The sequence below is a fragment of the Hakea prostrata genome, chromosome 7, assembly GCF_041222555.1.
Source record: "Hakea prostrata isolate BN-2017 chromosome 7, UWA_Hpros_2, whole genome shotgun sequence".
Taxonomy (NCBI): domain Eukaryota; kingdom Viridiplantae; phylum Streptophyta; class Magnoliopsida; order Proteales; family Proteaceae; genus Hakea; species Hakea prostrata.
The window spans coordinates 44388617-44460705 of NC_142606.1; the positions used below are offsets into that span (position 1 = coordinate 44388617).

The 72089-nt window shown below is 39.6% G+C and overlaps 1 protein-coding gene across 2 annotated transcripts; it reads left to right on the forward strand.

The window, feature by feature from the left end:
- Window positions 1–6890: 6890 nt before the first annotated feature.
- Window positions 6891–38975, forward strand: LOC149011246 (putative methylesterase 11, chloroplastic). Of its 2 annotated transcripts, none has more exons than XM_089164234.1 (5): window positions 6891–7509; window positions 8857–9093; window positions 19034–19177; window positions 36223–36354; window positions 37242–38975. In XM_089164234.1, exons 1-5 carry the CDS (start codon window positions 7159–7161, stop codon window positions 37512–37514), a joined length of 1137 nt encoding a protein of 378 aa, XP_089020360.1. In that variant the 5' UTR covers window positions 6891–7158; the 3' UTR covers window positions 37515–38975. The 2 variants fall into 2 exon arrangements, with proteins under 2 accessions (XP_089020360.1, XP_089020361.1); XM_089164235.1 differs by having other exon boundaries at window positions 37337–37451.
- Window positions 38976–72089: the final 33114 nt, after the last annotated feature.

Sequence of the window (72089 nt, forward strand, 5' to 3'; positions counted from 1 at the left end):
TGAGCATTTAAGTTGGCCATATGTGGGAACAAGCACTTTCAATTCAATTGATCCCTTGGGGTTTAGACCATGGCCAATTGTTGTTGTATTCTGCAACCAGTAAAATCAATTTTGTTTCTTTATCAAATAAAATTGGGATAATTACTTTTGCCTCCTTGTACTTTGATTTTATTACTATTGTATCCCCTGTACTTTTCAAATTACTAATCCAACCTTTAACTTTGTCTACAATTACTATTGCCCCCTACCGTTAAGTTCTGTTAGTTTACTGATGATGTGACATCTTTATATTTTCTCAAAAATCCCAAAATACCCTTATACTTATCTCTTTACTTATTTATCCTTTTGTCAAGTTATAGTAGTACCCTTAATTAACTGTTATAATCCGTTTTATTCTAAAAAAAAACCACCAAATAAGGAAATAATGATTGAATAAAATTCAAATAGAAACCGAAGAAGAAGGAAAATCAAATTCAACTCAAATTGGAAACTGAATATCACCTAAAATATTTTCAATATAAATGAAGTTTAGTGAAGGTGGGAAACCAAATTGGATTTGGATTTTGCTCATTTCTTTAATTCAAAATAAATGAAGTTTAGCGAAGGTGGGAAACCAAATTGGATTTGGATTTTCCCATTTCTTTAATTCAAAATAAATGAAGCTTAGTGAAGGCGGGAAACCAAGGAATTGGATTTTGCCCATTTCTTTAATTTCAAAATAAATGAAGTTTAGTGAAGGTGGGAAACCAAATCGGATTTGGATTTTGCCTGTTTCATTAATTCAAAATAAATGAAGTTTAGGGTAAATTTGACATTTAATTTGGTTTTTATAAATGGGGTAGTATCGTCTTTTGATTATTTAATTTTAATGAAGGGCAAATTAGACATTACATATTCAAACTTAACGGCTACTTAACACCGTTATAAGGAAGGGGGCAACAGTAATTTCGTAAAGAATAGGATTTTATTAGTAATAAAATCAAATTACAGGGGGGCAACAGTAATTATCCCAATAGAATTTCAAGCTATTTCTTAGGTAATTTGAGGTCATTTGTCCCCTATGCATCAAACAAGTTGTAGTTCGTATAGCCTCAGATATCTATATATGCTTCATCAGTGACTTGCAAAGTGAATATACCTTACAGAAATACTTAAGATCTAAAATTAGCTAACTGGACTGGCTCTAGCTTCAGCGAAATCCAAGGTCTTCAACGTGTGATTGGTCTGATATCTTGATTATTGACCGAGGTGATGGATTATAGTAGCTTTTGCTGGGGGATTTAAAAAGAGGAAAAGAAAAAAACGATAGATCGTCGACGATGAAAGGGACCACTTGAAGACAATGAATCGTCGACGACTGTTGACCTTCAACGGCAGGGTTGTCATCGGAGTGCCCTAATTTCTCAGAATCGTGCTTCCAAAATCACAGCGTTGGTGTGGGGAAGAAAAAACGAGAGAGAGGGTTTGGGTATCGAGTGAATGAAGGACCTGTTATTGTAAATTAGTATAACTTTAAGGATTAAAGTGTGAGAAAGAAAGTCAATATTTACAATAATTTTTCATTGTTTAAATCTCAGCCGTTAATTTTCATTTTGATGACGTGGCTCAATCAAAGCCATCGGCAGCAGCAGCTGCCGCAAATAAAAATCCATCTCTTATGTTGGGTATTATGAATGCTTGTATACAATTGAAAAATGGATATGTAGGGGAGCGATTTAGTAATTAAAAAACCTTACGAGACAAGAAAGGTAGTTATCAATACATTTTTAACAAGGTATCAGATCGGCTCTCTAGTTGGAAAGCTTCTTTGCTTTCCCTTGCGGACGAATTGTCTTGGCAAAATCAGTTGTAATGACTATACCTTACTACTCGATGCAAATAGCTTTGATTCCAAAAGGGGTCCTTGGTGAAGTTGAAAAACTAACTTGAGCATCTATATGGGGCGAGTCCAATAAAAAAAAAAGGCACATCTTGTGAGCTGGAATGAGATTTGTAGACCGAAGGTGGAAGGCGGTTTAGGCTTTAGGAAGCTTCGGGTGATGAATGAAGCCTTTATCATGAAACTGGCTTGGGGGTTAAAAAGCAGAACTCATTGTGGTTAGCATTTCTTCAAGATAAATATGGATCAAAAAGGCGTAAACACCCCTTTAAGGCAGCCTCTCCTGATTCTCCATTGTGGCGAGCTATCTGCAGAGTTGAAAATAGAATGAAAGAGCGTTGCAAAATAAAAATTGGAGATGGAAGGAACACTTATTTCTGGAGGGACAACTGGTTAGACATAGAAGGTAATTTGGAAGACCATGTGATTTCTCCAGTTCCCAGTCAGTGGCAATGGGAAATCGTTAACCAATACTTGGAAAGTAATGGAATCGAATGGACAACAAAAATTGAGGGATACCTCCCTACAGAAATTTGCAGCAAACTGAAGGATTTCCCACTCCCCTCTAGTAACAATGGATCTGATGTGATGTCTTGGATCCCATCCACTGAAGGTATTTTTTCGATACGCTCGGTATATGAGACATTGATAAAGAACGAACCAGCTGTAGATATAGGAATATTCGATGAAAAATTTTGGAATACTTCTTGGAAACTTCATCTTCCAAACCGATTTTGCAGTTTCTTTTGGCTAGTTGTAAAGAATAGGTTGATGACAATGCTAGAAAGCGCCACTTGCATCTTCAAGATAATGATAAATGCAATCTTCGCATGACAGAGGTGGAAGATGTATTACATGTATTTAGGGATTGTTGCTTTGCAAGAAGCATTTGGAAACGTATGGTTAAACCACGATATCAAATATGGTATTTTAGGTGCGAAAAGCAGGAATGGATCTATGCCAATATCTGTGGGTTTGCTGCCAAATGGAGCAACGATTGGCCTGAACAATTTGTGTGTACCCTACAATTTCTTTGGGGATGGCGAAATCGAGATATCCATGAGGTAGATTTTTCCAGACCAGAGAATGGTGTGCTCATTATCGAGAAATTTTATCGAGCCAATAAGGAAGCTTGGACAACATGCCGAAGCCCTGTTCTTGATCCAAGTAAAGAGTTGGAAGTTTTAGAGTGGACATGCCCTAAAAGAGGATGGTTTAAGTGCAACACGGATGCTACTGTGAAAGTGAAGGAATGCTACGCTCAATTAGCTGGGGTGATCCGGGATCAAGAAGGCCTGTTCAGAGGAGGATTTGCTATCAAGATTCCTCTATGCCATGTGGTAGAGGCGGAAATGCGCGCAATCAAAGAAGGGGTAAAGGTTGTAAAATCCAACTTTTACCTAACCTTGACCCGACCCGGAATTTGTTGTGTTTGTAGGTCCGAAGATCCGAAGTGGTGGTAGAAGGGACTTGTGAACCCTACTAGTTGATGACGTGGTGTCGGAACTCCATTCTATGGACACTGATGATGTTGCTCCTTCCTTGAGCACATTATCGGCGTTAAGTTAGAATCTACGCACTGATGAAGAGTGAGACAATTGAGATATCAAATGAACTCCTGTGCACAATCCGAAGGTATTCCCCGAAACTAGACTTCTTGAGTGAACTATAGGAGAAAACTCCATGCAATTTGACCTTGTATAGCCCTCCAAGTCCACACCTTAAGTTGCTGAACTATTCTGAAAAATTCTGCTGAAACATGTTTGGGTTGATACTGTGGGTCGATACCATCGACCCAATGTATCGACCAATACATGCTGGCCCCAGATTTAAAGATTCTCTGGAATATTCTTCACTCTATTTATTTCATCCTCGTGTTTTGAACCCTATTCTAATCATTGAGGCACCTGAGAACGTGGAAGAGCCTCTTAAGAACACCTCCTTGGTAATGGTGAAGCACCTTCCCCATTAATCATTACCAACTACTCACTTCCACTCTCTTGCTCTACTCTCAAAGTATGACTCTCTCTCCTAGTCTTTTTCTCACTCATCTTTACTCTCATTTTTGCTGTTGGGACCATGGCCAAGGTGCTGCAACCTTGCAAACACCTTGCCATGAGTCTTATTTACCTCATACATTAATGTTTTCAACCATCTTGCTATGCTCCACTTACCTCTTAATCAATTAATATACATTTCCATGATTTGTTGCTTACCAACTTACTTTATTTACCAAAACTGAGATGAAGCCTATGATTAACCTAATCTATACCTTGCATATGATTTCAATATTGCTCCTAAGTTATTCCCTACCTAATCCACTATGTTTTCCCCCCAATTTGCATTAAGAAATAACCAATGCCATGATTAACAACTCTTGAACTTGATATGCCAATTTGGGGATTTCTAATTTGACCATTGGATGATGTTAATTCTTTGATAATTAGTGTCTCTATATTGTGTTTAAGCTGCTCCCCAAGTTTCGTATCGATCCTAGACCCGGAAGACCAACTTTAAGCCAAAACCCAACTTGCTGTCTGAAACCCTTTGGGTTGATACAGTGGGTCGATACCATCGACCCAAGGTATCGACCAATAGTGTTGTTGTCAGCAACTTTTGCCCAGTTTTGATTCGTTCGATCTCCGATTGTTCTGATTTCTTCTCTAATCCTTCATATATGTTTGTTTAGGGTTTTAAGACTAATTGGACCACTTGCTTGTGATCTTGGACCATCTTCTTATCCAACTCAAGGTAAGGATAGTTATCACTATAATTACATAGGATGTGTGATTTTTGACTTGATGTTCCTAACCTAGTGAACATAGTCTCTATTTCAAATTCTTACCATTTTAGACTTGCTACATATGTCTTATAACAGTAGCATTGTGTTTACATTAGTTTTATTACAATGCCTTATTATGTCTATCAATTTCGATATATGATGAATTATGTCAATGTATGAATTGAATGTTTACTATGATGTTGTATCTTGTGAATTGATATGATGGACTTGGACATGTGATTGCTTAAGTATAACTTGGGATTGAGGAGTACCCTACTAGTGCTTCTGTCCTTGGACATCGGAGGGAATAGTATGGGATGTTCTCCGAAGATGTCCATCGACGCTTTCCCTGGCTATTGGATGACATACATAGGACTTGTCTAGTGGTGTTTGGCTAGGATGTCCCTATCATATCAGACCCGAATCGGAAGGGCATTAAGACCGAATGACCCGTGGTAGTAGTGTGGATTTGTGGGCGCTCAAGACCGATAACCATTCCGTGAGAGGACATAAATTGCATTGCGGATACCCAAAATGGGCCATTTATTGGTAGGGTTGCAAATGGCTAGACTTGGGCTCACGGGCACTCAAGACCGGTGAAATGATCCGTGAGGGGACGTGAGAGCTTCCCGTCTACTATTTGTGGATGACCAATAGGGTCGATGAGTCCGATGGGTAATATCTGTGACTCTAGTGTAAAGGATACCGGAAAGGATCCCGAGAGGGGAGGAATGGACGTATCTGGAACTGACATGATATGACTAAGTAGATGACTTGCATTGGGCTAGGCTTTACCTTGACATGCGCTAATACTTAGACCAAATGGTGATGTGAGAGAGTGGTGACCGAAACCCCAACCATGGATTTGTCCGAGAGGGATGCAGGACCCAATTCCCCCCGGTGATGAGTGACTGAGACTAGCTAAAGAAGTATGGTGGTACGACTTAAAGCATGTCTACCCTAGATGACCAGCATACTTAGAGTTAGAATCATATTGCATCATATGTCTCATATCATCTGCATTATTTTATTTTTGTTATCATGTGGCTTATGTGTTGTGGAATAACTACCTTGCTGAGTTCATTTGAACTCATTCCTTTTCTGTTGCAATGTTTTGTTAGACTACTCTACAGGTGATTATTCAGATGATATGTTCCCCGAGGCGGACCCGGATACCCCATACTACTATCCGGAGGCTAGCTACAATGAAGATTTCGGTGACCGTACCGAAGAAGATCCTTCGGCGTATCAGGGTTAGCCCTTGGATAGTTTGGGAGTAGCCATGTTGGATCTCTATGGTCTTCACTTTTGAAGAGAACTTATATATTGTAGAGGAGACTTATGAGTAGATGCCCACCCCCTTTCTTTTGTGTCTGTAAACTTGGAGAATTTGTAATAACTTTTGATTTATCCTTATGACTTGGGATTGTAATTAACTAGATTTGACCACACTTTCCGCTTGATTGAAGGAGTGGATTCCGCCCACTGCCTTTTTATCTTATCTGATAAGATATTTATTTCAGCACTTTGATTATCTTTGGTATCTCATTTCTGAATTCTATTATTATCAATTGCTTAGCTTGATATTGATTGTTCATGATTGTGTTATCGTCAATGTGGGTGGTATGGTCTTTGGACTAATGATCTTTGGCTGTGAATCACATCCCGGGTATGCCAGATAGGGTACCGGCTGGGTGGATGTGACAAAGGTAGCGTTGGATATGGGAGCATGGCCACTCCAAATAGAATCAGACTTCGCTGAAGGCCATAAGGTTACTGGACCCAGAAGTTAACAAGCAAGGATCGATGGGAAGATTAGTTGTTGAAATTCGAAGCCTATATGCTTCTCAAGGCCATGTTAGATTTAGTCATGTGAGGCGTCAAAATAACAAGGCTGCTGATTGGTTGTCTAAGAAGCGGCCAATAGGAAGAGATGATCTGGTTTTTTTCAATGATCCCTCGGCAGAAATGACAGACATCCTTAGAGAGGATTGTCTCAAGAGTTGTGCTCTAGTTTGATTTGTTTTTTTTTTTTTTTTTTTTTTTTTTTTTTTTTGTGGGTATTTTGAGCCCGTTTTGTAACCAAAAAAAAAAAAATGGTTATTTCAAGTTTAAAATTTGAAATAATTTAACCGAAAGAGAGTTGTTAGCTGTTTCGGGGATCCATATTCCATACCTAATTATTTATTATTATTATAATTTTTTTTGGGTGATCGTCCATACCTAATTTTTTTGGGGTGATCCATACGCGTATTCCTTTCGGAAATTCGCCTCGTCGATTTTCTGGTTTTGTTAATGGAAAGTTCTCTCACCAAAAAGGTTGACGGAAAGTTGCGCTTTTCATTTGAACAACAGAAAAAGTGAAAAAGGAAATGGAAAGTCGTATGTCCATGTGAACTAAAGTCAGTTCTTGACGTCATCAACTCACACTCGACTCTGCCTCTGTATCTAGCAGGCTTTCTCGTCTGCGTTTCTCTCTCTTTGACATGCCGAAGAAATGGGCAATCTGTTCGCCTGTTGCTCCCGTAAGGAAGTAAAGAAGAGACCTTCCAAGCGTTACACGAATCCACCTGCGGCCGGCGCAGCAGCAGGCTTCAGCAATAGATGGAACAGAATCCGATCATCAAAGAAGGAAGAGCGTGAAAACTCTCTCACACAAGAACAAGTTCTCGCTGCGGCTTTACTCTTTCATCAGCATCAGCAGAACGGTTCGCTTTCATTTGACCGTTCAGCTTCTCTTCGATATCCTGTTCCGGGCTCAAAGAAGCAGTCTTTGCCCAGGAGTTCCAGCTCTAGGTCTCGTTCGTCCACTGACCCTCTTCTTCACCCACATCAGCTAGTTCATCAGGTTTGGACACTGCTGTAGTTCCGTTCGTTCTGTTACTCTCTAAGATTCTTAATTCTGAACTTTATGATTTTTATACTTATGGTTAGCTACACTGGTCATAGGAGTTTTAGTCTGCTCTGTCTTTTGATTAAGTAAGTTTTCAAAATTATGGCCTCTGTTTCGAATTTATTCTGGCTGATCTTCAATCTTCACTCTTTCCCACTCCCCACCCAAAATGATAATAATTATTTGTATACTCTGTTCTGTCGCAATCTCCAATTCATTTGGGCCTTTAGCTAATTGAACTCCCTGGACGAGCTCATTAGTACCCTTGATGAGTGGAGGTGGGTTATTGGGCTGTCATGTCAACTTGGACTTTAGGAGGAGTCTGGTATTGGTTCCAGGATATGATGGTCTGGTTGACTCATTCACTATCAATCTGTGTATCTCTTTTAGGGAAGCAACAGGGCTGCAAATTTTTGGCTAATTTAGTTTCTGAAAATTTGAATAATTCTAGTTTCTATGCAGGTTATATAGTCTTCATTTGAATCCAGGGTGAATCCTGCGGGGAAGATTCTGCTGGCCTATTAGTTTGTATAGTGTAATCCTTAATTTTTCCTTTTAGGGTGGGCAATTTGTTTTGGTTTGGTTTAAGCGAATACTTAATTTTCTCCTTTAGGCTGGGGCAAGGCAAGTTATGTCGGCCATTATGTCATGGTTTTGTGATCATTAATATATATTTAGGGCTTCCCTGGACACCCCACCCTCAATTCCCTCCATCCCCTTCTCCACCAAATATGTATATATAAAAAAGCCTCATGTGCTCGTCAAAAAAGGAGCAGCCATTGATTTCATCCAAGAATGCTTTAAGGCTTTACCTTCTGTTTCAGAGGCTTTGCTCCTTCTCCCACATCTTGGGGGCAGCATTCCATCCAAACATGGGAGGGACAGCTTAGGTGTTACATGGTTTGAGACCTATGTGTCAGCTCTGAGGCATTGTCTTAGGTATCAAAGAAAATGTTTATGACTTTCTAGTGGAATCTTTTGTGCTAATCATGTCTTTCTCTTGTTATGTTACATTATTTATAGAGAACTGGCTATATCATGTGTATTTTTATTAATTTCTTTTGGTGGTGAAGGGGGTGACACTTGGAGATCTATGGTGGGTCATGACTATTTTGCCTTCCAAATCTCTCATCCACATTTACTTGTTTGTATATTTATTCAACTAGATCCACCTGATTGCTCACTCTTGGGGTTCCTCTATTCAAGAAAATTATGGTTCTTTTTTGTTTCTCCTCTGAACATTCGGCTTTCATCCAATTCTTCATTATTTGCCTTGTTGAAATTATCATTTTCTCCTTGCAGAATCTGAACCTTGATGATCTGGAAACAAGACATTTTGTCCTTGTTCATGGTGGTGGATTTGGTGCTTGGTGCTGGTATAAAACCATTGCACTCTTAGAAGAAAGTGGATTCAAAGTTGATGCAGTAGATTTATCTGGTTCTGGAATTCATTCGTCTGATGCAAGCAGCATTACGAGTCTTTCGCAATATGTAAAGCCACTTACTAGTTTCCTTGAAAAACTGGGAAATGGAGAGAAGGTTAGTTGATTTTCACACCCCCATACACTATCTTCCAACTGAGGCAGAGTTTTTGAGGGCAATGTTGGTTCAGTCTTGGTCATTAATGAACCGTATGGTGAAAATTGTCATGACTGTAGTTCAAGAACTCAGTTTCGGAGCCCTTTGTAAACCAAAAAACCAATTTGGACTGAGATCTTGCTGAGTAGGTACACTGTCTTTTGATTGAGTTGAAGCTAGGTTTTGGTGGGAAGGATACAATTAGTGAAATTTATTTTTAAGATATTATTGAGATCTCCATGATACCATGATATTATTTCAGATATTTGGGAACTTGTATCCTATCCTATCTCGTCTAGGAATCCCAAAAATCAAGATCTCGATGAATTCTCAATCTATGCTGATGACTCATGATTAAGTATTTATTTAATTTATGTTGAAGTGTATGTATCAAATTATTGTGTCAAGTAATCAGTTAATGATGCTCTCAAAATTAAAGTTATTCTTGTGCATAGATACAAATATAGGATCTTTCTTTTGGGTGGAGCTTTGTGTCTTGCATATATGTTTCTCTTTTTTTTGTCCAGCGTTTTAAGTGAGTAACATTGTTTTACCTTTGTTACTCTCCCCCCCCCCCCCCAAAAAAAAAAAATAAAATAAAATAAAAAAAAAAACTGTGGATTTTTAAACCTGTCAACTCATTAGTCAACTGTTTCATTGATATCATTCATAGGCTGCTTATATTCGGGCTTCCTAAACTGACATGACTCACATTGTACCTCACAAATATCTTGAAATTGAATATCTAGTAATTTTAAACTTTCAAAAGAGGGATGACCTAGTCAACAATGAATTTGATGCTATAGAGAGATGCCCAAATAGACTACAGATGCGTCAGACAATACAGTCCCCCACAAGGAAAGAAATCTCGTTCGTTTCGCCCGGTTCGCCGGGCGGCGAACTGGGCGAAACGGCGAAATTTCGTCCTAAATTGGTATTAAATTTAAATTGTTAAAAAATGTATGAATGTATGAGATATGATACTATAGTTTATGAGTTTTAAATATTTAATAACTGACGAGTGACATTGACAGGTAAATTGATTGTTTCCCTAAAACGTCAAACATCAGATTTAAAAAATATATAAAATAATATATGGTAAAGTGATTAGTCAAATCATACTCATATATAATATATAATATACATATATAATCAATTTTATATATAATATATAACATAAATATATATTATAAATATGCAAAAGTTAATGATGACTTGACACAAACGTTTTAAAATATTAAAAGTAATGTTTAATGGTCAGATCATGTCTCTCACTCATCAAGTCATGTAAGAAATGCCAGGTTTTTTTTTTAATTTTTTAATAATTTTGTGGTCTCCACGTGTGTGGTTCACGGTTCAAAATGTCTTACTGTTCATCTTCTTCCTCCATGGACGGTGGTGTTCAACCTGCAACTTGGCTTGAGACGGTGCTTTTATCGCCGGAAATTGTTGGTTCGACGAAAAAAAACGAGATTTCACCGAGATTTCGGGCGATATATAGCATATTTCGTTTAGCCCCCTGGTTTTGTTTCGCCAGGGGGCGAAACTGGCGAATTTCGCCGATATTTCGGCGAAATTTGCCGAAATTACTTTCCATGGTCCCCCATACTCACTACCCTTACCAAGCGTCTTCTTAGTCGTAAGCATAGTTGTCACGGCGAAGAGGCGATGCGAGGCGGTTTTAGCTAGTTGGGGCGATGAGTCGATGAGGCGCTTTTGAGGCGGTCGAGGCGTTTTAGTGTACATCTCATACACTTAATTCATTATAAACATATCTTATATATAATAAAAAAACTAATATTAACCATTTAGCCTACCTCAAGTCATCCAACATACTACAAACAACACATAGTAGGTCCTAAATAAATTTCAAGTATCATACTATCATTAACAAGAATCAAGATACGATAAAATGTAACTAAATACTAAATAGTAAACACATAGATGCATGAACAAAACAAATAAACAGTAGACAACATACCTTCATTAAATGTCACCAACACTAGCACCACCTACAACTCCATGGCTCCACCTCCACCATCACCTACAACTCCACCTCTTCTACATTGTTGAGCTGTAGCCAAATATCCTCACAAGTAAAAGAAGAAAATGAAACAAAGCATATTATATCTAAATAGAAAGTTTTAAATATTTAAGCAAACAGTCCCATTTATATCTAAAATCTAAAATCCAAAGCCCAAATATATCAACACACCCATATCCAAAAATCCCAATAAAAATCCACAATTCATATCCAAAATTCCCAATAGAAAAGTATAAGTCAGCTAGTCATAATCATCATCAATTAAATTGGTAGCAAGTGGGAGATCTTCTCGAACTTGTTGTTGCTCCAAAGAGGTAGACCTCAAACCAAAATCATCTGCAATGTTCTCATCATCATGCAAGTCTTCCTCTTCTTCCATGTCTCCATCAGACTCAGAGTCATGTTCCTCTTCCTCAACCACCCTCTCCAAAGACCTGCGGCTGCGACGTGAGTAACATATATTAACTCCACAGTCTCCACCAGATGTTGATCCACTTGGTTGACCTCTCCTCGGTCTATTTTGGCCCTCAAGTGATGAAGATGCCCCTATAGCTCTATCAACAGTGCTCCAAGTAAGATCACCCTCAGGATGGACTAAATCATCAGGCTGATTAACCATCCACTCACTGCTCAGATCAAGCTCATCAAGGAGTAGTGGATCATAATTTCTAATCTTTAATCGCCTTTCATCGAACCTTTCTTGAAGACGGTGATTGTACTGAACAAAAGCTAGATCATTCAACCTTTCATGTTCCAGCCTATTCCTCTTCTTGGTGTGAATCTGAATTCATAAGCAATTGAAAAGAATCCCAAGTCATTCTTCTAAATTTAAATTTAAAAGTGTTTTAAATACTTGAATCACTTAATACTTACAAACTCAAATGTGCTCCAATTCCGTTCACAACTAGAGGAAGAACAACAAAGGCCTAGTATCCTCCGTGCAATCTTTGTAAGCTCAAAAGCAATTCCTCCATGTGTATCCCACCATGCAACTAGTATTAAAAAAAAAGATTAACATAATAGGTAGAGTTACAAACCAAATAAGTATAACTAAAAATAAAATATACAAGTAAAAACTTACGAGGACTCATAGTTGTACGCTGTCTGATAGCCATAGCTGTGGAGAAAGGACCTCTAGCTTCCTTGTAGTCATTTACATGGGACAATATCTTATCTTGTTGATGTGCATCAGGCACTAGTCTTCCAACAACTTCATTGAAAGAAGTTTGGAGGGAAGTGATCAACTCATAATCATCTACATCATCTAAGTTGTAGAACTTCCCAGGATTCAAGAAATAGGCTGCACCATATAGAGGTTTTTCCATCTGGCACTCCCATCGCCTATCAATGATTTGTATGACTTTCTTCCAGAGTCGTTCTTTGCCTCCAAAATTGTCCTTTATTTTTTTTCTTGGCCTCTTGTATGGCTACAAACACTTCAGGCAATGCGGGTCTTTCATCAGCATCCACAATCCTCAATACAATCATAAGAGGTTGTGATGCTCTAATACAATCCTCCACACCATGCCAAAATGCTGTAGAAAAAGTTGTTTCAGCTACTTTCTTCCCTGCTTTTGTACTTGGACAAATTGGAATTTGTCCACTCCTCAGAAATGAATAAGTGCCTTAAATCATCCTTGTGTTTCAACAAGCTTTGCAATGTCAAGAATGAAGTGGCAAACCTAGTCACTGCAGCCCTCCCAAGATCTCTGCCATTTGTCTTCTGTCTTAAGGCCTCCAGCAATCTTGTGTGCCTATAAATGAAAGTGGTAATTCTCTTCCCCTGAATTATCACTTTCTTATATTGTTTCAAATTCCCAATGTCCTCTAACATAAAATCAAGACAATGGGCTGCACAAGGAGTCCAATATAATTTAGTCCTCTTCTCCATTAATAATGCCCTTGCTGCTTTGTATTTGAGGCATTATCAGTCGCCACTTGAAGTACATGGTCTTCCCCAACTTCTTCAACTTTGCTATCCAATAACTGAAAGAGCATGTTTGCATCTTGCACCTGGCTAGATGCATCAACATAACCAAGGAAGAATGTTCCCTCTGGACAATTGACAAGAAAATTGATGAGATGCCTACCCTTTTTGTCAGTCCACCCATCAGACATGAGTGTGCATCCATACTTCCTCCAATACTTTTCATACTTTTTCCTTATCTCCATTGTTCTTTCTTTTGCACTCTTCAACAAAGGCACCCTGACTTCATGGTAACTTGGGGGCTTATACCCAGAACCATATTGTGCAATAGACTCAACCATCACCTCAAAGCTTTTAGCTTTAACTGCATTGAATGGAATGCCACACTGATACATCCAATCAGCAATGTGGTTATCCACTTGCTTCTTTTCTTCAGGAGATCTCATTCTATTCAAGATGGTTGTTTGAGTAGCACCCTTAGCCCTCCTTTCTTCAACAAGTTCTTTAGGAGTGCGTCTAACATGCATATCCATGGGACCCCTTACTGGTGCCTTATTAAGGGCACTTTTCAGTCTCTTTGATGCAGTCCCAGAGCTTGGTATCTTGGAGCACACCTCAACCTCAGACCCCACACTAGGTAATGTAGTTCCTCCACTAGAGGGCCTAGAGGCAGGAATAGGATGTTCTTCTCCAATTTGAATGTCATCATACTCCTCATTGTCCAAATCAGTAACAACAGCCCTCTTTTTATTTTTCATCAACACTGCATTCATCTCTTGGGCAATTGCTGCAGTGGTCTTGGTGCACTTCACAACATCCCCATATCCACCCACTAGATGTTGCTTCAATCTTTTAATTCCTCCTTTAAAGTTTTTGTTGCACAAACTGCATCTGACTGTATTCCTATCAGCAACATCTGGCCAATACCCATATTTCCACCCTGGGTCATTTGACTTGGCCTTTCTCTTTGGGTCTTTTGAGGGATCATAGGCTTCACCCCCACTAGGAATAGGCTGACTAGGAGCAGCCGCTTGATTATCACTTGAGGGCCTTGAGGTCATTTTAAATAACTAGTAAATATCTACAACAAAAACCATGAAACATACACATATAATCAGCCAAAATTAAAAACAATAATAAAGTTGATAATGATACCGTATAATTTTAATTTTGCATCATACCGCACCACAATAAAATTAAAAATCCTATGCATTCATCTAATCAGTAATCATCTCACTTCATGATAAATTGATAATCAAGCTTTTATTCTGAAAAATCAAAAAATATAAGATGAAGATGATGACCAAAAAAAGAAAAGAAACAAAAAAAAACTAAAAAAGAGAAATGAGCAAACCCAAAAATACCCCTCTTATTTAAATATGTTCACCCAAAACTAAATTCAATGGGCAGCAACAATATTCATGATTTTCCATGGAAGCAATAGTGCAATACAAGCTGAATGGGGTAGCAGATGCATTAGTGTTGTGGTACAATAATTCTTGCACACTCTAATGCCAATCTTATCATTCCAAGTGAAAATGGCGACTCTACCTTGCTAGTTCCTTGCCAAAAATAGTTAAATAAATAAATAAAAAATAAGTTGCAAGGAAATCCTCCCAAAAAGAAAAAGTAAACAATTGAGATCTAGAGTTTGTCAAAAATAATCCAGAGGTAAAATGGGGCTGGGGTGTTCCTTTTAAGGAGAACTTCTGTCAATTTAGAGCTGTGAGATCCCAATATATGATTGTTATCCACAGTGCTAACAAATGCATGCAGCCAAAATTAATAATTTATAAAATCATAGTATTAAAGTCCTCATAAATCAGAGCATTAAATACAGACTATTGACAAAATAAAATCTTCATCCACAGGTAACTATAACAACAGAAAAAGGAGCCTTTAAGCAACTAACATCACAATTCACAAGCCATTAGAATTGCATGGAAAACAAAAACTATCTAGCCATCGAGCTTTAAATTACCATACAAATTTTAGCAAAAATTCATCCTAACAAATCGCAGGAAAAAGAAGAAAAAAAAAAAGGCAACACACAGTGATAAATGATAATACAGTCTAACAGTCATACACCAAGCACTAAAGCAATATATGAGTATATCAAGAATGCAACAACCAAACCAGAAAAAAAAGGAAAAAAAAAGCAAGTTGTAACAATTGCAGGAAAAAAAAAAAATCCGGCGACAAACCGTCACCTGAGATGGTGACCGACGCCGCTGCAACTTGGTCGCTGCAACTACGGTGGCCTATGAGGGGGGAAAAAAAAAGAATCAGCAAAAGTAAGAGAGTAGCATGATTCGCATGAACATTGCAGAAGTCGAGCAATTAATTAAAATTTGGACTGAAAAACAGGGTACAGTACCCTATTGGTGTCGCCTGAGATGTTTCCGGCTGTCGCCGACGTCGCTGGCTGTCACCGGTGATGTCTCTGACTGTCACCGGTGTCGCTGGCTATCACTGGTGGTGTCGTCGATGCTCAGGGAGAGGAGTAGCAGAGGGCGAGACGAGAGTAGCAGAGAGCCAGAGAGGAAGAAGACTCGAGGCTACGTCGCCGGTGTCACAAAGGGCATCGTCGACGCTCAGGGAGAGAAGTAGCAGAGGGCGAGACGAGAGTAGCACTGTAGCAGAGAGCCAGAGAGGAAGAAGACTCGAGACTACGTCGCCGGTGTCACAAAGGGCGTCGTCGATGTCACTGGTGGTGTCGTCGATGTCGCCGGTGGCTTCGCCGACGCTCAGGGAGAGAAGTAGCAGAGGGCAACAGTAGCAGAGGGCGACAGTAGCTGCGTAGCAGAGAGGAAGAAAAGAATCAGGAGAAATCAGAAGGCCGATGTCACAAAGGGTGTCGTCGATGTCTCCGGTGGTGTCGTCGATGTCGCCGGTGGTGTCGCCGACGCTAAGGGAGAGAAGTTGCAGAGGGCGAAGAACCGAGAGGGAAATGAGAGTTAGGGATTTGGGTTGGGTTTCGTTCGATTTACCCTTTTGTGTGTTTTTTTTATTTTTTTTATTGAATTAATGTTAGAAACTGATCCCATGTTTCTCAAGTAGCATTTATGTAACCATTCAGCCATTAGATGATTTCCAATTGGAATCTAGTTTTCAATTCAGTTTTGGCCTTTGATTTGGAATCAATAAAATTGTAAATTTTTTAAAGCCATAAGGCGGTCGCCTAGCAGTAAAATGCGTCCAAGGCGACGCCTTGGACGCTTAGGGGACGCCTCATAAGCTGAGGCGAACGCCTTATGGCATGCCTCTGAGGTGACTCTCGCCACACTCTCTCTCAAACCGCCAGGACGCCTAGGCGACGCCTTGACAACTATGGTCGTAAGATCCTGAAAAAGACATGCCAGGAAAAAATGTGAATAGTTATATTCAGTGGTAAGCTTATGAATAGACCATAAATTAAATAGAAATTTGGTAAATAAAGGCTAGAAGATAAGGTTAGTGATGGGGTAAAGATGAATAGTTCCACTGCACTTAACTATGGCGTGGGAACCATTTGCATGGGTGAGCATAGGAGTAGATGAAAGGAAGAAGAAAAGATTCCTGGGGTGCCAGTCATGTGATCAGTGGCACCAAAATCAGTGATCCAAGTTCTAGAAGCAGATGAGAGGCATATTGCATTTCCTGTCTGCATAACTGTAGCTGCAGATGGTTGAGACTAGGCCTACCTGAAAGGCTGAAACTGGGTAAAGCAAATAAAGTCTTCTATAGACATCTTTGTGGTTTTATCTTCTAACTGTGGGGGTGTAGATGTAGTCTCTACGGTTGTAGCAGTGTTGGCAACATGAGGGGGTTTGCCGTGCAATTTCAAACAAAATCTCTTAATGTGACTTGGGTGACCAAAATGCTGACAGGTCCTAACTGGTGTATCTATAGACTTCTGAGAAGTGCCAGGTTTTTTTTTTTTCCTTTTTTCCAGTAGTAGCCTTGTGACCACGAGTATTTGCAGAACTGGATCCACAGGTAGTAGTGATTGCGGCAAGTGTAGATGTGTCACTAGGTGTAGTATCATGGGTGTTCTCTTTGGGGACTCAGATAAACCTAGAGGTGTCAGATAAGCTGGGCACTTTGTCACCCCAGAGGACTTGAGATCTTATGGAATCAAACTGCTTCCTAAGGCCCCTTAGAAAACTCATCACAACATGTTGCTCACGTTGGTTCTGGATCTCAATAACATTAGAACTGATGGAAGTATAAAATTCAACTCTTTGTATATCCTCTTAAAATTTGTAAAATGCTGGGTCAAAGGCCAATCCTTCCTATCAACTTAGTAGAACTCCTAGGATAGCTCATATATACGAGAAAGGTTGTTCTGACCAGAGTACAAAACATTCAGATATTCCTATAGTTCCTTGACAATATCAATATAGGTAACAAGGCCCACAATATGTTTCTGCATAGAAATCAACATTTGTCCAAAAACAAAAAATCAGAAATTCCCATAGCCGCAATATCATTAGGCAGGCCCACAATATGTTTCTGCATAGAAATCAACATTTGTCCTAAAATATGGGCATCCACCGTCTCCCAATTAGGGTCTGTAGTATCAGGTTTTTGGGTCAAGTGGTCTTGTTGTTCTCTCCCAAGAATCACTACTCTTAATAATTTTCCTCTACCGATGGAAATTACTAACTCCTTCATGTTTATGTTCAATAAGCCGATGGGGGGAAAAGGATAACACCTCGGTCATAGTGTGTTTATTTTTAGTCTTAGCTGCTTCAGCTATCACAGAATTTTTAACTCAAATTAGGTTAATAACAGACTCCAGTAAAATCTGTCCAAAAATTGAACCAGAAATTAAACCACTTAATAGAATCCAAAATAGCAGAATGAAACCATAAATTAGAGCCAAGAAGTAGTTGAACTATAACATTACCAGAAGTTCAAACCAACTTCAAACTAACAGAACTGAACCAATAGTTCGAACCAAATTAAATCAAACCACAGAATAGGCCAACAGAACATAAATCTATTTTCACAAAGAGCCAAAGAGGTTACGCAGAACAGCAGGGAGATTCAAACTCGACCTTTGATTGTGCACAGCTTCCAGGTCAAGGGTTAATTGCACTGCTCTAGGCAATCAATCGACATTCCAACAAACATCGATGGGTCAATGGATGCTTCCAACATTAGTCATTCAAATCCTCCAAGAAAACTTTCATAACTAGCAGAAATATAGAGCTTACCTCTCAAAAACAGGACCCGATGCCGTGCAGCCATTCCTCCATTAACAATCGAAGCTTTAGGTGCTTCTTACTCTATTGATTCTTCAAACTTCAAAGAGCTGTAAGTTGCAGCTTCAGGTGCTGCTGTCCTTGTGAATGAGACCTAGAAGACCTCATCCTGAAGTGATGAGTCTCCAAGGGTTGCAGGTATGTTTTTTTAACTTTAATGGCTTTAATACAAAGGTAATCTAGAGCACCTGTGGCTTTGATACCGTGTAGATCAGAGAGGAATAAGAGGGAAAATAGAATTGTGAGAGGGAGAAGATGAAAACCAGAGAAAAAAGTCTAGGAGGCCTTACTCATCATGTGTAAGCATCCTACAGCCAATACCTTTATTTATAGGATAGTCCAACAATCCAGCATAGGAAATCAACAAAAAAGGAAACTTGGATCCTCAAATCAGAGTAGTACTAACTTGAGATCCTCCTTGCTCGATTCTTTTGACAATACCCTTCGAACAGTTCATTTAAAAATACTGCAATATATTGAGATAGAAATATTTAGTGGTTAATAGAAGGCAAGAGCTGTAGACGTCTCATCATGTACATGGGTATTTCTTTGCTGTGCCCTTCTAATGTTGAAATTTAATTTTTTGAAGCTAACCAAGCAAAAATCAGTATTCTATCTTTAGAAGCAGTTCACTTTGTACAATCTATTGAATATATGTGCACATAAAAAAAATTTATGCAGGTGATTTTGGTAGGACATGATTTTGGTGGAGCATGTATATCATATGCAATGGAGTTGTTTCCATTTAAGGTTGCAAAATCTGTTTTTATTGCAGCAGCAATGTTAACTAGCGGGCAGAGTGCTCTTGATATGTTCTCCCAACAGGTTTGTTCTCCACTTTTTTAGTTTCTGGGTTTTCTAATCAAACATTTGTTTAAGACTGTATGGCTTTTTACTTGTATATATGTTGATATATTTAAGAGGTGTTCCCCATTCCTTTTTGTTCATGTTTCAGTATAGACTACTTATATGCTCCCACTGGAGGGGGAGTGTTTACTATATATGTTAATATGTATGGGCACCTTACTTGGAGACACCTTCAACAAATCCACTGTTGATGGTAGGACCAAGTAAGGTTTTAGTTAAGATGTCTCCAAGTTGCTTTGTGGAAGGAACATCTGTTTCTTGAGGACAGCGTCCCTCACAAAAACACAATGACCTCAATATGTTTTGTGTGATCATGGAAGACAAGACTGCTTGCTACCTAGATAGCAACTTGATTTTTACAGAATGTTTTTATGGGTTCAGCACTTGACCAAGCAATAGTGAGACATGATGTCAACATAGTGATGAAAATGGTGAATGAGCTCTTTGCATAGAGCATCCTTAAGATATGGAAGAAAATACAGCAAATAGCATCCCAGTGTATTTTCTTGGGATAATGCATAAATTGGTTATTAAGTTCAACTGCAAATGAAATTTCTAGCCTTGTAATAGTAAGGTAACTGAGTTTGCTTACCAACTGTCTATAACAATGGGGGTCATTCGAAGTCTACACTGTCAGTTGAGCCAAAATTTCTGATGAGAGCCTATAGGCGTATCAACAGGTATCAAGAAGTCCAATATCATTCAAAAGATTAAGAGCATAATTATGTTGAGACGATGATTTTAAATCTCGATCCCGAGGCCTATCTCGCCAACTCAAAATAGTGAGTGGCTCAAGAGCTCTGCTAGATCGCCAAGTTCATGGAACTTTTTCCCCCAACTAGAGAATCTGAATCGAGGGGCATTAGTGATCATTTTGGGGCAGAAACTTGCTGTCCAGCATATTTCAGCCCTTCTAAACACACTAGTAAAGATTTATAAAAAGACCGTTATGCTGAAGTGAAACATTAACATGTCCTATTGTATACATCATTTGCTCATACATTAACATGTCATATTGTATACATCATATGCTCATATATTAATGCTCAAAGTTTAAAATTCAAACAAATCTAATGCATTAAACATGTTCATAGTTTAAATTTCGAAGTTCAAAACCTCAAGAGATGAGACTTGAGACCTTATGTGCTATCATTTTGTCTCATCTCATTAAATGAAAAAAACAAGATAAGTCGATCTCTGTCACAACCCACACTAAATGGGGCCGGATCCACTTGCTGTAACCTGATATCAACTGAAAACTGTATCCCATCCAGATTTTTGATGTGATACCACAATTATAAGTCCATCCATAGCACATAATCAGAGGCAAAATAACATGAAATAGGATTAAGAGGCATATTGTGTACATACTTGTAAGAAGTTCTGTTTTGAGAATGAGTCTGCTTACAATTCACATATGGGTACTCAGGTATAATTATAAAATTCAATTTACAGAGCTTGATACAAGGGAGCAACCTAAAGCGGTTATTCACATATGGGTAGTCATTAGTCAGGTATATTTATAAAGTTTAATTTACAGTTTGATATATGTGGGTAACCTAAACGGTTATCTCAAGCTGTTACCATGGATAGATCTTGACTAATTCAAAATGATTTGAATTTTTGAATTCAAGTTCTCTTTGAATCGATCTCTAGTCTATCAACAGAATCGATCTGAAGGTTATCCTTAGTAGGCCCCCTCAAGTTGGAGATGGGCTTTGGAAAAATCTTCAACTTGGACTTGAGTTCTTCATGGCAAAAAAAATGTTTGTTCTTAAATGTCTGTTCAAGCAATGTCCAAAAAATGTCTGTTCTTACGTTCAGCCACCGCATTTTGTTGGGAAATGTAAGAACAACTAGTTTGATGTTTCATATGAACAAAATCAGATGGCTCAATTTGCACATATTCTACGGCGTTATCAGAATAGAAATTTTTAATAGAAGCATTGGGTCTTAATTCTAATAGAAACAAAATGTGATCAATCCTTTGATAATACAGCCATGCTAGACAAGAATGATCATCTACAAAACTGACGAATGAAAACGTAACCTATTTTTGTCCTGATAGGGAACTCAAATCTCAGTGTATTAAAGAAAATAAAGATGAGCTACAGGGTGCACTACTATTAGGAAATTTTCCTTTATGGTATTTTCACAATTTGCATGCTTTGTATTGAAGAGAACGAGTTGACTGATAGCCAAGAACCCTAAGTTTTAATTTGGACAAGGAGGGATGGCCTAGACAAAATGCCACTGAAGTGGAGTGATACTTGTTGAGGCAGCAGTAGTGGTAGAGGGTCCAGCAGTATTTAAATAATGTAGACCATCCTGATCGATCCCTCCACCAATCATCCACTTTGTCTCCAGATCCTGAAAAAACAATTAGAGGAGAAAAAAAGGGGTAGAGCAATTAATGTCATAGTAAGTTGGCTAATGCAAAGCAAGTTCAAAGGCCATCTTAGGTACAAATAAAACTGTCTCTGCATAAGTACTACATCGACTGCTTACCTCCAGCACCTGCCGTGTCACGGACTACCGGGAAGTGGGATAAAGAAAGCAGCTGTACTGCCTTGCTGCAGGGAAGATAAATGGAGTGTATAGGAGAGATTTCTCCATGTCCAAGTACCTTAGTAGAGGAGCCATCAGCCAAAATAACAAGGGAAGAATTATTACATTTATTAATGATCAAAATAAATGAGAGTTATCGGTCATATGGCAAGAAGCACCGGAATCAAGGATCCATGGTGTGGGTGTGGATGTGGTAAGAGCAGAATTACTTGTATGCTAAGTAGCAGAAAAAGTGAAGGCCAAATTGGTTGCAAGTTGTTGTAGTCACTTAAGAAGCATGCCATAATGCTCACTGGAAAGAGTAAAACTAGTATGTTATTCCAGATGCAGAGTTAGTTGGGCTGCCAATGGGTTCACAAATGTTCTCTGTAATTCCTGTGTTGGCCAGTTAATAAGCCCAGTCTGGTTTACCGTGCTTTGCCCAACATGAGTGAACAGTATTAAAAGATTAGAGGAGCTAGGGACTAGTCAATTTAATCAAGAGAAGATTTCATTAAGGGAGGGCACCTTCTCTCCAGTAAGCAATTGACTCTTTACTGTCTGATATTCAGGATGAAGACGAGCCAAAAGAATTTCTTTTGCTCCTTCAATTTTTCCATGTCAATGGTGATGGGCTGGTAAACCTGTAGTTCCTCAGGATAGCCTTTGTAAGTACTGAAATAATCATTTAGAGATTTATCTCCTTGTGAAAACTGGGGGGAAAAAATTCATACAATTCATAGGTATAAGAGATGTTTTTAGCTTTGGAGTAGCTTTTGTAGAGGTCTTCCCACACTCCCTTAGCCAAAGTATGAAAATTTACATTGGCAGCAATAAAGGCTTGACGCTATTCCATAACCAAATTTTAACAATAGGGTTTTCTCTCATCCACTCATCGTCATGAGCAATGGAAGCAGGATCATTAAGTTGAGATGCAGGTGGGTCCCCCTTGATATATTTAAGTTTTCCCTTTGGATGGATATAGGCCTCAAAAGCCTGAGCCCATTACAAATAAAAAGAGAGAACACATAATTTTATGGTGGTGGTCTGAACCAAGGTAAAGAATTCGATCGAAATGAACATTTCGACCGAAACTGGATACTTTTTTCTTGATTCTTGAAAACTCAATTTCGAGCCTCAAATGCACTCAAATTGATTTGGATTTTTGCATACTAGCTATTTCAAGCATAATAAACACTATAATAACTACTAGTTTACTAAAAAACTACTGAAAATGTAACATCCAACATTCCAAGTATATAGTACATGAATCAGAGAAGAAGCTGTATTGTTATTACTTACAAGTTACAAGTTACAACTTACAACTTGCTTACAAGTCTATTCTATTCAAGCCTTAAGGTCTCCCTCTTCCGTCTGCACCCCATACAAATGACAATATAACTCCCGATGATGTTTGCCCCCGCCCCATATAGTTTTGGACATAGTCAAAAACTGCACCTCTGTATGTGGCCTCATCCACATGCATAAGATTCCCTAACGGTGGGAAGTTGTGAATCTCCAAAGGAACTGGTGGTGGTGGGCCTTGTGGCTGTGGAATAGTGTGGAAGATCTACTCAACAAATGAAAGACCACCCTGCCCCTGGCTCTTAGGAGAAGGATAAGGATACTGATAAGGTCGCAGTGGCTGACTCCGATAATCGACAGTGGGAGGGACACCATAAGCTCCATAGGCCGCTCCATAACCATAAGGCTCCAGTCGTGGCTGACCGGCCGACCCCGAAATCGATAGCCGGGAGGGACACCATATGGTCCATAACCATAAGGACCATAACCATAAGTCGACTCGGTAGAACCAATACTCTCCACAGCAGTATCATATGAGGACTCTGCAGGCCTATGCCATCCGGATCCTCTGGAGGTGGAGGAGTCTCTAGCATCATCAATGCTCATCGATCTCATAGATCCCACCAAGCTCTCGGCATCGGATGGACGGGAGGACCCATATGATGGCGTGTCCTCTGTGCTCCAGCCATGTTGTCTCCCCTTCCCCTTCCTCGAATATGTAGAGGAAACATTTTTGCCTCGAGATGCAGCTCCAGTATGGTCTGAATCCTGTGTCGCGTGGGTGAACTGACTCTCTCCTGTGAATCTCGGTGGTCGTCCTCCCCCCCCCGACTCTCACGTCCAGCAGGTGGTGGTGGTGGTGGTCTCTCCCTAGGATCAGCTGAATCCTGATCATGAGGTCCCACACCCTCCTCATCCCCTCTATCATCACCATCACCGTCATCATCACCACCATCGTCGTCATCGCCGGAGGCCTGAGTCACCTCATTCTCAGTGTCGGATCAGAAAATCAAATCCTCACTGCGGGTGGATGCACTAGGGTGTGGCACGAAGGGACGGGCGGGCTCTGCATGTGGCCTCCCCTCCTGGGCCATGAAGTCCCCCACATCAGCCCCCATCTCCTCTGCAATCTGACTATTGGGAAGACCTCCATCCTCATCCAGCAATCCGTCTCCACTATCCCTGATCGAGTCAACTACTGGGTTATCATCATCATCCATCTCAAATATGTCGGCCAACTCGATATTGGTGCTCTCTCTGTCCATCCCCTGTCTAATATGATCCTCTCTCAGTCTCATATTATAGTGTAGGTAGACAAGGTCCTCTAGACGCTTCACACCCAATCGGTTGCGCCTCTTCGAGTGAATGAGGCTGAAGGTGCTCCAATTTCGCTCACAACCAGTGGCAGAACATGTTTGGGAGAGCACTTTGCTTGCAATCCTACTCAAGTTGTGTGAATCACGTCCAAATTGCAACCACCACTCAGCTGCAACAAACATAGACTCCAAGTCATTTTAATACTTAAATAACTAAATTAAAGATAGAATATAATAATTAAATGTATAATGTATAATGAAATAAATGAATGAACTTACCTGCAGGGGCGGTTTCCCGTCCCGATACAGCCACAACACGACCGAAGCTCCCAGTGGCATCCCTAAAAGCCTTTATCTAATATATAAGGAGAAAAAACAATAACTAGTTAGTACTTAGTAGTTACTAGTTACTACTTACTAGGTTAATGACTTAGTATAAAACTACGAATTGTGAATATCAAATGATTCTAATCACTATCTCACCTCCATAAGGATGACTGCTTGTTTAGCTGTATCCGGTTCGAACTTCTCCACTACAGTTTGGACAGCATCCATCAAATCTTGCCTCATCCCAAGATTGTCCTTGTAATGGTACTTGGGATTTAAATAGTATGCTGTGTAAGAAAAAGTATGTCATAAAAGGGAATAGTTAATGCTTAAGCCTTAATAGTGTGATAACATAATGAAAATTAAATTAAATACTAGACTTAAGTACTTAACAACTTAACAACTCACCAGCCTTATGCAGTGGATGCTGCAACATAGACTCCCATCTACTGTTGATGATTTGAAGGACTTTCTTGTTGCCGCGTGGGTGGACCTGAGCAACTTGCTGCTTCATCCTATCTACTGCAGCAAATATGTGTGCTAGAGTAGGTTTTCTTTGCTGATCTACCATCCTCAACACATTCACCACGAGCTCAAGCATCTTCACTACTATCCTCACATTGTGCCGAAACTCTCATCAAGGATAGTCAACCGAGCTCTCCTTCCTCCCACCGATGAAGAACCCTCCCAGTTAAACCACTCCTCGATGCAAACACACTCCTAAGGCCGGTCTTCCTACTCTCAAAGCTCGCAGTGCTTTCCAATTAGTAGCAAATCTGGTTATGCCTGGCCTCACTAACTCACCCTGACACTTGTCCCTCATCATCCTTAATGCATAGGTGTGGTTATATATGAAGGTGCTAACATGTCGAGCTTGGTCCACCGTATTCTTCACAAGCTTGACCTTTCCAATCTCCTTCAACATTAAGTCAATGCGGTGAGCAGCACAAGGAGTCCAAAAGAGCCTATATCTGTCCATCCATCAAGGCATCAAGCCATCAATACAAAGTTATAAAGTGTACATGTATATGTGTAATGTAAATATATGTATTTACAAATGAAAATTAATACTATATGTTTAGAGTTTAGATACCTGGAGTTCTCTTGCATCTTCAACCCAGACTTTCTTGTAGTTGGAGCCATTATCGATCACAATTTGAACTACATTTTCCACTCCAACCTCCTTCACCACTTGCTTGAGTAATTTGTAAATGTATTTTGCATCCTTCTTCTCACCGGATGCATCTACGACTTGAGGAACACTTGTCCTCCCATCACAATTCAACATGAAATTGATGATGGATTGTCTAGTGGGACCAGTCCAACCATCAGCCATCAGAGTCACTCCATAATGATTCCACATGGGCTTTAATCCCTTAATGTATTCATTTATGTCCTCTTTATGCTTAGGCAAATACACATTATATATCTCATATGGAGTGGGGCCCCGTACACCACTCCCACCACCGCCTATCTGCTCAATCATATCTCTCCGTAGTAGGGCCCCTGAGCTGTATGTGTTGGAACACTATGGTAATGCGCCCATTTGGAGAAAGCCATCCCCACTTTCTCCTTCACACTCCCCCATAAGTGCTTCAACTTTCTCTGTTTATGCTCAGGCCTCGCAAATATGGCCGGATCATTGCGAAGAATCTCAAGATCCGGATCTGTAGGATGTGCTGAGGAAGCTCGACCCCTTGTAGGGGCCCATGGGATAAGAGCCTCCTGCCTGACACTCTGAGACCTCCTCATAGGGACTTGGGAGCCACCTATGCCTCCCATACTTACTGGCTCTCTAGAGGACCCACAACCCAGACCCCTTTGTTGCTTCCTGATGTCATCAATCCTCTGTTGCTCCCTACTCATCATCATCGCCCTCCTCAGCTGATCGGCCTCTGGATCAGGGTCACTGTCTCCTGGCTCATCCCTACCATAACCCTCAGGATCTGGAAGGTCATCTAAGCAGGCATCCTCGAACTCATCCCTCTGTGTTCTCTTCTCTTTCCTCTTTTGCTTTCCACCACTAATATATGAGGCCATTGCCTTCTTGACCTCTACAGGCACCTTTGGGCACCCTGTTACATCCCTGTTGCCACCAGCTAGATGCACCTTCAATCTAGTGACCCCACCTCCTCTTATTTGTTTCTTGCAGTAATTACACTCACTCTTCCTCTTATCAGTTGTCAGTGGCCTCCCATGATCCTAAGCTATGTCTGACATCTTTAAAATAGAGTGTCTGATACAAGAAACACACACTAAGTATCTTGAAAAGCTCCACAATATGCTCCAAAAATGACATACATGCTTCTAATAATAACCTCCTATTTTTAAATATAAAATAAAATATATGTATAACTATATAAGTATTTTTTAATATATAAATAATTATAAAATATATAAAATACACACTAACTATCTTAAAAATATCCACAACATGCTCAAAAAATTGCATACATGCTTCCACTAATACTCTCCTATTTTTAAATTTAAAACATAAATATTTTTTTAATTATTTAAATATATATTAAATACAGTAAAATTACATAATTAACAGAAAAAAAATTAATTCAACACCATCACAGCAATATGGTGTCTCATCTCTCACATACATCCATTTGAAGCTTATACATGTACTATACATAAACATTTTTAACAATATACATAATTTAGTAAATAATTTTTAATAACAGAAAAATAAAAAAATAGTAGGAAGAATCAAAAAATAATTTTGACACTACAAATTCATAGATCATCACTCTAAAGTAAACATATATAAATTTGGAAGCAATCTAACATGATTTAAGGCACAAATGAAACAAAAATAAAAAAATGAGGAAGTTGGTTACTCACCTTGCAAGATTTGAGAAAATGCACAAATGGAGGAGCAAATCAAGTGTTTGAAGGAAATGGAATACTAGAAATTAGGTGTAGAATGGGATGAAAGCAAGAGAAATGAGCAAAAAATGCAAAATCAGGTCAAAATCTCCTGGGCGATATCGCTCGAAACAGTTGAAACTGGCGGTAGGTCGAAAATGAGCTCGATTTTGGGTATTTTAAAGCCTACGCAAGTGTCGTTTCGGCCCGATACCATATTGGGCCGAAATTTCGACTCGTATCAACCGAAATTTTGGTCGATACGAAACGAAATGGATACTTTTCGTGCCTACTACTCAATTTCGTTTCAAGTTGGATTTTGCAGGCATTTCGATCGAATTTTCTTCCATGGTCTGAACATGTAAGTCATCTGCAAGTTTAGGTTCAGCCGCAATAAGACCTTAAGACGATATCCAATAGGTGTCAACAAGATGACAATAATAGTCACCACAAGGACAGAAACAGCAGGATATGACAAACATGGGGTTGTTCTAGCAGTATATTCCAACTCTAGAGGTAATCAAGGGACAAAAACAGCAAACACCAGTAGAATATGTCAAAGTTAGTGTTGTACTAGCATTGCACTTCAAACCTGGACGCATTCCAGAGGTAAAAAGCAGCAGAACAGAGGCATATACAGGGCTGTTTCAGTAGTATTTTCCAAACTTAGGGGTATACTAAAGTGAACCAGGACCTAGGGTTTAGTAATAATGTCCTAGATCTAGGCTCACTCCAGGATCCTCTTCCCTGAGAATCAGCAGTCTTCTAGGGCTGTAGTACCTTGTGGTGGAGGTTTTTGACAAATTCAAGTGATGTAGGTGTTAGGCTAGGGTTAGGACAGGTTTCGGCCAGGCTTAGAGTTGTAGGGTTTTAGGTTTTCATTGACTAAACCTTGCTGCAATTGTAATTCAGAACTGAATATTCAAGTTTTGGATTTTGGTTTTAGGGTTTTATGGGAATTAAGGTTTGTAGGGTTTGGATTGGGCTAGATTTAAGGTCGAGTGTCTCTCAGGGTTGGATGAATCTGGTGCTAGAAGGGAATGGTTGAAGAGAATTTGGAATTTGGAAATCTAGGATTAGGGTTTCTAATGAAGAAGATGGGATTGCAGAATTTCCTAGGGTTTTGATGGGGGAAAGGGATGGGGGCTGGGGATCGAGCGAAGGGGACGGGGAGGATACTCCTTAAGGGGTGAAGGAATTGGGGTTGGGATTTAGAAGATATAGGTGGTCTTAGGTTCAAGGGGTTGGGAATAATTCTGGTTTTTAATTTTCTGGAAAATTCTAAGCTGCCACAGGGTAGAAAGTTGAAGAAGAAGAAAACCTAAGGGATAAAGGCTGGAATTACAGTTTAGGGTTGGAGAGGGTTGGGGATTAACTAATAGTGCTAGGGGATGGATCCTAAGGCTGCCGCAAGGGGAGGGGGAATATAACCTATGATGGAGTGGAGGGGCGGGGGTGGGAATGAAGAAAACTAGGGTTAAGGGGGGGGGGTCGGGGAGGGTTGTGGATGGTAGAGAAGAAGAAGGGATGGGATGGGATGGGACTGTGAATGTCTTTTACTTGAAGATGAAGAAGGTTGCTGGAATCCCAAATTCTGCAGAGAATCCTTCATGCAAAGGCTGCTGCAAGTCCCCTTCATGGGAACCCATCTTACTTGCTCCTTCAATCTCAGCTCTATTTTATTAATCATAATCTGCATTTTACAATCTTGAGAGGCTTATTTATAGCCTTCGAGAAGGAATTTACAATAGGACTCAACTTTAGGAAGAAAACAAACTAGCACTCTAGTTTGTAATTCAAATCAATCTAAAGCTTCTAACTGCCTAGGACTGTAACTCACACAAGGAACCTTCAAAACTTACGCTAGAGGAACCCAATTTGAATTCTAAGAATAGGTGTAGATTCCTTGCAAGGAGTAGAACAACCCTACTGGACTCTTTCACAAACTAGGAATCCAACCCTAATCAGGATTCTTGACTAACTTGCAAACTAAGGACTCAAATTTAGAAATAAAAATGGATATAGGTTCCCACAAACATATTGAATCCAATTATACCTAACTTGGACTAAACAAAAAATGAAAAAAATGATCAAAATACCCCTGGTGGAGTTAAGGGCCATAGGGTTTACAAGAGAAACCCTAGGCCCTGTGCTGTCCCTGGAAATGGTTTATATTAATTCTCCCCTTCTTGAAAGCATTCATCTCCGATGAATGGAGAGTCTTCCTCCAAACTTCATGTACTCTTAGAATCTGGCTTGCAGAGCTCGTAGCTTCGCTATATGGAATTGTGAGAACTTGCTTGCTAGGTTTCAAGTTCTTCTAGTTAGTCCTGATGGCTTGTCCTGGCTTCTTCTGGTAGATATAGAGGCAAAAGTACAATGTTCTGGCCTCTATGTTCGGATAGACACTTCTTCTCCCTACATGTGATGGTGACATTTTTGTCGAACAATTAGGGTCTTCCAAGGATGATGTCAGAGAGCTTCATGGGTACTGTGTCAGACCAAATCTCATCAAAATAGGAGTGGAGTCACTAGTACTGGGCTCTTGGATGTTACCTCAAGTCTGACACTATCAAAGTGGGAGACCTTATGATTTGGGGTGCTTCTCTGTTTTGAGCCCTCCCTTTTGATAAAGCTTTTTGAAGCCACGTTCACTTGCTACCACTGTCCACGATGCTCTGTGCTAGAATTCCTCCTGCCTGAGGTCTGGTGTGGAAGATGCTACTCCTTCTCCGATCTTCTCCTCCTGCATCTATAACTAGGATCTTGGACATTACATTCAAATGTGATTCAGGATCTAGATATTCCTCTTGGTATTTTTCCTTTGGTTCTGGCTCTAGTGGGGGCAAACTACATCCTCTTCTGAAATCTGCTGGTTGGTGTCAAAGATTGGAAGTCCCTTCTTTTAGGACACTCTCTGGCAAAGTGTCCTTTCTCATGGCAGTAAATGCATTCTCCTGGGTTATTGCTGTCGATTAGGCCTCTATAGTCTGCTCTGGATGGGTTTGGCACTTTGGGAGGGACTAAAATAGATGAAGTGTAGGGTTTGGTGGTGGTGGGCTTACTCTTTAAGTCCTAACCGATCTGCTTCTTTTGAGCTAATAGAGTTTTTGCATGCTGGGCTTCGTCAAATAGATCTCTAGGATCTTGTTTGTTTGTCACCCCTAAGGTCACCTGTATTTCATACTTCAAACCAAGCTTGAATCATATCATAATTTGTAGGTTACTTTCCTGAGTTGTCATCCTGGTGGCTAAAGAGTCAAATTGCTCAATGTAATTGGCAATTGACATGGTTCCCTGCTTCAGAGTATGTAATTGCTCTTATAGTCTGATCTTGTAATGTTTGAGGAGCTTATCTCTTAGTCAATTCTCTCCTCATCTGATTCCAAGTAGTAAGCTATCCACCCTCATAGTACAATTCCCTCTCCATAGTGTTCCGTGAATCCCTAGCAGCCCCTACAAGTTTGTTTTGGCAATCTCATTTTTCTACGCTCTGATAGGTCATTAGTCAAAGTAATCATCTGGGGCAGCTCTCCAATCATAAAACACTTGGGGTCAAGTTTTGCCTTATGGTTGTCAACACTTCTCTCTAATCCTGGCCTCCATCGAAGTATGTTAGAAATCACACACTTCGAGTCAAATCAGTCACAACAGTTACAGGAGAAACAATGAAGGAGTTTAAAAAAGAAGAGAGAAAATAGAACTGGCAAGGAGCAGCAATTCCCTGCAATTCTGGACCTCCTCACTAGAATCACAGGCTTCTTCTCTTTGTAATAAAAGCCTTTAGAAATTCATACTTGGAGGACAAGTAACCTCCTTCTAAAATAGAAACTAAGTAACAAAAAAGTGACAGACTAGACTTCCTAGAAAATCTGTCCAGAAAGGGAAAGAACCAGAAAATAGAAACTAATATGAAAATAAAAAGTAACTAAATAGGAAACTTTAGAACTTCAAAGTGACTTCATGAACTTGCACACCAAGCAACCACTAACTCTGACTTGTGCACATTTTTCTCTAAAAATAGAAACTCACTTACTTGAGCGCCAAGGCTACTCAATTCTCAACAATGATTAGATGTGCTCTTCCAGAGTGGTCAGAGTCTGATTGTGTCTATAGGGTGGCCTTTCTTTAGTTTTATGTGTATCAAACATAGGATTGTCATACCTTGATTCTTTGATGTGGCCATTCCTGTCTCTGATCATTCCTATGAATTCTTGGGTGATAAGTTTCTCCTTCAGTTTCATGATTCATCCCTGTGTCTATGGTTCCACTAGTCTCTCCTCGATGGGGAACATAGATCTGTTATAATTCACGCTTGGGGGTGGTGGGAGAGTGTATACTGGCCATCTATGCGTGACTGCTCTAGGTATGTTACTCTGGAGGACAAGTCCTATACTTGAGTTGACAAACCCTGTAGTTGTGCTACCATCTCATACTAGCTCTTCATATGTTTATTAGTTGCCTGGCTTCTGCTGACTCTTCCATAGCTCTGATACCAAACTGATGTGAACCAGGATCAGTGTTTAGTTGATTGTAATAATGTCCTAGATCTATGCTCAGTCCAGGATCCCCTTCCCTGATAGTCAGCAGTCTTCTAGGGTTGTAGTACGTTTTGATGGAGGTTTTTGACAAATTCATGTGATGTAGGTGTTAGGCTAGGGTTAGGATAGGTTTTGACCAGGCTTAGGGGTTTAGGATTTTAGGTTTTCATTAACTAAACCTTGCTGTAATTGTAATTTCAGTACTGAATATTCAAGTTCAGGTTTTGGATTTAGGGTTTTAAGGGAATTAAGGTTTTTAGGGTTTGGATTGGGCTAGGTTTAAGGCTGAGTGTTTCTTAGAGAGGGCTTGAGGTTTGGATCAATGGTTGAAGAGAATTAAAAATTTGGGATTCTAGGGTTAGGTTTTCTAATGAGGAAGATGGAATTTGCAGAATATCCTAGGGTTTAGGTGAGGGAAAGGGATGGGGGCTGGGGATTGAGTGTGACTAAGGGGATGGGGAAGATACTCCTGTAAGGTGAAGGAATTGGGAGTTATATAAGTGATCTAGGGTTTTAGGGGTTGGAAATAATTCTGGTTTTTAATTTTCTGGAAATTCCTAAGCTGCCGCAGGTTAGAAAGTTGAAGAAGAAGAAAACCTGCGGGGTAAGGGCTTGAATTACTGTTTAGGGTTAGGGGAGGGTTGGGGGTTAAGTAATAGCGAAAGGGGAGCGATCCTAAGGCTGCCATAGGGTTGTGAGGGGGGAATGTAACCTGCTATGGAGGGAGGGGCTGGGATTGCGGAAAATATAAGGTGAATATTGTCTGTAAAAAGGAAACTATCCTAGACATGATCTTTCTTGTAGATCAAGCAAAGGGGAAAAGGCAAGTGAGTGAATACAATAAGCTCACTACTTCTAACTGGTCACTGGAGTTCAAGTAACCATGCGTAAAAAGGAAAAATACAAATGACCAAGTGTACCCCCACAGTACAGATGGTTATTTGCCGATACATGGATCATTAACACAAAGTATTTACAACGGATAAATCAAAAGGCACAATAAAATCTAAACTTATTCCTTGCTCATTCCTCTTCCCCAATCGTCAGTCTCTGGTTTCAGCTCTCTATTCTTATCCACTTCTTCCTTTCAATTTTAACAGCTCCAGTCCTACATTCCATCGATCTTCAGATTCTTGTAAATTCTTTTTCAAACACAACAATATTACAATACCACCAATTACTTTTGTCATTTCATCATCAACTAAAATTCCAACCCAGCTCTCTTCTTTCCTAAAGTCCATAACCAATTCTTGTTTGAGCTCAAAGCTTGGATTTGATCTATCTTCTGCAACCATATTTACCCATATACATTAACCAATCAAATTTAATTTATTTACGCATCCTTACTACGGAAACCCGTATTCAAGCTTCTTTGCCCAATAATTATCATAAAAATACAACCATAAGTTCATCTCATCATAATACTAATGTACAAAAGCAATTAGCAACATAACGTAATAACATTATAGCATATGATTATGAACTATGTAAAATTATAGATATAAAAATGGAAGTATGAGGAAAATATTCTTTGTTGCACGGGAAAACCAATGCTATATAATTGTTAGCTTGTTGCTCAACTTAAACATCCAATTTTTTTTACCTTTTATTTATTTATTTATTATTATTAATTTTTTTAATTTTTTTTTAAGTGAACAAAGAATTCTCACATCTGAATCTAAAATTATCCGTTTTTTTTGACTCAATCGATAAATTAATTAATAATATTATTCCAAATAATTCTCTACATAATGAATCCAGAATCAGAAATGAATAGCTATTATATTCGTATATGGTTTTGTAGAATAAAATTTGATGTTTTAAGAAAAATCCCCCCCCCCCAAAAAAAAAAGTTTACGTACAAAATGTCAATAAAGTGATTGCTTTACCGCCTAGGCGGTAACGTGGCACACAAGGTGATAAAGCGGCTGAAATCTTGCATGTCAAAAAAGCGGCTTCATGTCTAAGGAGTAAAAAAAAAGCCTAGAGTACTAAATCCTTTGTCTAGGGTTTCCATTCTATTTAAAAATTCTTTACTGAAGTTCTTTTTTTCTGCATTGGTATAAATCCATTGATTATACAGTTCTTCAGAAGATATTTTTTCCAGTGTGTACAAAGATTTTTTTTCTTTCTATCATTTCACAAAAGGTTGACAAACTGGGTGGATATGTAAAAGATATTCTTTTTTTTTCCATCGCTTCGACATGTATAAAAAAAATATTGTGACATTTCATTTCTTATAGCATTTTTCAGTTGTTTCTTTCTTAGGTATTTATATCTCAATGGCCGATTCCATCATTTATAGTCAAAAAGGATAGTAACAAGAGGTTTTTCAAGCCAAAAATTGTATTTCTCTTCTTCTTCTTTAAGTATTTCTAACTTCGAATTAGCTGGATGGAAATCCAGATAATAATTTTTGAAAACTGGGCTATTTTTATAGGATGTCTCTTTAAAGTTAAAGTGGAATCCATCCTTTGTTTTTTCGTTTCCATTCACTCGGATCTCTTCCGTTTCATCTATTTTGTCCGGATCCTCCTTTTCTTCCGAACAAAGGGGAGGGTAAGGGTCTTCTTCGATGGATCCCTCTTGTTTCTGTTTAGTCCCCTTCGTTTCGGAAGTTCTTTCTATTTCTACATCTGTTTCTTCCTCACTTTGCCTTCTTTCTTCCATTTTTTCTTTCAGTTTCTTAGTGACAATAGGTGACGGCATTTTGCCTAAATAGTAGACAGGTGATAAATAAGAGAATAATAAAGATTTGAGCCATAGAATTTCTCAATTCTGACACAAGGTCCTTCTTAGATCGAATAAGTACATTCGATCTGATAAAATGATTTTGGCGTATCCAGAATAATACCAATCCAACCCATTTCATGAATAAAATGTGACCAATTAACCAACCAACAAAACTGCTTGTTACAAATAAGATCTTGTTGTTGCATCGAAACATATAAATGTTGACTAATCTGGCTAACGTTGAACTTGGTAAAATGAAATGGTTGAATAATTGAAAAATGAGATTATTCAGGAATACACATTGAATGCTGAGATTACGCATTGAATTTCTGGTAGTAGATCCATAATCAAAAAAGTGTTTGTGATTGTTCCAGAAGAAATGAAACAAAAGATACGGTAGAACTAAGACAGTTATTGTATGAGGTCTACCCAATGCTAGATGCAGAGGCGCATGATCGATATGAACATCATGAGCTGTCCCATAATAAAACTAGTTGTTGTTGATACCTTCTTCTCGGTTCCTTCTTCCATAACCTGAGCTCGGAGAAGGAAGAGATAAGAGGGCCCTATGGAGAATGTGGTCAGAAATCCATAATAGAGTCCGACCACAACTACCGAATTGATTATCTTCATGCATAAGGATAATAGATTACCTAGTAGAAAAGATTTCAAAATCATCACAAACCTCTCCCTTTTCTTTTCTATTGCAATTTCTCGATTATTATATAAATAGAAAGAGATAGACTAGAAACGACATCTCTTATGTCAATGACACCAAAGGGATATTAAATGAATGGAACCTCAAAGTGACCCTATTTCATTATATTCCATCCATAAAATATACGAAATAATCTAAATAATGACAAACCTAAGCATAAGCGAAGCATATAGATTACCTACATATACGATCCTTTTCAAATTCTTGAACATTGTTTACCAAAAAAAAAATTCTTGAACATTGGTGTGTAAATTTTTACTTCTACAGTTAAAACTTTATTTTTCATTTGCAGAAGAGAGATACTTAAAAAAATGAATAACCTTGTGATATGATCCACCTTTTCTGCTTGAATTTTGGGTCTCATGTGTAATTTGGTTCTCTGCAATCTGCATGATAATGCTCATATATCATCCCAGAAACATCTATTGCAGGTTTTGCTATCCAATACCTTTTTGATGAATTGTCCTTGTGCAATATACATTCTTATGGATGAGAAGTGGAACAACCTAGCACCTAGTTTGTAAATTGTAGTTCTTTTTGTGATCCATGAGGGAGTGAAAGACCTTTATATTTTGAACTAATGCTTTTGGCATAAAAGGTATGTGCTTGCTATACTGTCACTAATACTTTCAGCTATTACAGGCAGATTCAAATGATCTTATGCAATCTGCTCAAATATTTCTATATGCAAATGGGAATGACCATCCCCCCACTGCTATTGATCTTGACAAAACATTATTAAGGGATTTGCTTTTTAATCAGAGTCCTGCTAAGGTATGTTTCTATGTTAGTCTGTTGATGCATAATTTTTTCTTTGTCCCATGACCATTATATAAGATGTTCATGACCAATAAATAAAGTCAGTTGATCACTGAGCGGTTGTGTAGCACCTGTACCAGTAGTGGGGCCAATGAGAGTGAATGCTGGGGCTGATGCATAGATGCGACTTTTTATTTCGTGGTGGGTAGGGTGGTACCTCTGTGTGCTGTTGTGCATGGGCACAGGAGCTGCGCAACCAGTTAGCATTTTCCCCCATAAATAAAATAGCTTGTGAGATGTATTTTTGTAGTATCACATGGACAAAACAAAACAAAATGTTGATTTTTAATCTGGTAGAGATATTATTTAGCATTTTCCCCCATAAATAAAATAGCTTGTGAGATGTATTTTTGTAGTATCACATGGACAAAACAAAACAAAATGTTGATTTTTAATCTGGTAGAGATATTATTTCTTTGAAATCTAGATGCTTTCATGATGTATTATTAGCATCTTAATAGTATGGACATGGATGAGATTTTTCATAGTCATCAGCATGTGTCCTCTAGTATTGGCTCTTAAAATCTTGTTATCTTGTTTTCCTGTTGAGTTCTACCATTCAAAGTCTTCTTCCAATCTGGGAAAATTCCAAATTTGCCATATTATGGAAAGAAACTCCTAAGAAGTTATCTTGTACAGGTGATGATGCTATAATAAGAAATTTTCTTTCTTATTTCTTGCCATGACCATCATTTGATTGCAAGAGAAAATATTAGTTGGGGTAGTGTAAAGGAAAAGGGAAATAAGCCACCTGATGTTGCAGCTTGTTAAATAGTTGTCTTTTATGAATTCTTTTCTGCTTGAACTTCTACGTTAACTCTTTTTGGTTATCCTTATAACAGGATGTTGCTTTGGCCTCTGTTTCCTTGAGGCCAATTCCTTTTGCACCAGTTCTAGAGAAGCTCTCCCTTTCTAATGGTAACTATGGCTCTGTCAGGCGGTTTTATATAGAGACTCCTGAAGATAATGCGATACCCCTTCTCCTTCAACAAAGGATGATAAGTTCAAACCCCCCAGAAAAGGTATTCTGGCTGAAAGGTTCTGATCACTCGCCTTTCTTTTCAAAGCCACAAGCCTTACATAAGTTATTGGTGGAGATCTCAAAGATTCCCTAAATCAGTTTCTGCACAACTGCACTTACATGCCAGCCCTTTTAGAGATGGCACGTGTATATGCATGCAATATTGTATGTACAGGAGAAGATTCATTGGTCATTGCACACATGTACTTGCTGCTGCATAGATTGCTGTTAGTTTTGTGCATGAAGGAATGGCCTGTCATTTATGAGCTATGTTCTTTATTTGGAAATTTCAAATTTTACGTTGGTAGTTAATGAGGTAATTTATCAGAGGTATCATTACATGTGTGCATCTTAATCCTTTCCTTCAGATCTATTTTATGATGAAACATGTATAGTTTCATTTCTTCATGGAACAGTGGTTGTTGGAACCCTTGTTTGTGAAGTTGGGGTTGAAGTTTCATAAGTGGTGGGGCTGGGTTGTCTTGGGTTTTTCAGAAGCACCAAGTTATCTTTAACTCAGAAAAAGACTGGAAGACGGGTTTTTACTTTTAATCAGATATGCAAGGTGCCATGTACTTGATGCTCAATCAGTCCAATTCCATTCGATCCCATTAAGACGGGATGCATTGGTGATCAGGTTTGGATTATTGGAGGGCCTGAAACCAGGGGTTGAGGTAAGGTGCCATATACTTGATGCTCAATTAGTCCAATTCCATTCGACCCCATTAAGACGGGACGCATTGGCGATCAGGTTTGGATTATTGGAGGGCCTGAAACTAGGGGTTGAGGTTCTTTTAATTGACTCAGATTGCAAAGAGGTGATCTGTTGGATTTTGGATACTGAGGTCTCCAGCATTGATGCTGAGGGTTGGTAACACTAATATTAGCGTATTTGGCTGCTAAACAAGCATATTTGAAGCCAGAAAGCTGCCATTAGAAGCTAAAAAGCTGCCATCAGAAGCTAAAAAAATGCCAAGCTTGCTGGGAGTAAAGTCTTGCAACCCTCAAAGTAGGGAGCGCAAAATTAGTCCAATTTGGGCAAGCAGAAATCTCCAATTAACCAGGTTGGTCTGGGTTATCTTAAATTCCAAAGGGCCTGGGGAGTTTATCTACAAATCCATAACCATGGCCTGGATACATTGGTTGTTGTTGCTGATCAGGGTTAATTGGAACTTCGCCTTCTTATTCCAAAGGGCCTGGGGGGTTTATCTACAAATCCATAACCATCTCCAATTAATTTGGTGTTCCTGCGTGGGGTGAGTTGTTGCTGATCAGGGTGGAATAATAAGGCGAAGTTTTGTCCTGAGGAATTCAAATCAGTGATCTGATGCCGCCATAATTACCTCTTCTAGTTTCCAATTTCTCCTACCATATAATAACTCATTCCTGGCTTTCCAAGTAACCAAAAGATGAAAGAAGCCATGTATTCCAGCTCCCCTTCGCACCTTTTTATTCTGAGCTTGCCATGATGCCTAAGACCCTATAATATCAAACAAGCAGGGGAACTGCATCAGGGTTGAATTTTCCTGCTAAAGGGCTTCGAAACCATACTGCACGTCCAAAGGCACGGTGAACAAAAATATGTTCCACCAATTCTTCAATCTCCCTACATCTCAGGCAACAGTGATTCACTTCAATTCCCCTCTTTCTAGCCCCCCCCCCCCACGCCAGTTGCCTGGCCATCTCCACAAGGTTCTCCAAATCAAGGAGCAAATATTTGGCAAAGAATTACAACTCCATGTTGTCACACCTCACCCAGTCGGTATCGGACTTACCCAAATACCCATGGATGTGATCCATAACCATAAGGACCTTGGTTACGGCCAATCCATAACCACATTATACACAGCATAATCAAAAGAGCAAGGAATTATAAGGTGTTAAATAATATATTATTACAATTATTTAAATGTAAATTCAGAGTCAAAGCTAAAGTTAAATCAGTGAAAGTCTAAATGAATTATCATAAAGAAATGTTTGAAGTGTGTTTAATCCAATTGTTCAATTCATTGAATCAGGGTTTTGCAATCCTCACTTGCTTGGATGTCTAACAGCTCCAACAACATTGAGTACTCCGGAATGATGGAGTCCTCGTAACCAGTCAAAGAATCTAAAGAAAGGATTTCTATACGTGATAAGTTCCCACGAACTCAATGAAGTCAACAATATTATATACCATGCATTTAATGTAAACGCAAGTATGCTCCTATGAGTATAACTATGCCAATATCTATCTAGGCAAATACACATTAAGATATAACACTAGTCTCCTTTGGGAAGTCTCACACAGACCCCAATGACACAAATGGAAATAGGCATCACAATGGAGGTATGGGGACAATAGTCCAATCAACGACCATGGCTGGGGATATATGGCCACATTCTCTCACCACGAACATTGGCATGAGATATTGTCACCTCCACCTAGCCGGTATTCAATCCACCCAAATACCCGAGGGAGTAATCCACAGTCACAAGATCAAGTTTCATTTTGAATCACACACCACACCACATAATAATATAATCATGAGCAAGAATCAATAAAAGAATCAAATTATGAAGTAATAATAAGTGTCAAGGATAATAAAAGGATCTCAAATGGATCTGAAAACAATGTGGAAGGCGAAGTCAAACTAGTTTAACATCTGTCCCTGATGCGTCCAAAATCTGCTCAGCCCTTGGATCTCCACGTGATGTCCTGCAAAACGAAAGCGTCAGATGTGGCCCGACCGCTGGGGTCGGGAGTCCACCTCCGAAGGCTAAGTCAGTTGATGAACTTAATCACAAACGGCTCTGCTAGAAGCACAGAGCTAATGAATGAAGAAACGGGAAAGGTGATCTAGATAGCAGGACGCTGATAGTTTGGATCTATCAGTATGTATCTGAACCTGAGTCTCAGATAGTATTCTTTTTGATCGATTGATCCCTCCCTCACCTTGTATGGTAGTGAGGTTTATATAGAGTGTACCTTCGAATCTCCTTCGTTGGATGCACTCGAGCCTTCTTCGGGTAGTCGTTGGATCTTATCACTGAGATCCGTTGAGCGATAGACTTCTACTAGTTTGGACTAATAGAGGACTCCTGAGATAACCGTTAGGTTATGCGATAGTTATCCCTTTGATGATGATTATCCGCAGCCGTCAGTTTGAGTCTGCTGTCATCAGGGTGATTACCCTAATCCATAAGTAAGATTAGGGCACGCTTGCAGCCGAATAAGCTTTCTTCTTCAGCAAGCCATCTTCCAGATCCGGTTCGCTCGGGAGCGATTCGGTTTTCTCCGTCTCGACCGGGGTCGAGGGTCGGACCAGGTATGAACCCGGTCTGATCATAAACTCTCCATATCAGTCCCAAAAAAGGAAAGTGAAACTATAAAGAAAAAGAAGTCAAATCTTTGAAGGTTTACATCAACTATGTGTTTTTAACCAAATGATCAATATGAAACTCTAAGTGTCTCAGATTCTTGAATAGTCTCCATCTTCCTAAGTGTAGGACTAATCTCTGTATGCATAGTTAAGACATGCGCACATGTCACCATGCACGTCATCACTATAGTAATCCCGTCGTATGCATAGGTCGCCGACGTCTCTGATCTTGGAACATCGATGCATCTTGATCTACAATAAAATCCAAAACAGCATTCCATGAGGGATGAGTTAAAAAGAATTCAACGAGTAATTCAAATATGTATATCCACCATTCAAAACATGAGTTAATATATAATAACATAATATGATATGCAATGCAATGAGATAATGCTTCTATACTCTAACCAATGCAAGTCTCTATCTAGGTAGAAAAACATTAAGATTCGACACCAACCTCCTCTGGGTAGTCTCACACAAACCCCAAAGGCTCCAACTAAACTGGCCATCATGACCAAGGGGATGACAATCCTCTCATCAACTATGGTTGGGGATTAGGGCCACACTCTCTCACCACAACCATTGGTTTGAGCATTGTCGCATGTCAGAGTAATACTAGCCCAATGCTGGCTACTGTGACCCAACTGGTCGCTTATGGTGGGCCAATCAACTGCCCTAAGCGACCGCCCCCATTATAGACAACATACTAAGTCCGAAATTCCAAATTTTGATCTCCCAATTTTAATTTGATTTTGGGATGATCTAAATCCGAATTTCATCCTCACAAGGCTAACAACTCATACACAATCCAAAACCCACAACAATTACTGGTCTAGAAATCACATCATCTGTCACATACCCCCAGCCGGTACCCTAACTGGAATACCCGAAGGTGTGATCCACAGCCTCGAAGATTAGTTCATAACAATCATCCTCCTGCATAGCACAATAGTATAATCAAAGAGCAAGAGCAAATCATTGTATAAATATAATTAAGGAAACAATAAAAGAAGGATCTCAAGATAGATCAGAACGAATATCAAAGTGCGGAATAAAAGATACCAAACAGTAAATCTAAGTATAAAGTATAGCTGAAATAACTCTATAATCAAAGCGGAAAGGTAGATCAAAATTCTAATGTATTACAACTGAATAAAATAAAGGAAGTATAAGGATCAATCTAAGTCTAATCATAATACAACTTCGTCTTAAAAAGAATATGTCTAAACTCAAAAACTTCCATATCTAGTACGGGACACTCTAGCTCCGAATAGGACTAATTCCTGGTACGCACAATCTTCACACTAGAAATCTTTACTGTGATGTTCATAACAGCTAGCTGCTTGTACACAATATAGGTCACTCACCATGGCCTCGTAGTCCTGGCTCTTGAAGTCATCAGTACCTGCAATAAGGTCTAAAAAACATTGTCCTCGAAGGGTGAGCTCAAAAGAACTCAACAAGTAGTTCAATCACAAATAACAACTACAAGCAATTTAGAACAAGCATGATGCAATATGATATGAGACAATAATACAAATATACTTCTAACTCTATATATGCTAGTCTCTCTTGCGGACACACATATTTAGATAGAACATCATACTCCTCTGGGTAGTCTCAGTCACTCTCCCTCAACAATCTCTATATCCTGGGTTCTCCGCGGCAGTTGGATTAGGGCATCAATCTCAGACATTCCATGATTGGGGTTTAGGTCACCACTCTCTCACTCCACCATTGGTATGAGTATTGGCGCTTGTCAGGGTTATAACTAGCCCAATGCAAGTCATATCAAACATAGAGTTGTTGCACATCCCGCCCTAAATCCACCTAGGGGGTACCCTATCTGGGTTACTTGGGAGTGATCCACAGCCCAACAGATCCAGTTTAGGAACGATCATATCCACTTAGCACAATAATATAATCAAAAGCAAGGACAATTTATGGTATTCAAGTAATCTAATAATAAAAGTTAAAAAAAAAATGATCACAGAAGGATCACAAAGAACATCAGAGTGCGGAATAACAAGTACCAAATCAAAAGACAATTATAGAGTATAGCAGAAATATACTCTCCAAATGTGTGCGGAAGGTAGATCGAAATAAGGTAAAGGTTACAACCAGATCTCCAAAGAAGGGAAATAAAAAGGTAAGCAACTAAGTTACAGTTTCTTCTAACTTATACAATGTCTCCTTAATAACATAATCATAAGAAACTAAGCCAAGCCGGATCTACTCCTGACAAATATGAGTCTTGAACTGATAGCCTTCACAGATGTAGTCACCGTAGCCAAAGTGGTATGAGTCACCAACTTAGTCCTCAAAGTGTTGACCGTCACAGTCAACAGTAGTAGTATCTGCAGAAAAGTCTAACAAAATATGTTGCAAAAAGGAGTGAGTTCAAAAGAACTCAACAAGGAAAGTTATTCCATAATAACATAAATCATATGATGCACAACATAGCATGATGCAATATGATATGAGACAATGATGATATATGATTCTAACCCTAAGTATGCTAGTCTCTAAGGTAGAGATGCTTTAAGTTGTAGCACCATACTTCTTTAGGTAGTCTCAGTCACTCATCACCGGGGGGGAATTGGGTCATGCATCCCTCTCGGACAAATCCATGGTTGGGGGTTTCGGTCACCACTCTCTCACATCACCATTTGGTCTAAGTATTGGCGCATGTCAAGGTGAAGCCTAGCCCAATGCAAGTCATCTACTTAGTCATATCATGTCAGTTCCAGATACGTCCATTCCTCCTCCCCTCTCGGGACCCTTTCCGATATCCTTCACACTAGAGTCATGAATATTACCCACCGGACTCATCAATCCTATTGGTCATCCACAAATAGTAGACGGAAAGCTCTCACATCCCCTCACGGATCATTTCACCGGTCTTGAGCGCCCGTGAGCCCAAGTCTAGCCATTTGCAACCCTACCAATAAATGACCCCTTTCGGGTATCCGCAAAATGCGATTTATGTCCTCTCACGGGATGGTTACTGGTCTTGAGCGCCCACAAATCCACACTACTACCACGGGTTGTTCGGTCTCAATGCCCTTCCGATTCGGGTCTGATACGACAGGGACATCCTAGCCGTACATCTAGACAAGTCCTATGTATGTCATCCAATGATCCAGGAAAGTGTCGATGGGCATCTTTGGAGAACATCCCATACTATTCCCTCCGATGTCCAAGGAAGGAAGTACCAGTAGGGCACTCCCCAATCCCAAATCATACCTAAGCAATCACATGCTTATTTCCATCCATTACATATCAACAATACATTATCATATTGAAAACATGTCATAACATCTCATAATACAGTGTATAAATAAATGACAAGAATAAGTAAACATGATAAACCAAGTAATTAAGCATGGTGCTACTGTCATAAGGTAACTACAGTAGTCATATGATGTCTAAAATCAACTAATAAGTTAAGTCTCCTAAGTTACCAACAACAGTGTAAAAGTCATACAGTCTATGTTATATGGCAATAACCATCCTTACCTCAAATTGTGAAGAAGATTATCCGAAGTCACAAGAAAATGGTCCAATTATAGTCTTAAAGCCCTAAACAAACGTACATGAAGGATTAGAGAAGAAATCAAAACAATCGGAGACCGAATGGATCAAACTGGGCAAAAGTTGCTGACAGCAACCTTGTTGGTCGATACCTTGGGTCGATGGTATCGACCAATAGTATCGACCCAAAAGGGTTTAGGACAACAAGTTGGATTTTTGGCTCAAAGTTGGTCTTCCGGGTCTTGGATCGATACGAAACTCGGGGAGCAGCTTAAACACAATATATGTCACGCCCTCCCAGCCGGTACCCTATCTGGCATACCCGAGAGTGTGATCCACAGCCCGAAGATCAGGTATCGAGTGATCAACCTCCCACATAAACAATAACATAATCATGAACAACCATAACAAGAGTGCGGAAGATAAATCATAGATCCAATATTGAAAGAATGAATCATAAACGAAACGGAATAATAGATATAATCAGAGTGTCAAACAGATAAGTAAAGTGAAGCAAAAATCCCACTTTACATCCAGCGGAAAAGTAGCTCGAAAGAATAAACTAGATAAAAGCTAATCCCAGTAGCAAGTACATTGGGTAACTAAATTATTCTCCACTTTGTAGACGACATCCTTGTAGGTGTAGATCTCATAGATAGCACAAGGACGCTTCCACTCAATGGTCGGACTAAGCATTGTACGGAGCATAACCACCCGTGGGATCTTGAGTAATTGTGGTAACCGCAATCACCTTCCCGGAGATATGTCTCTTCGCCTTGCGCTTCCTCATAGGGACCGTCATAGTATTCCGTACCTGCAGGATAGTCTAACAACATTGTACAATAAAGGAATGAGTTTCAAAGAAACTCCGTAAAGGCGTTAAAATCCATAATAACATAAATGGCAGGATTCGAACAAACATAAATGCAATATGATATGAGACAAACAATGAATGAATGATTCTAACTCTATGTATGCTTGGTCTCTATTGGCGGACATGCTTTAAGTCATAGCACCGTACTTCTTTAGGAAAGTCCACTCACATCCTCAACCATTTAAGATATCTTGGATTCCCTCCAACCATTTAAGATATCTCGGGCGACCGATTGGTAATGGGTCCTTCATCCCTCGGGACAAACCTTGGCGAGGGGTTAAGTCAACACACTCTCTCACAACCATTTGGTATAAGTCTGGCGCATGTCGGGTAATACCTAGCCAAATGCAAGTCTTCTACTTGGTTACATCAAGTCAGATCCAGATACTTCCATTCCTCGTCCCCGACGATCCTTTCCGGTATCCTTCACACTAGAGTCCTCATAGTCCCCGACTACGGACTCACCAACCCTATTGATCATCCACATATGGTAAACGGGAAGCTCTCACGCCTCTCACGGGTTGGTTACCGGTCTTAAGCGCCCGTGAGCCCAAGTCTAACCATATGCAACCCTACCAATAAATGGCCCCCACAATGTGATTCCTGTCCTCTCACGGGTTGGTTACCGGTCTTGAGCGCCCATGAATCCCCATTGCTACCACGGGTCGTTCGGTCTCAATACCCCTCCGATTAGGGTCGACATAACAGGACATCCTAGCCAAACACTACTAGACAATCCTATATATGTCATCCAACGGTTTAGGAAGGTGTCCAGAGGGCATCTCCGAAACATCCCATAATATTCCCGAGTAGTCCAAGGACAGAAGTGTCAAAGGACACCCTCCTTTCCAAACCATACGAAGCAACACATGCATCAATTCATATCATCACATATATGGTAACTCAATATGGAAAGAAATCAATATTTACAATCATTTGTATAACATTGGTAAGTAAATCATACATGAATCAATTCAATATGAATAAGCAATGCTACGAAATCAAAGTTATGCAACAGTAGTATATCATTGTAAGAATCTAATTTAAGAAACATATTAATGATATTCAAATATAGAAACTAGATTCATGCTATCTATGTAATTAAGGAAATAACCATCCTACCTTTATAACTCCAAAGAATCCTAAGAAATCAAGTAAGATCTTGGCAAACTTGAGAAGAAGGTCCTAAACAAGTATATACAACATATTAGGAAAGATCCCTAACAGAAAATATAGCAAAACATCCAAAGCAACCAAGGAGTTGACTCATTGGTCGAGTGGATTGGTGAGTGGTCCATCGACCAATCACGACCAATGCAGACGATAACTAGAAAATCGAGTTTAAGTTATGAAACCGAATTTGGTGGTTCAAAAGGGTACTAATCAAGGGTAGACTACATAGAGTATTCTAGCATATAGGGGACCTCAAAACACTAATCAAATCAAGGTATCAAGATCCAAATTAGGAAACAAAAAGTTACCATAAATAAATCAAACATGGATCTTGAGGAATTTTGAAATAGAAAACAAGGACAAGAACAATAGGAAGATGGATCATTGCTTGTAATGAAAACATGAAAACATGCATAGGTCTTCATAGAATAAAGCTTAGAAGCATAAATCTAAATAAGGAAATAAAACCTACCATATATGTACTATCATGCATCATGAAGAACACATAGTAAGGTAGAAGAGAACAACTAGAATTCTATGGATTATGGATCATAGAAAGAAAACACAACCATTAACCACTAACATGATCAATGAAAGAAGATCCAAAGAGATCAGAATTCAGATTAGGAAATTAACAGAGATTAAATCATGGTTTGATCATGAATCCTTCAAAAGCTGCAATGATCATGGTTAAGATCATTGTCTAGCCTAATTCCTAGGATGATCATGAGAACATGTTAGAGATGTTTGCAACAGAGGATGCAGCATTCTTCACGCTCAACTCAAAAAGGAAAAAAAACAAAGATGTAGGAGAAGAAGAGAGAGTAGACATACCTTTGATGCAAAAAGAAGAGTCGACGAAGATCCGCCAAGAAAACTCCAAGGATGCAAGAGAGATGACTGAGAGGTCGCGCAGAGGGTTTGGAGGCAGCAAATACGAAGTGGACTCGAGTTAGACTTAAATAGAGCAAGAATCAACCAAGCCAAAGAGACCCATGGTCGAGTGGATTGACACAACACCAACCAAGCCAAAAAGGAATTGAAGGCCCGGATCAAATCCAAACCTAAAGAGGTTTGACACAAGTCAAGTGACTTACCTAGTAGGTAGAAATGCCTTCAAACCAAGATAGAGAGCACTCCAAGTCCATCAACTAATTAGATCTTCATCAGGATTTGTTTCCATAAATAGAACCTCATCATCAACCTTCATGGATTCAAAGCGACACCAAGTCCTCTCTGGGATGGCCCAAAGCTGACTTCTTACTTTACTTCGGGTCATCGGACCTACAAACAACAAGGTTTCCAGGTCAAGGTTAGGGCTGGGTTTCACAATATAGAGACACTAATTATCAAAGAATTAACATCATCCAATGGTCAAATTAGAAATCCCCAAATTGGCATATCAAGTTCAAGAGTTGTTAATCATGGCATTGGCTATTTCTTAATGCAAATTGGGGGAAAAAATAGTGGATTAGGTAGGGAATAACTTAGGAGCAATATTGAAATCATATGCAATGTATAGATTAGGTTAATCATAGGCTTCATCTCAGTTTTGGTAAATAAAGTAAGTTGGTAAGCAACAAATCATGGAAATGTATATTAATTGATCAAGAGGTAAGTGGAACATAGCAAGATGGTTGAAAACATTAATGTAGGAGGTAAAGAAGACTCATGGAAAGGTGTTTGCAAGGTTGCAGCACCTTGGCCATGGTCCCAACAGCAAGAATAAGGTGAGGTAGAAGTATATTAGAGAGAGAGTGAGAGAGAGATTAGAGAAGAGAGACAAAGGATCTTGAAGAAGATCAACACCCAAGCCAAGGAGGAGGCTTAGAGGAGCTTTCCCACGTTCTCAGATGTTGAAATGAGTGAAATAATGTTTTAGGTTCGAGGTATCACTTAAAAGGAGGAAGGAATATCCAAAAAGCCCCTTTTTTTTTTTGAATCTGGGCTTGTTGGTCAATACCTTGGGTTGATGGTATCGACCAATAGTATCGACCCAAAGTAGTTTCAACAGAATTTTCAGGAATAGTTCAGCAACTTCGGATGTGGATTCAGAGGACTATACAAGGTCAAATTGAGTGAGTTTTTCTCCTACAAGTCAATAAAGAAGTCTAGTTTCAAGAAATACCTTTGGATCAAGCATGGAAATTCATTAGGTCCACCAACTAAGCTCACCTTCTTCGATGCGCAAGCAGGATTTTCCAGACATAGTTCAGCAACTTCGGACAGGGATTTGGAGGGCTATATGGGGTCAAATGCAGTGGGGTTTTCTCCTACAAGTCCATCAAGAAGTCTAGTTTCGGGAAATACTTTTGGAATGAGCACAGATATTCATTAGGTATTTCAACTAATTCACCCCTCTTCGGTGTGCAGATTCAAAACTAACACTGACAATGCTCTCAAGTGAGGGGCATCATCGTCAATGTCCATGGGCTTGGGTTTCGACACCAAATCATCAACCAAAAGGGTCCACAAGGAATTTTCCCACCACTTTGGGTCATTGGATCTACAGACAATATAAATTCCGGGCCAGGTTAGGGTAAGGATAAGGCCGGATTTCACAGAATCTACCCTAAGGAAAAGGTCGGACATGGCCTCCAAAGGCTTTCAAGGATAACAACATTGAAATCAAGGTCCGACTTCAAGGTCTAACATTAAACAGGTCTTTCTTTATCCAAAAACAAATAGGGTGTCCTGGCTAGGTTTGGGATGGATTTCACAGTTGGATACTTCCCTTCTGCACACTAGACAACTTGTTCCGGTTTCATTACCTCCCTTTCGTGCCTGGGTAGTTTGTTCCAATATCTCTCTCCCTAAAGTTGTCATATCCTATGGCACTAACCAACTTAGACTATGGAATCTTAACCCTATTGGTCATCCACATATAATAAACGAGAAGCTCTCATGTCCTCTCACGGGTTGTCTACCAGTCTTGAGCGCCCATGAGCCCAGTTAGGGTACCGACTGGGTGGATGTGATAGTGAGGGAATTGAGACTGAGTGACCCGTGGAAGTAATGTGGATTTTTGGGCGCTCAAGATCAGTAACCAACCCATGAGAGGACATGAGAGCTTCCCGTTTACTATTTGTGGATGACCAATAGGGTTAAGAGTCTACATAGATGAGAAGGAGACCGTGACTTTAGGGGGAAGGATACCTGAAAGGATCGTGGGAAGCGAGGAATGGACGTATCTTACCCTAAGTAGATATGACTCAGTAGATGACTTGCGTTGGGTAAGATTAACCCTGAAATGCGCCAATACTTAGACCAATGGTGATGTGAGAGAGTGGTGACCTAAACCCTAGCCATGAAATGTTTGGGAAGGATGTAGGACCCAATTACCAACGGAGAACCCAAGATATCGGGAAGGTTGAGGGAGAGTGATTTGAGACCTACCTAGAGTAGTATGGTGCTATGACTTAAAGCATGTTTGCCATTAGAGACCTGCATATATAGAGTTAGAAGCATACTTACATTCATTGTCTCATATCATTGCATTTATGTTTGCTTTGAATTGTGTGTAAATGGCTGTTTTGATTGAACTACTTGCTAAGTTCTTTTGAGCTTACCCTTCGGGGGACATGTTCTTAGATGCTTTTGCAGGAATGGAAGAGATCCCGTGCTACGGTGCAAAGGTCCCTTCCCTACATGGTTCAACTTCGGAAATCATTGGAGAAGGTCATGAATAATGGTGTGACCAGTACACAGTTTTGGACTACATTGATGGCTCCTATTGATGGCAGCCTGCATCGTCTTATTTTCCGATGGGATCGTGAGCTAGAAGCTGACCCGAAGTTACAAGAGCACAACCCTACGGTGAAGAAGGCGAAGACTAAAGAAGAAGAAGAGCCTATGGAAGATTTTGACTAGTCTACTCTTGTTCTTCTAGACTTTTATTTTATTTGTAATAGCTTTAGATCTTGCTTTAGATTTCTGATCTACCTTTCACTTTGTTTGTGGGGTATATTTTTGCTATACTCTACAATTATCTTTTGATTTGGTATCTTGTTTTCTGGCACTCGATATTCTTTTGTGATCCTTTCTTGATTATTATTATTAAGTTACTTGAATATAATGATTAGTTCTTGCTTTTGATTATGTTATTGTGCTATATGGGATATGATCGCCCTAAACTTGATCTTCAGGGCCGTGGATCCACAATCGAGTATTTCAGATAGGGTACCAGCTGGGTGGATGTAATAGAATGTTATCAGAGTCCAAAGTTTTCGGACAATCATAACCACAGAACACAATAATGAAGCATCCTTGAGTCATAGATCCAAAAGTGACTCAAACTTTCTTAGAAGTGCATAATAGAAAACTTGGACTAGAAACTTGAATCAATGAAGCATAATACACCAATCCTGAATAATGCACAATAACCATATTTACGAGTCATAACATATAAGTCATTGTGTATGTGTGTGAAGTCATAAGTTATAAGTTGTAAGTATGAGTTACAGTCATGACTTGTACTTGAGTTGTGTATGTGTGTTGAGTTGAGAGTTGTCCTTATGGGTTATAGTTATGAGTTGAGTCATGAGTTATGAGTTGTCATTGTGAGTAAGTTGTCGTTGTGTGTTGTCGTATGAGTTTGAATTGGGTGTTGTCGTTATGAGTTGTTATTGGGAGTAATAGTCATGAGTGGTCGTTAAGAGTTATGAGTCATAAGCCAAACGTTGAACAATTATTAATGCAATAAAAGAAAATGCATAATGTATAGTAACATAAGTGAAATAAATTGAATTTCATTAATCACAAGGAAATTTTTACAAGTCTGAAAGTAAATACATCTGTGAAAAGCATAAAAGGAAAGATCCTAGTACTGTCTATCTAGGTGTTCAACTTCGATGATTAGTCTTATCTCTCCTAGCTCTAAACTCCTCCTCCAATCAAGTCAATTTATCTCCAATAGTATACATGTAAGACTCCATCCTCTCGAGCAAGGAAGAAATCGAAGACAACTGAGAAGCCACACTTGGAGCCTCAAAAGTCGTATGTGATGGACCTCCAATCTTGAAGAAGCATGGTGTAGGAATCTCCTTGTGTCTCGGAATATCCTCGTGACCCTCATCTCCCTGAGCACCTTCATCATCCTGATCCTGAGTCTCATCCTGAGCTAGTGTAAAATCCGGCCTTATCCTAACCCTGACCCAGCCCGGATTTTATACTGTTGCAGGTCCGAAGACCCGAAGTGGTGGTAGAAGAGACCTATGGGCCCTCTTAGTGGATGATTAGATGCTTGATACAGAGCCTATGGACATTGACAATGATGCCCCTTACTTGAACACATTGTCAGTGTTGAGTGAAAATCTGCGCATCGATGAAGATTGAATTAGTTGAAGCACTTATTGGAACCCCGTGATCAATCCGAAGGTATTTCCTGAAACTAGACTTGTTGATTGACTTGTGTAGGAGAAAACCCCGCTCGATTTGACCCTGTATAGCCTCCCAAATCCACTCCTGAAGTTGCTATCATGTCTTGGTCGACCAGCAGTAATGGAATCCGAAAATTTACTAAATCACTTCCCATTTTGCCCCTACTTTTTGGAACTCGTGAATGAGGACCTAGAGTAATCATTTGCACTCCAGAGCTCGAGGTTGGACACTCTCTTGGGCTTTTTCTTGATGTTTGGGAAGATCTTTGACTCAAATCATTAGTGTTATACATTAATCCTCAACTCAAGGTATGATTTCTTCTATTCTTCTTCTAATCTATTCATTTTCTATCAATCTATGATCTTGAGACCATGGTTGAAGTGCTGCAACCTTGCAAAAACTTAACCATGAGTTTCCCCCCTTTCAATTCCTTGATCCTCCCCCACTCATGCTATGTTATGATTCCATTGAGATTACTTGCACTTCATTACCTTGATTCTTTTCAATATTAACCTATTCTTGATTCAAAACTGATATGTAGATGCATGTTAAGCTTAGAGTATTATGAAATTAAGTTTCTAACTTGATTCTTAACATTCACTTGATTGATTCCCATCATCCTTTACAATTTCAATCAATTCCAATTTGATTCTTGATAATTAACATATAGAACTTAAGATTTCGAGTTGGAAATTTCTAATTGGACCGTTGGATCATCATGAAAATTAGTGTGTAGTATCCTCTTACTGTTATAAACATGCCCTCCAAATTTGGTGTCGATCGGAGCACCGGAAGGTCAGTTTCGGACCAAGTTTCAATTCTGCCCTGAGGATAACAAGTCTTGGTCGACTGCTTGGTCGACTGGTAGTCGACCAGCCAGTCAACCAAGATATGAGATCACCCTGTTTGTGGACGAATTGATTCGTTTGACCTCCGATTCGATTGCTTTCTTCTCTAATGCTACTTGTATGTTGTCTAGGGTATCAACACTGATTTTTGGGACCATTCTTGGTGATCATTGAATTTATTTACAACTCGATTAAGGTAAGGACGGTCGTTAACTCAAGTATGTTAATTATATCAACATGCTTACATTATGAGAACTTAATGGTTATGTTCCTATATGTATTCCTTTACCATACATGATTACTATATGCTTTCTCATCAGTAGTAGAATGTTACCTATCATGTAGAATATCATGTTCAATTGTACTTTATGACTTTATATATATGATCAATCATGTTATGATATGTCTTGCTTATATGATGAATCATTGATTTAGTATGATATGATGAGATTGAGCTTGTGATTGACTACGTATGACTTGGGATTGGGAAGTGTCCTTTCAACACTTCTGTCCTTGGACATCGGAGAGATTAGTATGGGATATTCTCCGAAGGTGTCCATCGACGCTTTCCCGGGTTGTTGGATGACATGCATAGGATTGTCTAGGTGTATGGTTAGGATATTTTCCTTGTCGTATCAGACCCGAATCGGAAGGGTTATTGAGACCGAACTACCCGTGGTAGAGTATGTTGAAGGGCGCTCAAGATCGGTATCCACTCCGTGAGAGGACTTGAACCATACTGCGGATACCTGAAAGGGGCCATTTATTGGTAGGGTTGCAAATGGATAGACCTGGGCTCACGGGCGCTTAAGACTGGTAACCAACACGTGAGAGGACGTGAGAGCTTCCCGTTTACCATTTGTGGATGGCCAATAGGGTTGATGAGTCCGTAGTTCGAGTTGGTCGGTGCCATAGGATACGCTAACTCTAGTGTGAAGGATACGGAACCGAATTGGTCGGTGCCATAGGGAAAGTATCCGGATCTGATATGATACGACTGAGTAGATGACTTGCATTGGGCTAGACTTCGCCGCGACATGCGCCAATACTTATACCAATGGTGATGTGAGAGAGTGTTGACTAAATCCCCAACCATGGCTTGATGAGGACTTTACCCAATTACCACGGCAGACCCAAGATATCTTATGATTGAGGGGGAGTGACAGACGACCCAAAGAAGTATGGTGCTATGGCTTAAAGCCTGTCTACCTTAGAGACTGGCATACTTAAGATTAGAATCATATTTCATCATTGTCTCATGTCATATTGCATCATATTGTGACTTGTATCGAATGAACTGTGTATTATGAAATGACTTGCCTTGCTGAGTTCTTTTGAACTCATTTCTTTTGTGCAATGTGTTAGATTATCCTGCAGGTATAGAAGAATTTGATGGTGCATCCTACGACCTGAGCGATGATCCCGCATACTACCCTTCGAGTGATGGCTACGCTGAGAGTCGGAGCGGCCACGTTGGGTTCACTTCATCCATACTTATGAAGAAGTAATCTTTAGGATAGAAGAAACCTATGTGTAGGCCCCATTTCCTTGGATGACTGTAATCATTTGGATATTTCCCCCTTAACTCTTATGGATTTACTCTTGTATACTGTTTGTATTTAAGTTGGATTAACCACTGTTCTGCTATGATCGAAGGAGTGACTTCTGATCACTCTTTCCCCCTTGAGATCATTTTTATAAGAAGTTAACACTTGATATTTCCGCACTCTGATTAAGTATCTTTTCTTATTCATTTGATCTATTTATTGCTTACTTTATACATTGATTTTATTGTTCATGATTATGTTATCGTGTATGTGGGAGGCATGGCCGCTCAATCTGAATCTTCGGGCTGTGGATCACATCCCGGGTATGCCAGGTAGGATATCGGCTGGGTGGATGTGACAGCTAGAACCTCATCCCCATGCTCATCCCCATCATCATCATCCTCAGTATCCTTGTCCTCATCATCATCCTCGGCATCCTCATGCTCATCCTATGATCTAGCTGCATCTCGAAGCCTCATCTTCCTGATCAACCATGAACCGATGTCCTCCCCTAGCTCCCAATGAAGTACCGTGGTATCCTCAAGATCGACATCAAAGTGCTAGAAGATGCGTGTCAAGAGTCAACCAAAAGCTAAGTTCCTAACCCCAGGATACTCAACTTGGTCGATCATGACGTGTTGCATGATGTAGGCCAAGTTGATCTGAAAGCTGGTGTAGATGCTGTAGATGACTAAGGCCTCCATCACCGACACCTCGCTGTGGTGCCCTGCCTTCGGAATGATGTTTCCCCCGATGATGCGAGTGATAACCTGAGCTAAAGGACGCATCATGGTGCTACTCCGTAGACTGTGATAGCAGATGTCATCCCAAAGTGTCATGCATATCTCATGGAGCTTCTGTGGGTGAAGTGCCTTTGTGATGTCTATACCGATCGGAATCCACCAAAAAGAATCCGGAACGTGTGGTACATCAAGGATGTGGGCCAACACTCTCGTAAAAACCTAATCTCTATGTCCTTGACCCTGGACTAGATGACTAGCCTGGAACCCCTGTGGGTGTCTACCTCCGTATGGAAGGTCAGGTTACCTGAGAAGTACGTGACAAGGTCAGAATAGATGGGGTAGTGAGTGGTATGAAGGTGAAGCCAGTCCCCAGCTTCAAGCCTTTGTTGGATGCGGAAGGTCTTTAAGTCGTTAGTAAGCACCAGCCGCCCGTACTTGATTGGTAGATCTCTGACATAGTAGTCATGCAGAAACTCAGCTTCTGGTGTGGTGAAAAGATCATCTCGGAGAACTATCGGCCGTGGAATGTGTCCCCACCCCTATCTGCTCGTCGACCTTCTCTAGGCACAGTGAACCTATTGAGACAAGAGAAAGATTGCAATGGATTAGTACTTGGGCTTGTTTGCACTAAAGAAGGGCATTTCGTAATTTTTTCAAAAATTTTTGATTTCGGCGAAATTGGGATTCGGACATACTAGCATGTGCATAATACTTGGATAAACATGTTGGGATGGTTTATTAAGAGAAATCGATCAAAAACTCAGTGTGGACGAGAAAATTCAACAAGAAGGAAGGAAGAAATCTGCTTTTGGGTGAAGATTTGTGATTTTTGGAAACTCGGATTTTGGCCGAACGAAATGCGTGAGCACCTTCCTCATATGGAATCAGTTATGTGGGAAGTGGTTTGGTGCCAAAACTCCATTTGGTTTGGAAATGGTGCAAGTTTTTTGAAAGTTGGATTTTTGTGTGATGAATAGTGAAAAATTGTGCAAAGTGTGTGAAATCTTGTTGTTAAAGCATGGCATTGTATGGAAAATTGTTGGAGCATGTTAGTAAACCTTCCTAGATATGTTTCTAACCAAGAACAACAAGCATTTCATAGTTTTGAAAGAAATCAAGATGATGGTAATGACATTAGAGAAGTGAGAAGGTTGCTTACTTGTGTTTGATGATCAAAGTTGAAGAAGAGTTGTTGTTGGAGCCTTGTGCAAGCTTTGGAAGCCTTAAGAAGCCCTAGAAACATTTTCCCCAGATCCCAAATTTGAAGGAAGAGAAGTTAGAAATGAATTTGAAATGAAGCAAGTGAGCCCTTTAAAGCTGTTTTTTACGCGCATAAGTGCTTTGGTCAATCCTCTTGGTTGATACCATCGACCAAAGGAGCATAGACCAAGCAAGGCAGAATTCCGGGCTTTGGCCATTTTTGAGAAATTTTGATTTTTGATGTTTTGTTTGTATTTTTAATGGCCTGTGCAATTGAGTTAAGTGTGTTTGACATGTTGGGAACATGAATTTGATTTTGGATAAAATTTTCGTGGATTTTTTTATTTTTGTTGGATTAGCTGGATGATTGGAAGAAGGAACCATGGTGCCTCCTCTAGTTAGAATGGAAGAAGGGCTGTCCTTGAAGTCGGTGGTTCTTCTGGTGGTGTTGATAACCAGATTCCTTTGAATGGTCAAGCTGTTAGTAATCCACTTGGTACTCCTCCAATGGTTAGTATCCATGATTTTGCAAATAGCATGGGGAACATTATGCAACAACAGAGTGCACAGTTTAATCAAATGTTGACTAGCATTATGGCTATGCACAATGAGAGCCGTGCTGCTGCCCAGGCAAACCCTAACCTTGCTGATGTGCCTAATGATGAAAGGTATGCAGGAACTCTTCATACCAGACTGATGGAGAGTTTTCTGAAGCTGCAAGTCCCGAGTTTTACTGGAGTGACAAAGGATACTGTGAAATCCAGCCCTATACTAACCCTAACCTTGACCCGGAAACCCTGTTGTTTGTAGGTCTGATGACCCGGAGTAAAGGAAGAAGTCAACTGTGTGCCATCTTAGTGGAAGATATGAAGTCTGACTTTGAACTTGTTATTCCAATCTTGGAAGTCTGTGCAGTATTAGAAAGGAAACTGCACCTGACTGAGATGAGATTAGTTGAAGGACTTGGAGTATTATCTGACTTGGTTCGAAGGCATTTCTACACCCTAGGTATGTCACTTGATGTGTGTGTAAAAGCCCTTTAGGTTTGGTGTTCATTTGATCCTTCAATTCCCTGTTTGAACCTTACTGACTTGATTGGTCGACTGGGCCAGTCGACCAAGCATTCGACCAATAGTGTGTTAAATCTGAGAAACTCCAATTTTAGTGGTTTTCACTCTCTATTTAAACACACTTCGTGTTTCTTAGTGTCCTCTGCCTCCAACACACTCTAAGAATGTGGGAAGACTTGCTTGAAACTCTCTTTGGTGATTTCGAAGAATTCTCTGCAAGATCTGAAGTCTCTCATCTCCGATTTGTCAATTCAAGGTTGGTAATCTTTTCGGTGTCATGATTTATCTTTCGATTTTGTTCTTGTTTGAGATTGGGAAGAAGATGCTGCATTCTTGCAACCATCTCTTCCATGATCTTATTCTTTACTTTAGGGTTTATGATCAGCATAGAGATCTCAACCCTCAACCCTAATCCTTGTAAGATCCTTTGAAACCCTAGTTCTTCTTATGGATCTGATTTCTTAGCCAACTGAATCTAATTTTCATGACATACTTGTATTTGATTCTAATTACCTTTTTCTTGGATGAGATCTAAATCATCCCTTGTCTTTTCTGTGATTTTCATAGTATATTTTCATTGAATTCTAGGGTTTTCACCTAATTGGGGAAACCATGATTTTAAATTAGAAGGTAATGTTTTAATCATTATTAGTGCCATATCTTTACTCCTTTAGTGTTAGAATACTATCCTAAAGTTTTCCTCCAAGTTTTGTGAAGTTCCGAACCCTGTAGATTGAGTTTCGGATCATTTTCCGGTATTTGCTTCGTACTGACTCTGTTGGTCGACTGATTGGTCGACTGGGTCAGTAGACCAATCAATTGACCAATGAAGTCAAAAGCTTTGTTTTTCGCTCAGTTTGATTCGTTTACTCTCCAATCTTTTAGGCTTCTTTCCTAATGTTGTATCTATGATGATTAGGGGTTTAATTGCTAAGTTTGGAACCTCTCTCTTTGATCTTTGGATTATCTTCGGTGATAATTCAGGTAAGGATAGTTATTTCATAATAACATAGATAGCGTATACTTTGGTTTCTAATTTAAGAAACTCTGAGTTTAACTATTGTTATTGTATTTTATACTTGTGATGTACTACTGCAAGTACAGTAGCACTTCACTTATGTTTTCTTTTTCATTATTCAAGCTTATATGAAATGCTTATTTCTGCATATTGTTTAATGATTGGATCATGCTTTTACATTATCTTTTGTATGATGAATTGTTGAATTTGTATGTCATGACTGATCTAAGCATGTGATTGATTAGGTATGGTTTGGGATTGAGAGGTGTCCTTTTGACACTTCTGTCCTTGGACATCAACGGAAATAGTATGGGATGTTTTCGGGGTTGCCCATTGACACCTTCCTGAATCATTGGTTGTCATACCTAGGATTGTCTAGCAGTGTTTGGCTAGGATGTCCCTGTTATATCAGACCCAATTTGGAAGGGTATTGAGACCGAACGACCCGTGGTAGGAATGGAGATTCATGGGCACTCAAAACCGGTAACCAGTCCGTGAGAGGACATGAATCACATTGTGGTTACCTGAAAGGGGCCATTTATTGGGAGGGTTGCATATAAATAGACTTGGGCTCATGGGCGCTCAAGATCGGTAACCAACCCATGAGGGGACATGAGAGCTTCCCGTTTACCATATGTGGATAACCAATAGGGTTGATGAGTCCGTAGTCTGGGACTATTAGGACTCTAGTGCAAAAAATACAGGAAAGGATCTCCCGGGGCGAGGAATGGACATATCTGGAACTGAGTTGATGTGACTGAGTAGATGACTTGCATTGAGCTAGGCTTAACCCTGACATGCGCCAATACTTAGACCAATGGTGATGTGAGAGAGTGGTGACCTAACCCTCAGCCATGGAATGTCTCGAGGGATGACTGACCCACTACCAACTGGAGTCGAGTGACTGAGACCTACCCAGAGAAGTATGGTGCTATGACTTAAAGCATGTCTACCAATAGAGACCAGCATACATAGAGTTTAGATGCATATATACATTATCTGTTTCATATTGCATTGCATCTTGTTATGTTCTGCCACATGTTATTTATGTTGTTATGAGTTAACTTGCCTTGCTGAGTTCATTTGAACTCACTCCTTTTTGTACAATCTTTTTGTTAGATTATTCTACAGGTAATTATGAAGGACAATATGATGAAGCGCAAGCCAATGAAGCGTACTACATGCAAGGTACTGGCAACAATGAAGATCACACTGATGATCCCTCGAGCGATCAAGTTGCGTACTACGATTAGACATAATGTAGAATTAGAACATCTGTGTTGGATTGATGAAGTCCACTATTTTGAAGATGTTATCTATAGAATAGACAACTCGTAGTAGTTTGACTTTCTTTTCCTTACCTTTAGAAACAGTTGTAATTATTTTTAGACTTACGTGCTACATTCCGCTGTAACTGTGGAGTGAGATTCTGCCTCACTCTACTTCTTTTTTATGTGTTTACATCTAGTATCATTTCCGCACTCTGATTATACTGATACTCGTTTCCTGATTTAGATCTTTTATTTATAATATTACACTTGATTTTATCTGTTCATGATTATGTCATTGCATATGTGGGAGGATGATTTCCTAGATACTTGATCTTCGGGGCTGTGGATCACACACCCGGGTATGCCAGTTAGGGTACCGGTTGGGGGGATGTGACAGATACTCTGTTTCCTAATAAGTGGTTGAGGGAATTAGAAAAAGCTTTTAGAAACTTGCAATGCTCTGAAGTGCAGAAGATCCTATTCGTCGAGCAGAAGCTCCAGCATGAAGCTGATGCATGGTGGAATGCTACCCGCCCGAGTTTTGAAGATTTGCATGCTGATGGTGTCTCTTGGGAAATATTTAAGGAAGCTTTTTGCAATAACAATTTTCCCCAAGTCTGTGAAGGATGGGAAGGAGTCAGAGCTCATGGCTCTTACACAAGGTCCCCTTTTTGTACTTGAGTATCAACAAAAATTTGAGGAATTGTTTTTCTTCACTCTGGATTCCTTAAAGGTAGATAGAGCTAAAGCGAAGAAGTTCTTCAAGGGACTGAGACCCTCAATCAAGACATATCTCACCATCTTGCCGATTGAGAGCTATGCTTAGATAATGCAGAACTCGAAGAAGGTTGAAGAATTTGAGAGAGAGAATTTTTGTCACTAGAAATCCCTGCCGAGTAGAAGTTACGGTTGTGAAACCCAGCCCTAACCTGACCCGAAAACCCTGTTGTTTGTAGGTCCGAAGACCCAAAGTAAAGGAAGAGCCAACTATGGGCCATCTCAGTGGAAGACATGGTGTTTGACCCAGAACCCATGGAAGTTGATGATAATGTTCCATACTTGGAAGCTTGTTCAGAATTGGAAAGGAAACTGCACCTTTTCGAAGATGAGTATAGTTGATGGACTTGAAGTATAGTTAGACATGATTCGAAGGCATTTCTCTATACTAGGTAAATCATATGTTGTGTTGGGAGAAGCTCTTTAGGTTTGGACTTGATTTGGACCTTCAACTCCCTGTCTTGGCCTTGCTGACTGGCTTGGTCGACTGGGTGGTCGATTGGGCCAATCGACCAACAGGGTCAGAATCTGCCAAGATCTTCTGTTTAGCTCTGTTTGTGCTCTATATAGTAGAACTACGAGTTTCTCAGCCTCTTTTGTTTCTAAAACCCTCAGAGAACGTGGGAAGACTCTCTCAAAGCCTCTCCTTGGTGTTTGTGAAGAATTTTGCAAGGTTTCAAGCTTCTCATCTCCTATTCTTCAATCAAAGGTTAGTAATCTCCCTTGTGTTGTATTGATCTACTCCTACTATGTTTTATTCTTTGTGATTGAGACTATGAAGAAAATGTTGCATCCTTGCAACCATCTCTTCTACAATCTCATTTCATTCTTAAGGTTTTATGATCTTCATATTGATCTTAGCCTTGATCCTTGTGAAATCTTCATGAAGCCATGATCATTCTTTCGATTTGATTTTCTTAGCATGTTAGATCTGTTTTGCATGAGAGTTTCATGTATGATCTCTTGCTTATCTTCTACTAGAATGAGATCCTATCATCTCTAGTTTTTGCTTTGAATTCATAGCATGTTTTCATCGAAAACTATGAATTTTACCAAATTAGAAAGTCATGTTTCCAAATTAGTAAGTAGTGTTTTTGATCATTGTTAGTGTCTAATCTATGCTATTTTAGTGTTAGATTACTGTTCTAGAGGTTTTCTCCAAGTTTAGTAGTGTTTCGGATCTTGTAGAATGAGTTTTGGATCAAAAACCAAAATTCTACTGCATACTGTTTCAGGTGGTCGATTGCTTGGTCGACTGGACCAAGCTACCATCCAATCGACCAAGCAAGACGTAGTGGCTGTGTTCTTCGTCCGATTTGATTCGTTTGATCTTCGATCTTTTTGGCCTCTTTCCTAAACATGTATCTATGCTTGTTTAGGGTTTATTTGCTAAGTTTGGAACCACTCTTTTTGATCTTCGGATGTTCATCGAAGCTATTTAAGGTAAGGATAGTTATTTCCATAATTATGTAGATTGCGTGAATCTTAGTTTCTATTTTTGGATTCTCTTAGATTCACTACCATAAATGTATTTTCTTATTATTATATTATTGATGCAAGTACAATAGTATCATGTTCATGTATTCTTTTGATTATGAATACTTATTCTTGTCAGTTACATATGCGATTGATCATGTTTATGTGAATCTTTCTATATGATGAGATATCGATTGTGTGTGTTATGACTGAATTGAGAATGTGATTGAATAAGTAGTTGGGATTGGGAAGTGTCCTTTTGACATTTTTGTCCTTGGACATCAGTGGGAATAGTATGGACCCTTTGATACTTTCCCGGATTATTAATTTTCATACCTAGGGCTTGTCTAGCAGTGTTTGGTTAGGATGTCCCTATTATATCAGACCCGATTCGGAAGGGTATTGAGACTGAACGACCCGTGGTAGCAATGGGGATTCATGGGCGCTCAAGACTAGTAACCAACCCATGAGAGAATATGAATCACATTGTGGGGGCCATTTATTGGTAGGGTTGCAAATAGTAGACTTGGGCTCATGGGCGCTCGAGACTGGTGAGTTATATCCGTGAGGGGGCATGATAACTTCCCGTCTATTATTTGTGGATGACCAATAGGGTTGATGAGTCCGTAGTCCGGGACTATGTTGACTCTAGTGTGAAAGATAATGGAAATGATCCCGAGAGGGGAGGAATGGACGTATCTGGACTTGAGTTGATATGATTGAGTAGATGACTTGCATTTGGCTAGGTTTTTATCTTGATATGCGCCAATACTTAGACCAAACGGTGATGTGAGAGAGCGGTGACTTATACCCCAGCCATGGATTGTCCGAGAGGGATGAAGGACCAATTACCAACCGAGCATGAGTGAATTGAGACCTACCCAAAGAAGTATGGTGCTATGACTTAAAGCATGTCTGCCTATAGAGACCAACATACACAGAGTTAGATTCATACATACATTGTTTGTTTCATATCACATTGCTTCATGCTATGTTCTGCAATCATGTTATTTATGTTGTTGTGGATTAACTTGCCTTGCTAAGTTCTTTTGAACTCACTCCTTTTTGTGCAAATACTTTTTGTTAGATTATTCTACAGGTACTGAGTATTATGACGGCCAATATGAAGAAGTGCAAGCTGAGGAAGCATACTTCACGCAAGGTGTTGGCGGTTACTAAGATCTCGATGATGATTCCTTGTGTGATCATGTTACGTACCATGATTAGCCCAACCATGGAGTGGAAGCGACCGTGCCTGATATCTGAACTTTATACTTATAAGGATGTTCTTTATAAAGTAGAAGACACTTTAGTTTAGTTTGAATATTCTTTCCTTACTTTCCTTTGAGACAGTTGTAATTTCTCTTTTGACTTATGAGCTACATTCCGCTGTAACTGTGGAGTGAGTTTCCGCCTCACTCAACTCCTTTTTGATTATATACATATTTGGTATCATTTTCCGCACTCTGATTATATTGTCATTTTCTTTCCTTATCTGGATCTCTTGTTTATATTATTACACATTGATTATATTCTGTTCATGATTATGTTATTGCATATGTGGGAGGATGATTTTCTCGATACTTGTTCTTTGGGGCTGTGGATCACACACTCGGGTAATGCATGGTAGGGTACCGGCTGGGTGGATGTGAACGGTTATGTTGAAAGGGCCGATAGGAAGTTCACTAGACCTGCACCATATCCCACGTTGACTTTTCAGCCCTGGACTGTGGGACAAGGTGCTGGGAATGCAAACCCTAGGCCAATCTATGCAAACCCGAGGTCAGTGACTCAAAGACCTCCAGCGCTAGTGTCACATCCCCCCAGCCGGTACCCTAACTGGCATACCCGGGAGTGTGATCCACAGCCCCGAAGATCAAGTATCGAGGAAATCATCCTCCCACATATACAATAACATAATCATAAATAGGAAATAATCAAGGTTTTAATATTATAAACAAAAGATTCAAATCAGGAAATGAATAATCGATATAATCAGAGTGCAGAAATGATACCAGATGTAATCACATCAAAAAGAAGTAGAGTGAGGCGGAAACTCACTTCACAGATATAGCGGAATGTAGTATGTAAGTCTAAAAAGAATTACAACTGTTTCTAAAGAAAAGCAAGAATAGAATGTTCAAAGTAAACTACGCATTTTCTAATCTATAGATAACATCTTCAAAATAGTGGACTTCATCAATCCAACATAGATGTTCTAGCTCTACATTACGTCTAATCGTAGTATGCAATGTGATCGCTCGTGGACTTTATTGTTGCCAGCACCTTGCGTGTAGTACGCTTCTTCGGCTTGCGCTTCATCGTATTGTCCTTCATAGTAATCAGTACTTGCATAATAATCTAACAAAAGATTGTACAAAAAGGAGTGAGTTCGAATGAACTTAGCAAGGCAAGTTAACTCGTAACAACATAAATAACATGCGGCAGAACATAACAAGATGCAATGCAGTATGAAACAGATAATGTATGTATGCATCTAAACTTTATGTATGCTGGTCTCTATTGGTAGACATGCTTTAAGTCATAGCATCATACTTCTTTGGGTAGGTCTCAGATCACTCGGCTTCGGTTGGTAGTGGGTCTGTCATCCCTCTCGGACAATCCATGGCTGGGGGTTAAGTCACCGTTATCTCACATCACCATTGGTCTAAGTACTGGCGCATGTCAGGGTTAAGCCTAGCCCAGTGCAAGTCATCTACTCAGTTACATCAACTCAGATCCAGATACGTCCATTCCTCCCCTCTCGGGATCCTTTCCAGTATCCTTCACACTAGAGTCAGCGTATTCCCTCTCGGACTACGGACTCATCAACCCTATTGGTCATCCACGTATGGTAAACGGGAAGCTCTCATGTCCTCTCACGGATATAACTCACCGGTCTTGAGCGCCCATGAGCCCAAGTCTATCCATATGCAACCCTCCAATAAATGGCCCCCACAATATGATTCCCATCCTCTCACTGGTTGGTTACCGGTCTTGAGCACCCCGTGAATCACATTGCTACCACGGGTCGTTCAGTCTCAATACCCTTCCAATTCGGGTCTGATATAACGGGGACATCCTAGCCAAACACTGCTAGACAGTCCTAGGTATGACAATCAATAATTTGGGAAAGCGTCAATGGGCAACCCCGGAAACATCCCATACTATTTCCGATAATGTCCAAGGACAGAAGTGTCAAAAGGACACCTCTCAATCCCAAACCATACTTAATCAAACATGTTGGAAAATGCCAAGTCAGCATTTGCCACATCAGTCTCAAATCAGTTTTGATAATGACAAACACTCTACTAATGTTTCCATAAAGATATGTTTTTTTGTCCAGCTCATCACTGCAGAAAACCTCGATGTAAATATCCGGTTCAAAGAAAATTCCGGAGAGTCAAGCTCAAGATCAAACCATCTTAGACAAAGAACCAAAGTCAAGAGGAGAGCATCAAGATCACTGATCAACATCAAGTCAAAGTCCAAGTCAAAGATCAAGACTTAGGCTAAATCAGGGCTTAGGACACCTTTGCATACACACACATGTAAATACATCCATAATATGTAATTCATGTTACTAGAGTGACCTAGGACGTGTTAGTAAGGTGTACAGCGCTTAAGATTGTCAAAACGATCTAAAAATCCAAGCCATATCCCAGCCCAAAGTTGTTTAGAAAAACAGAGCCCAGACGGATGTCCGTCTGTTTTCAGAACTCTGTTTTCTCAGAAACAACAGAAGGTCAGACGGATGCCCGTCTGAACCAGTCCAGGGCAGACGGATGACCGTCTGAGCAGACGGACGTCCGTCTGTTTTCATAACTCTGTTTCTCAGAAACAACAGAAGGCCAGACGGAATTTCCGTCTGGCAGACGGATGCCCGTCTGAGCCAAACTAGGCCAGACGGACGTCCGTCTGACCTAGATTTGACTATAACGGCTATTTTAAAAAAGAATATCTTCTACAGCTGTGTTTAACGGATACCTTTGAGACGGATGACCGTCTGGGCAGACGGACGTCCGTCTGGAACAAAATCTCGCAAAGATTTTATATCCGTTGGGGAAATGGGGAAAACGAGAACTTGGGGTCTATAAAAGCCCAACCATCCCCATTTGAGAATAATCCTTCTCCCCCATCTAGCACATATTCACTCACAAAGTGAAAAAGCAAAGTTTTGGTGTTTTTAGCATTTTTGCTGTCCTCCCAACTCCGGTTAACTTTGAAGGATATTCCAAAGTTAAAGCTTTCACTAAAGCAAAGTCTGGAGTTATTGAAACCGCTGAAGTATATTGACTCTTGGTTCATTCATTACATCATTTGCACTCAAAGGGTAAAGGGCTACTCTCCTTTGATAGGTAATATCTAATACTTTTCGTATTGTGAATTGGTTATTTTAATTCTAGTCTAGATTGATTAGAATTCATTGTATTGGATACTCTTGTCCGTAAACAAAGATTGTATTGGATACTCTTGTCCGTGAACGAAGATTGTAAAGGATACTCTTGTCCCGAAACGAAGATTGTAAGGGTTTGTTTCTCTACCCACTGTATTGAAAGAGATCCGTTAGTGGAAATACTCTCTTGAGACCAAGAGAGGAGTGGACGTAGACTCGTAGAGTCGAACCACTATAAATTCTGTGTTTATGATTGCTGTTTGTCTTTAGATTTCATCTTAAACTGTCAACTCATTTTGAAATTGCAACTAAACCAAAAATTGGTATAAATCACTAGGTACAACCTAATCACCCCCCCTCTAGGTTGCACTAACAAAACACATTCTCAGATCAGTCATGACATACACAATCAACAACTCATCATATAAAAGAGAATATAAAAGCATGATCTAATCATTAAACAATATAGTAATAAGCAATTCATATAAGCTTGAATAATGAAAAAGAAAACATAAATAAAGTGCTATTGTACTTACAGTAGTACATCAGAAGTATAAAATACAAGAACAGTATATAAACTCAGAGTTTCTTAAAGTAGAAACCAGAGAGTATGAGATCTATGTTATTATGAAATAACTGTCCTTACCTTGATTATCGCCGAAGATAATCCAAAGATCAAAGAGAGAAATTCCAAACTTTGCAAATAAACCCCTAACAATCATAGATACAACATTAGGAAAAATACCTAAAAGATCAGAGAGGAAATGAATCAAATAGAGCGAAAAATGAAGCTACTGACATCATTGGTTGAGTGCTTGGTCTATTGACCCAGTCGACCAATCAGTCGACCAACCGAGTCAGCACGGAAATGCAAAAACTAGATTGGTCATAACCTCTTCGTTTGAAGTCGGATTGATCCGAAATTCGAAGGGGAACTTCCTAGAACGTATTAGAACTATATAGGAAGGTAAAATCATCAAGTCAAGGTCAAAAGGTAGGTTCTTGATTTGAACCAAGAAGTTAGGGTTTCAATCTTATGGCTCTCATGAACAGGCTAGGGTTACAAGATGAAAGGGAAATAATTGCTATCAAGAAAATCATTGAAAGAGAGTTTAGATTAACATAAATATAACTCATGTGGTACCCTCACATGGGAGGTTACCAATGGTTTCCAAAAAGATCAAACAAGGGTCAGGGTTTCAAGAAAAGTACCAGGTTAGGGTTAAGATCACGATGATGATCATAGATCTCAAAGAATAGAATGAGATCATGGAATAGATGGTTGCAAGAATGCAACATGTCACATCCACCCAGCTGGTACCCTATCTGGCATACCCGAGTGTGTGATCCACAGTCCACAAGATCCAGTATCGAGAAAATCAACCTTCCACATTCATAATAATATAATCAAGAACAATACTAAATCAAGGTTAACAATATTATTTAAATGAATCAAAGAAAAGTAACGAGATAATCATCAGAGTGCGGAAATGATACCAATAGATATATAAAATCAAAATGTAGGGTGAGGCGGAATCTCGCTCCACGAGTACAGCGGAATGTAGATCGAAAGTTAAAGGAGATTACAACTGGTTCTAAAGACAAGAAAGAAATATATAATCAAACTAAGCTAGAGTCTATTCTACTTTATAAAGAACGTCTTCATAAACATAGACTTCATCAATCACGCTCAGATGCTCCCACTCCACAGTAGGGCTAATCTTGGTACAAAGTAAGACCACTCGAGGAATCCTCAACGTAATCTTCATAGTTGCCAACACCTTGCGTGATGTACGCTTCTTCAGTTTGCGCTTCCTCATATTGACCTTCATAGTCATCAATGCCTGCAGAGTAGTCTAACAAAAGATATTGTACAAAAGGAGTGAGTTTCAAAAGAAACCCAGTAAGGCAAGTTATTCCATAATAGCATAGATAACATGATAACATAAACAAAACATAATGTGATATGATATTAGATAGATGATGCATGTATGAGTCTAACTCTATGTATGCTGGTCTCTATAGGCAGACATGCTTTAAGTCATAGCACCATACTTCTTTGGGTAGGTCTCAATTCACTCATCCTCGGTTGGCAAAGTGTCACATCCTCCTAGCCGGTACCCTAACTGGCATACCCGAGAGTGTGATCCACAGCCCTAAAGATCAAGTTTAGGAACGATCATATCCATTTCGCACAATAACATAATCAAAAGCAAGAACAAATCATAATGTTCATGTAATTTATAATAAAAGTCAAGAAAGGATCTCAGAAGGATCACTATAGAATATCAGAGTGTGGAATAACAAGATACCAAATCAAAAGACAATTGTAGAGTATAGCGGAAATATACCCTACAAACACATGCGGAAGGTAGATCGAAATCTAAATAAAGCTCTAAGCTAATACAAGTAAAGTAAAAGATAAGTCTAGAAGAAACAAAAGAAATCTAATCCACATCTTTAGTTAGCTCTTCTTCTCCTTCAGTCTTATCTTCTTCACCTTGCGCTTCCTCATACGGACCGTCAAAGAAATCCGAACCTGTAGAGAAGTCTAACAACAGATTGTACAAAAAAAGGAATGAGTTTCGAAAGAAACTCAGTAAGGCAAGTTAATCCATAACAACATAAATAACATGGAAGCAAACCATAACAAGATGCAATGCAATATGAGACAAGTAATGTATGTATGCATCTAAACTCTATGTATGCTGGTCTCTATGGCAGACATGCTTTAAGTCATAGCACCGTACTTCTTTGGGAAGGTCTGCTCACACCCTCAACCAAATAAGATATCTTGGGTTCCCTCAACCATTTAAGGTATCTTGGGCAGCCGGTTGGTAATGGGTCCTGCATCCCTCAGGACAAACCATGGTAGGGGGTTAAGTCAACACACTCTCTCACAACCATTTGGCATAAGTACCGGCGCATGTCAGGGAAAAGCCTAGCCCAATGCAAGTCATCTAGTCAGTTACATCAACTCAGGTCCAGATACTTCCATTCCTCGCCCCGGGCGATCCTTTCCGGTATCCTTTCCACTAGAGTCCTAATAGTCCCGGACTACGGACTCATCAACTGTAAAACCCAGCCCTAACCTTGACCCGGAAACCTTGTTATTTGTAGGTCCAGTGACCCGAAGTAAAGTAATAAGTCAGCTTTGGGCCATCCCAGTGGAGGACTTGGTGTCTGGCTTTGAATCCATGAGAGTTGATGATGAAGTTCTATTTATGGAAACTGAATCTTGATGAAGATCGGATTAGTTGATGGACTTGGAGTGCTCTCTATCATGGTTTGAAGGCATTTCTACCTATTAGGTAAGTCACTTGATATGTGTGCAAAACCGCTTTAGGATTGGATTTGATCTGGGTCTTCAATTCCTTGTTTTGGAATTGCTGTCTGCATTGGTCGACTGATTGGTCGACTGGACCAGTCGACCAATCCACTCGACCAATGGGTGTTGTCTTTGGCAATTAGGTCTTGCTTGCTCTATTTAAGTCCAATCTCGAGTCTACTTCGTATTTGCTGCCTCCAAACTCTTTGGAACGAACCAAAGACCTCTGCAAGTCATCTCCCTTGCATCCTTGGTGATTTTCTTGATGGATCTTCGTCAAAACTCTTCCTTTTGCACCAAAGGTATGTCTACACTCTCTTCTTCTCCTCCATCTTTGTTTTTCTTTCCTTTTTGAGTTGAGACAGTAGAGGAGATGCTGCATTCTCTATTGCAAACATCTCTGGACTTGTCTCTCATGATCATCCTAAGGATTAATGGCTAAAACAATGATCTTAACCATGATCATTGCAAGCTTTTGAAGGAATCATGATCAAACCATGATCTAGTCTTTGTTTAACTTCTGATTTGAATTCTGATCTCCTTGGATCTTCTATATTGATCATGTTAGTAGTCAATTGCTGTGTTTTCTTTTCATGATCCATGATCTATCAATCTCTAGTTGTTTCTCTTCTACCATACCATGTTTTCTTCATGAATCATGATAGTTACATATATGGTAGGTTTTGTTTCCTTATTTAGATTTATGCTTTTAAGCCTATTTCCTTGAAGATCTAAGTATGCTTTTCATGATACCTTTACCCGAATCAATGATTCATTCTCCTATTGTTCTTGTCTTTGATTTCTATCTTGAATTCTTCAAGATCCATGGTTGATCTAATTATGGTAACTTTTTGTTTCCTAATTTGGATCTTGATGGCTTGATTCGATTAGTGTTTTGAGGTCCCCTATATGTTAGGATACTACTAATGTAGTTTACCCCTTGATTAGTACCCTTTTGAACCACCAAATTCGGATTTTATATCTTAAAACTCTGTTTTTTTTAGGCTACTGTCTTGCATTGGTCGATGATTGGTCGTTGGACAGATCGACCAATCCACTCGACCAATGAGTACAACAACTCCAGAATTGGTCTGTGTTGGATGTTTTGGTATCTTTTCTGTTAGGGATCTTTCCTAATATGTTGTATACACTTGTTTAGGATCTTCTTCTCAAGTTTGCCAAGATCTTACTTGATTTCTTAGGATTCCTTTGCGAGTTATAAAAGGTAAGGATGGTTACTTCTTTAACAACATAGATAGCATGAATCTAGTTTCTATATTTGAATATCATTGATTTGTTTCCTTAATTAGATTCTTACAATGATATATTACTGTTGCATAATCTTGATAACAGTAGCATTACTTATTCATATTGAATTGACTCATGTATGATTTACTTACCAATTATATACAAAGTGATTGTAATTATTCATTTCTTTCCATATATGAAGTTACCACATATGTGATGATATGAATTGATGCATGTGTATGCTTAAGTATGGTTTGGAAAGGAGAGGTGTCCTTCTGACACTTCTGTCCTTGGACTACTACGGGAATATTATGGGATGTTTCCGGAGATGCCCTCTGGACACCTTCCTAAACTGTTGGATGACATATCTAGGACTTGTCTAGTAGTGTTTGGCTAGGATGTCCCGTTATGTCGGACCCTAATCGGAGGGGTATTGAGACCGAACGACCCGTGGTAGCAATGGGGATTCATGGGCGCTCAAGACCGGTAACCAACCCGTGAGAGGACAGGAATCACATTGTGGGGGACATTTATTGGAGGGTTGCATATGGATAGACTTGGGCTCACGGGCGCTTAAGACCGGTAACCAACCCGTGAGAGGACGTGAGAGCTTCCCGTTTACCATATGTGGATGACCAATAGGGTTGATGAGTCCGTAGTCAGGGACTATGAGGACTCTAGTGTGAAGGATACCGGAAAGGATCGTCAGGGACGAGGAATGGACGTATCTGGATTTGACTTGATGTAACTAAGTAGAAGACTTGCATTTGGCTAGGCTTAACCCTGACATGCGCCGGTACTTAGACCAATGGTGATGTGAGAGAGTGGTGACCTATACCCCCAGCCATGGAATGTCCCGAGGGATGCCGAACCCATTACCAACTGATGATGAGTGATTGAGACCTTCCTAAAGAAGTACGGTGCTATGACTTAAAGCATGTCTGCCAATAGAGACCAGCATACGTAGAGTTAGATTCATTCATTCATTGCTTGTCTCATACCATATTGCATTTATGTTTGTTTTAAAATCCTGCCATTTATGTTATTATGGATTTAACTGCCTTACTGAGTTTCTTTGAAACTCATTCCTTTATTGTACAATGTTTGTTAGACTATTCTACAGGTACTGAATATTATGACGGCCCCTATGAAGAAGCTCAAGGAGAAGAGGCATATCTCCAGGAAGGTGATTGCGGTTACAACAATTACACTGAAGATCCCGCGAGTGGTTATGCTCCGTATGATGCTTAGTCCGACCATTGAGTGGAAGCACCCTTGTGCTGTTTATGAGATTTATACTTATAGGGATGTTGTCTATAAAGTTGAGTACAATTTAGTTACCCATTGTACCTGCTACTGGGATTAGATTTTGTCTTGCTTATTCTCTTTTAGAACTACTTTTCCGCTGGTTGTAGAGTGGGATTT

Coding starts and splice junctions, on each gene's coding strand:
- LOC149011246 (XM_089164234.1), top strand. CDS start 7,159: ATGGGCAATCTGTTCGCCTGTTGCTCCCGTAAGGAAGTAAAGAAGAGA. Junction 7,510..8,856: donor CACATCAGCTAGTTCATCAG/GTTTGGACACTG, acceptor TTCTCCTTGCAG/AATCTGAACCTTGATGATCT. Junction 9,094..19,033: donor AACTGGGAAATGGAGAGAAG/GTTAGTTGATTT, acceptor AAATTTATGCAG/GTGATTTTGGTAGGACATGA.